This window comes from Lissotriton vulgaris, chromosome 9 (genome assembly GCF_964263255.1).
Source record: "Lissotriton vulgaris chromosome 9, aLisVul1.2, whole genome shotgun sequence".
Lineage (NCBI taxonomy): Eukaryota > Metazoa > Chordata > Amphibia > Caudata > Salamandridae > Lissotriton > Lissotriton vulgaris.
In genome coordinates, this window is record NC_141697.1 from 638,913,740 (window position 1) to 638,985,828 (window position 72,089).

Below are 72,089 nucleotides of genomic sequence, written 5' to 3' on the forward strand. Positions count from 1 at the left end.
GGGAGGGCTCGGGTACACGAGCAAGTGGCGCCGGCTCTTGCTGCATTGTTTTCTTAAGTGTGCACAGCTGGGGGCAGATTGTGGGCCTTTGTGAAAGTATTCATGTGAATCGCAGCCCCATCATGCGCTGCAATTAAACATGAATACTCTTACAAAGGCACAGAATCTTTGAGGTGAGGTGCTAATGAATTTCCGGGTGTACTTTGGTTACCTTGAAAAGAAAATCCTCTAGACACGTATTAGAGTACTATTTAACCTGGGGAGTACTGATTGCAGTCGATTTAAACGTGTGTGAGATGTTGATGTATAATTTTGGCTAACAAATATACCCGTGCGCAAGACTCTCACACGTCTGCCTGTGTTGTGCACGGTCATCTTAGAACTTTGTAATACTGCATTCCTCAAAAGCCTCAGACCACCATTATTAGCTTCCTCAGCAACACACTTTTTTTGCTGGTATAATGCCCCCTCCTATGGACAGGCCGTGTAATGCGCATTCTTAGAGGCTGTTCCATTAAGTGGTCCCGTTTGAGCAAATATCAAATCTTTTTGTATAATGTGTTTTTCTATAAGTTGTACCAGTCAAACACGTGTGGAATCCTCAGACGGGTGCTGTGGTTGATTTCATAATGTAATTCCCATACTTTGTTCTTGTGCTACCCCAGACATCAAATGCCATCTCTGTGCATTCATTCATATGGTTTGCCCATCTCATTGTTAAGAGAACAACTCCACCCATACACCACTCTGTTGCACCCGGCCCCTGCGTAGCGGACCCCACAGAGTATATATAATTTATGGCTGGTTGCAAAACTCCACACCTATTGCACCGCTGTCTGGATTAAAAAAACTTAAACTTTAGGCAACAGAAGATTGCACCTCTCAGGTGTTTCGCCCTTCACAACTGCCCTCTTCCCATGCTCCCTATTTATTGTGGCTTAAACTATGTTGCAGACCACTGTAGAAATAGTAGGTATTCCTTTAAAAACAATAAAATATTGCCTTCTGCTTGTTCTAATGCGCCTCCCTGTTACACATGTCAGATTGTCTCGCACTGTTTGTCATTGTACGGCATTACAGGCCCTCTTGCTGATAGCTGCAAAACGGAGGTTTTGTTCTTCCTCTCTTCTGGTACATCAGTCTGTTTTATTCCTTCAACTACATTCAGCTCCAGGATACTCTCAGGGGTGACGAGAAGTGCTCTACAAATATACTCGTTTGATTGACATCCTGGTCCCTGACCCCTCCTCCCTTCCACTCTAACTCAGACTTGTTTACTCTTTCGTTCTTCCATGCAGATAGTCCTTCATCACTCCCCCTGCAGCTCAGAATGCCTTTTTTAATATAAAAAATCAACTTATGTTATATTTGTGTAACTTGCAACTCGCTGTTTCTTATGTAAAGCGCCCTGATACCTCCGGGTCTAGCCACCACTGTATAAAACTCATCAAATAAATAAATAAATAAAAAAATTAAAAAACAATCTGCTCCGCAGCTGTGCACTATTAGGAAAAGTAATGTGGCAATCTCAAGCGCGACATATTCTTTCAGATGATTCTGAAAGAACATGTTGTGTTTGGCTCTGCATTCCTTTACAAATAGTGGGCATCTGCGGTCCCCCCACCTGGGTTAGGACAGAGAGCCGAAAGAGGGGGCTAGCGGCAGAAACAAAGTTGTGTGAGGCCTGCAGCAAGGCACTAGTGCGGAGGCCCCTGAGGAGAAGACTCTGAAGTGGAGGCTGTGTGTTGGAAGGCTGACCCAGTGGACGGCGGTATCTTTCTGCCGGCGTGCCCAGGGGCCTGAAGAGCCACTGGCCAAAACTGGATGCGTTGCAGTCAATACAGGCGATCGGTCATAACACGGGGGCCTGCCTGGATCACCTGAGGGGTTCTGGTAATTGCCAGCTGAGGGACGTGTTTGCAAAGAGGTGGCATTGGAGGCAGCCAAAAAACAGCCAGACAGCAGCATAAGAAGAGAGGGTGCTTGGTGGGGTTCTGCTGGCGCCACAGGTGGAGAAAGTGGGCTGTGGCAAGCAAGATTTGAGATATAGAAAGACAATACAATATTCACCACTGCAGGAATAATGTTAAATACTGTTAAATGTTGTCTCCACATGTTAAAGTCTTTGTTTGCTCTCCAGGGGAGGGGACACAGAGTCATTGTCTTGCGGCCCTGTCCTCTGGCTCTGCTGGGGTACAACTGGAGCACTGATCGCCCCACTAAAGAGCTAGATGGATCAATAAAAATCATACACTAGTGATTAGATATTGATTAGGCTGAAGTTGGGAATGTTTTTAACTCCAAGGCACATTTTTTTCTCTAAATACCATGAGTGTAAGTATGCATATTCAATAAATGCATGCATCTTAAAAGCGAGCACAATTTCCAACAAGCACTGACGAGCCTATTTTACCAGAGCTTTGCCTTCTTTCAAATCATAGAAAGCAGAGTCCTCCTGACCACAACGAATGACTCCCTCGGCAAACCTGCCACCCGGGCTGTATTCAGACTCAGCAGCTGCACAGTGGGTGCTTTGGACTCCAACTGCCACCGCGGGTCCGTGGGGTTGGATCTCTGCGGTAGCAGGGATCATTCATGATTATGTTTGAATTACCGAACTGCGGTGTAAGTACTGCTCTGGCATTGCCAGGTCCTGCGTAATGCTCACGAAACTCTGAGGATTACTTCCTATTTTAACTAATAAATTGTAGCTAGCAGCCCGCAAAGCATACCAGGAGCAGCGCTCTCGCACATGCGCGCTGCCACTCCAGTTTCAGTATAGCAGCGTTATGGCTTGACAGCCGAGGCAGGGGCTATGGCTATTGTGCGTGAATTTGCATTTCAGTGCGGACCACCACACTGAAGTGCGTTAGTCTTACACCTGAAGCGTTGTACTTGGCAGGGCTGTGAGTAACACTTTCTCGCCAGCAAAATCACGCCATAAAGAGGAGGGAAACATACATAGAAATTACATGTATAGCTGTCAAGGTTTCACATTGCTCTGTGTGACCGTTTCAAGATTTCAGTGTAATTATTAGCGACATTTCAACAACTATGAGTGCCACTTTCTTTCCAGCAAAAGATAGCTGGGAAGTTTAATTTTCCTTATGTGATATTTTCATATTTTCCTTGTGTTTGTGTGACATTTCTATACTTATGTCTGATGCGTCTCAATATTTTGCTTCCCAACAACATTTTGATCCATAACCAATATAACAATGAATTAACATAGTCTTTAATCAATATTAGCACTGCACCTTAAACTTTAGAACTTGTGATTTCACATCTGCTTTTAGTGTGTTGCCTGTGTATACTTTACAAAGCTTCTATTGCATTTCATGATGTTTCCTTTTTACATATAAAATTGTTCTGAAATTAAGAATGCATCAACATAACACTTCAAGCATACCGAAGAGTGACCAATTCCTTTGCAATACATGGTGATGCAGGATTTTCTTTGAAAAAGACGTCTTCACATCTACCTTCAAAAACCACTGTTCAACTACTAACACTTGAACATGAGTGATCACTGGTACTAGACAACAATTGAAAGGTGTGAACCTTTTATTGCTCACAAATGTACAGATTCAAGAAGAATAAAAATTAAGCAAAACAAACTAATATGAGCAGAGAACTACAAATTAAATCACAATAGACTGTTTCCTTTCTGAAAGCCGCCTCTCTTTCAACCTTTTCCATTTTAATAGGATCAAGCACAACAAATAAACTTTCCTGATAGTGACTCGGGACAGAATTGTGTCATAGGTAATTTACTACATTATTGCTTGAAAGGGTGTTCTAACTTAAACCAAACACTGTGTAAGGCACCTCATTGAAAAGCTGGGTGATGCTGGGTCAGTCACCTTGTAATTACTACACACTCCTTTGGCATTGCAAGACAATGCACGGGGTAGAATTGGAACACGGTTTTATGCAACTCCGTGTTTAAGCTCAGTATTTTCAGGAGCCGTAAAATAAGAAAAGGCGTCAGAGTCATTGTGAGGCTAGACCCAGTGCTTGCACTTTGTGTATTTAACTCCTTTGATGCTCATGTCGAGCTCAGCTCGTCATGAGCCACGTTGCTCGTGTGCTCATGATGAGCTGAGCTCGTCATGACCGTTAGAACGCTAGCATGCTGGGCTAATTCCCCTGCTGTGCGAACGTTCTATGAAAACGGGTGTGGTCATGTCGAGCTCAGCTCGTCATGAGCACACCAGCACTGTGCTGCATGACGAGCTGAGCTCGTCATGAGCACGGGGGCGCTGTGCGTGACCCCCTTTCTCCCAGCACAGTGGGGGAATGTGCCCAGCAGCGAAGGTGTTATAAGCTTCTCCAAGCCGCCCACATCCAGATTCATCTAGTGCCATATCCATGTGTATTGTATATGTGTGATCTTGTAAAGGCTCCTAACATTTTCCCACCCTATGAACAGGGCTCGAGTTGAGGATCTTAAGTAAAATCTTAAGGTACCATCGTTGGAGTTCTAAATTGAACACCTGCCTTTAGACACTTTACGTGCCGCTACAGGTGTGGAAATGCACCACCCTTTCACTTTTTTAAGCAAAAATTTGGATTGATAGTTGCCGCTGCACCCACACTTGCGGTCTGGTTCCCGGCGCACATAGCATGGGCTGCAGCGCACAGAGACCTTACACTGCCGCACACAGAGGAAAAAAATTAAGAGGGAACATTGCACCTGGGTGGCACCCTGCATCTCATTGGTCAGAGGTGCCCCTGCTTGATACCCAGAAACTGTGAAGAAATATGAAAAGAGCTGCATTGCAACTCAGATCTGCTGCCTGAAACTACAAGGAGAAGAAGGACTGCCCTGCTTGAACCTGACCTGCACCTCAAAATATTGCACACCACCATGCAAATGAGAGAACACCCCTGAAGATAGCACTGGTGCTTTATGTGTGCCAGCTCTATTGGCATTACAGAAGGGGCCGCACAAGCATCTGCAGCCCCGCCTGTAATATTGAAGTGCCCCGGGCGTGCAAATCGGACGCAAACGCCCGTTGCGCAACCACCAGAGCGCTTTGTATAATACGGCCCTAGATGTAAATACAGTTGCCTTATAGTATCAAACCATATCATTGGTGATTAAAGATAGTAGAGTTTTTTACATGAGAAGCATGGCAAATATCTGGGAAATGTATTTTAATTAAGTGAATCAAGGTTGTACCAACTGGAGGGGGCCGTGCAGGAGATATGCAAATGTTAATTCATTTAGTGGATGTATTTGCAAAATTATTGCTTTCCCTATGATTTTGTCAGTAAGAAGTGTTTTAACCTGGCTGTTTTAGAGTTCAAAAACATATATTGGTAATGTTCTGGATATTGTTCATATTGTAATTGTTTCGAACGTGATAATGTATTTTTTTAGTAGTTTTTACTGTTGGTATTGCAAAGATTTTCTACAATACATTGTGATGGGAATTGGGAGTGACTGAAATTTGATAGCCTTTTTAGTGTTGTGTCGTTGACTCTCTGAATCAGAGCCATTCTGCCGAGTCACTCTATTAAAATGAGGCTGTCACCCGGTGAATGAAACTGCAGCCCATGATGTCACTGGCACGAAGCGTGCACGTTCCACTGTGCAGTCGTGAGTCATGCTGTTACGTTTTTCTGGCTCATTACCAGATGGGATGTTATTAGGATTACCAGGAGAATGCGAGAGCATCCGATAAGGAAACAGAAATGGGAGTGATATCTAAGGCTGCGGAAACCAAGTCCATTCTCAAGGGTAGTATTCTGACTCAGCAGAAGAATATTTCAGGCATGTTAGTATTTCTTTATTTATTTATCAGCAGTTTTACATAGCGCTGACGCTGACAAAACCCAGGTGTGACAAAGCGCTTTGTACAAAGGCATATTACATTTACCGTTTACTAGAGTAATAACATATCATTTGATAGAGTAAATAAAGGTACAAGTATGGGCATTACAAAAGTTTAAAAAGGAGTGAAAATAGGGCGCAGACACCATGCAAAACAGTTAAGTTATAACCACTAAACAACGCCATATAAAGCATTTAAAATAGGGTGGCATGTGCACACAAGGGCAGAACTCTGAAAATGATGTCACTGCATACCAGTCTGAGAGCCTGATTTAGAGTTTGGCTTGCAGGGTAATCAATCACATCTGATGGACTCCTCAATCCGCCTGCTCTGTGCTCAGTCATGTGGGCCACTGGCTCTGTCATTGGAAAACCTACTCAGATGATCTGACAGAGCAGGAGACACATACTTTTTGTTCTCTGTTCCCAGAGAATATTTTTTTTCTGTTTACCAGGTGGGAGCCACGTGGTGCCCCACAAAACCTTTTGACCCGGGCCCCACAAAAGATTAGAGAAAGACAACCCTTGTGATGTCTTTTGGGGCAGACATTCCCAGAAATGAGTGTCGTCGGCTTAAAGGCTGGATGCAATTCCAGACTGTTTGTGGGAGGAGAGCAGCCCTTTCACATACAGATTCAAGAGCTTGCACCAGGGATAAAACCTTGCCAAATTCTTTGATGGCTGATGTTCTGTGTGTGTAGAAAGAGAGTTGACAATGTTACCTTTTTCTCATGTTTTCTCAATGAATGACACGAACCATTTTGGAAGTGTAAATTAGTTTACTGTGAGGAATATCTTAGGGTGCTAAAGAGCATTTGAGTATATCAAACAAGCCATAGTGCTACTAAAGGATAACCAAAAATGAAAAATGTGTTTTACTTGAAGCATCTGTAAGCGGCGTCTCCATGCCAACAGGATAGCTTAGCTAATTCAGAAATTAGACACTGGTCTAGGAATGAGTAAGATACTATTCTGGAGGCCACTCGCCTTGTGACTGTGGTCTAAGGCAAGTGATACCATATAAGGCAAGACATTTTTCACTAATTTTGCAGTGGATGAAATACACCACGTTCAGAGTTTTGCTCGAGCCCTTCTTGGTACTATGCATTTGCCCCCAGCCACCTGAGGGCAGTGACTCTGCGTTATATTACTTTGACATAAAATGTATGCCTAAGGATATGGTTTGTTTAAATACTATGTGGCATCCTAATATCTTCTGGGGAACATGGGTCCATATAACAGACCATAAAGTGCAGTATTTACTGGAAGCAAGGGCAGATACCCAAAACAGTTGGGGCTGTTCACAAAGGTAAACTTACACATGAGTATGTCTACACCTGCAAGTTTACTCATACTCTTTTGGAGTAATTTTACTACTTTTGACTACCCACCATTTCCAAGTCTAAAGTTACTCAAAAGTGTAGATTGGCCTCACTCCCTGAATCAGTGGGCGAAGTCAATAAAAACATAATCTATGAGCCAAAGTTTTCTACTATTAATGGGTTTACAGCTGTATTTTACGTTCCGCACACTTGGTGGATACCTGTGTAGCTGGAGCAGAGATCTCTGTAAGGTAAAGTCTAATGATAATGATAAACGTTAAAATAGTTTAAAACAATACAGTTCAAATATTTTATGTTAAATATTAATGTCAATAAATGTTATGTATTTCTTTTAAAGGTAGTACAAATAAAATGTATCCTGCAGCACTTTAAACTTAATTTTGAATGAATAATTAATTAGTTTAAGGATTTATTTAAAAACCATTTAAATGTTTAAATTTATCTATTAAGTTACTAAAAGTTATGTATAGTATTTATTTTAAATATTGTAATTGTTGTTTTAAAAAATAGATTTTTTAAATATTAAGTAAGGAAGTATCGGAAGAGGCTTGAATCGTAGCCAGTAAGATGAGGATATACAGTCCTCATAGTACCCTTTAGAGCATCTAGAGTGGGTAGCACAAACCATTAAGTTTTCTTATATTTTTTTCAACCAGCATTAGCCATGATTGAAACTTGTCCAAGGCTGTTGATTTCATGCGCTGTGAATTAGGAGGCTCTAACTTCACTGCTGGCAGACAAAGATACAAAGCACCTGATGTACTAAGCATTTTCACACGTGCAAATCCTCTCCCTTTAGGAGTTAGAAAAGTTGTTTAGACTCCTAAAAAGGGGTTCTAAATGGATACAGATCCAGTGGCGGCTCGCCAAGGGAGTGCTGTGGGCGGTGGGCAGGGGAGGGGCAGGGTGGGGGGTTGTAGACTCGGACATACGACGGACAGAACTCAGAGTAAGCCTTACTCTGAGTTCTGTCTGTCGTTTGTCCTAGTCCACTACCCCCACCCTGCCCGTCCCCCGCCTCACCGCCCGCAACACTCCCTCGGCAAGCCACCACTGTACTGATCTGCTATCTCGATGAGGGGTGTTGTAGGCATCCCCACCAAATACAGAATTAGTATTTTATGTTTTGATGCTGTGCAAACAAAATATGATGAATATAAAAAACGTATGTTGATGAGTAACCAGTGGCCCAAGGGACCTCAGCCAACTTCAAATAAACTTTAAAAAAGGGAAAATATTTTAAAGCAGCCCCTTTCCTTTAAAATTTGCTTTATTTAAAATCAATCACAGAGGTTGTGGCCTGCTGACCCATGCAGGCCACCACCCCTGTAATAGTGGTTGATTGGATTGAGCCACAATTTGTAACCTAACTAATGAATTGCGACCTATAAAATAGTACAGTAAATAGTAAAGTAAATAGTACGTCAGTACAGCACAGTACAGTAAATAGTACATCTGACCCAAAGCCCATATTAGGAATTCTGGTGAGAAGTAAATATAATAATTTAGTCAGAAGCAGTGAACCTCAGGGTTGACATTTGTCATGCCCTTCAGCAGTCTAAGCATGTGTAGAGCATCATTGGTTAAGTTTTTCCCATGCTCTTGAAGTTGAAACCTCTCATCCAACAATTTCAAATGACCGATCCAGTGAAGAGAAAATAACAGTTCTCTTCCCCAGTCCTGCTTCCCTAAATGTCACCAAGAACAGGCATTCTAGAATGTTTCGTCTGGTGGGGTGTTGAGTCATATTGTGTCTTCATTTACTCGATTGCACGTTGGAATTATTTTTAAATGAATTTCATTAAATATAAGATAAAACAAATTTTAGAAACATCTGTTTTAAAGAATACACATGCCAGATAAATTGTAAGCCTGTACAACTGAAAAAAGGCACAACTCAATTGATTTCTGCTACAATAGAAATGTCACCACAGATATTCTCTTGGGTAAACAGTCATAATATCTATTCCAAAATATAGAATGGACATAATATCGAAGTAAAAATATAGAATGGACAAAATATCGAATGGACACAATATAATGGTTAAAAATATCGAATTTAAGGTAAGTAATATCGATTTTCAAAATATAGAAGTCAAAATATTGAAATATACAATATAGGCATTAAATATATCGATTTTTTAATATTATCAATTTTTTTAAAGTGTTTTGTATGTTAGTATATGTGTGAAAAATGTATATTAATTTTTGTAATGTATGTTTAATGTATTTTAAGTAATGAATTTTATGTTATTTAATTTTTGCGTAATTTAATTCTGTAGCGGGTTGTGGGTTTATAGGGGAATAGGGTGGGAAGTAATTTAATTGTAATTAATTAAATATTTTTATTTATTTATTGGTATTCATTTTGAATTTATTGTTATTTTGTAATTGGTAATTAATTTTTATTAATTGCCAATTAATTTGTATTAATTGATTAATTGTTAATTATGTTAATTTTCTAAATTTATTTTCTGTAGCGGGTTGTGGGTTTATAGGGGAATAGGGTGGGAAGTAATTTAATTGTAATAAAGTGAATATTTTTTTTCATTTATTCGTATTGATTTTAAATTTATTGTTAATTAATTTTTAATTGGTAATTAATTTCTATTAATTGGCAATTAATTTTTATTAATTGGTAATTATTTTGTATTAATTAAATATTTGATAATTATGATAATTGTATTAATGTATTTTCTGTAGTGGGATGTGGGTTTATAGGGGAATAGGGTGGGAAGTAATGTAATTGTAATTAATTACATATTAAAAATACTTTTTGTGTATTGATAATTAATTTACTGTTAATTTTTAATTGGTATTAATTTGTATTATTAATTAGTTTTTGTTATTTAAAATGAATTCGTTGTTGAATAATTATGAATAGGTTATTCATTTTTAATAACTAATATGTAGTTGTATTTCTAATTAATTATTACATAATATTAAATTGGTTGTTAATTTCAATTAATGTTTTATTGGTATTGATATTTAATTTATTTTTAATAATATATTAAATCATTACTTTCCCTACTGTTAAACTCACTGGAGTGGGAATAGTAATTTTCACCCTCCTGCTATCCAACGCTTTCCCTACTGTTGCACTCTCTGGAGTGGGAATAGTATTTTTTACCCCTAAGCTATCCAACGCTTTCCTACTGTTGCCCTCTCTGGAGTGGGAATAGTAATTTTTACCCCTACGCTATCCAACGCTTTCCCTACTGTTGCACTATCTAGGGTGGGAATAGTAATTTTCACACTCCCGCTATCCAACGCTTTCCCTACTGTTGCACTCTCTGGAGTGGGAATAGTATTTTTTACCCCTACGCTATCCAACGCTTTCCTACTGTTGCACTCTCTGGAGTGGGAATAGTAATTTTTACCCCTACGCTATCCAAAGCTTTCCCTACTGTTGCACTATCTGGAGTGGGAATAGTAATTTTCACACTCCCGCTATCCAACGCTTTCCCTACTGTTGCACTCTCTGGAGTGGGAATAGTATTTTTTACCCCTACGCTATCCAACGCTTTCCCTACTGTTGCACTCTCTGGAGTGGGAATAGTAATTTTTACCCCTACACTATCCAATGCTTTCCCTACTGTTGTACTCTCTGGAGTGGAAATAGTAATTTATACCCTTCCAATATCCAACGCTTTCCCTACTGTTGCACTCTCTGGAGTGGGAATAGTAATTCCTACCCCTACGCTATCCAACGCTTTCCCTACTGTTGCACGCTCTGGAGTTGGAATAGTAATTTTTACCCCCCTGCTATCCAACGCTTTCCCTACTGTTGCACTCTATGGAGTGGGAATAGTAATTTCTACCCTTATGCTATCCAATGCTTTCCCTACTGTTGCACTCTCTGGAGTGGGAATAGTAATTTTTACCCCTATGCTATCTAACGCCTTCCCTATTGTTGCACTCTCTGGAGTGGGAATAGTATTTTTTACCCTCCCGCTATCCAACGCTTTCCCTACTGTTGCACTCTCTGGAGTGGGAATAGTAATTTTTACCCTCACGCTGTCCAACGCTTTCCCTACTGTTGCACTCACTGGAGTGGTAATATTAAATGTTACCCTCCTGCTATCCTACGGTAAAATATTGTACATTTTTTATTAATAACTTAAATTAATTATATCTTAATTTTAAGGTTATTTGAGTATTTTTAAGTATGTTTTAGTTAATTATATTTATTATTTCATTCATTTTAAATTACTTTTAAGACATTTAAAAAAATTTGATATTTTGACTGACTATATTTTTTACAGACTATATTTTGGATTCGATATTTTTGTACTTACCTGTTTGTAGATAGGAATTCGATATTTTGGCATTCTATATTTTGGTGACTATATTTTGGTAAGTCTATATTTTGTCATTCTATATTATGTCAGTGATCCGTGAGTGAAGCAAGCTTGTACCAATATAATGTAATTAATATATCTCAATAACTTGTTGAGACGCCCCCTCTCCATTCCACTCAAAATGTGGGATTTAAAAAACTCTGAAGATGCTGCCTGATGAGCAAACTAGAAGATCTTCTCTTCATCCTTTATCCACAGATGTGATGGAATCTCAGCGATGCCTTGTTGTCTTAAGAAATCATTTTTTGAGCGCCTACAGGTCTTCTCTCCTCAATAAAATTAACATAAGTGATGAAGTACCCCCCTTGCTGTACCATATAAGGATATTGCAAGTCACCAAGGACTTCTATAACCATATAGAGGAATGAGGCCAATGGCTGAGTTCCTTTATAAGGTTAAGGTACTCCAATATCCTTATCTTATCATGTGCACCAGGGGGGTACTGTATCCCTATATTAATACAGGGTCACACTATTACCTTTCACACAAACAACTTAAAATCTTGGTGTGTAACTCTTTCATATGAAAGAGTGAGCACATTTACAAAAATTAAGAATAAAAATTAACCTCTGGTGCAAAATTAAACAAATCAATAACGTGTTAGTTATTTATTACAAAGATTTATATTAAATCTAGTATGAAAAAAAGCAGCACTAGTTTGGAATGCGTAGAAACATGCAGAAAGATTCTAGTTTATCTCTAATTATCTAAGGAGTGTACAAAATAAACATGTTCTCTCTGGTTGTCATTGTACACTAAAGAGTAGAGCAGAAGGAAGAAAGGTAGTGTTTGGTTTTTCTTGCTTTGAACAGCTGCTTCAGCTAGGCTCTGTGCCCTGACCCGCCTTTCACCTTGGCTGCTGGTTTAAGAAGTAGGAATTGTGAAGTCAGAACTCAACTGTAATAACCTAGTAATAGTTGAGTTATGGCCTCTCTTTTTTATAATGGTGCATCACAAGGCAACAATTATAAAGAAATTAGATTCCTTTTATCCAGGGATTACAGAATCCCATGTATTAAAGTTAATACATGCAACTTTCTACCATTAAAATGGAGGTTGAGCTTCCTGAGTGCTGCTATCGTCACCATTTATCTCTGACTGGAGTTAGACAACTCCACCAACAGTGAGCCTGACCTCCCCATACTGCCTACTGGGCCCAGCTCAGGAAGCTTTCAGACCCTGAGTATTTCAATCCCGAATGCAGAGTTGATCCCTAGCACCTCGTTGTCCAACAACTGTTTTGTCTTGGATATCTTCGCCCTCTGTAGATTGAAGGGGGGCCAGTGTCCTCAAAATGAATCTTTCACTGTATTCAACATTTTCTCTTCATTCTGCTTGCAGGACTTTCAGAGACACTGCAGCATTGCCACCATTATGGCCTCTTCCAGGAAGATGTTGATCACATCCGCGGGCCGACAAAGGCCTACGAGAGAAAGCCATTTAGGCACTCCAGAGAATCTAAGCATCCTTAGTGTCCTGATTGCGCTGCCTCAACTAATCGTTAAATGTTTCAACAACATGAGAGGTGTATAAAATACATAGGGTGTGGCCTGTTATGGTCATAGACAAACTATGGTTGCCCATGGTGTACAGAAGGTCAACAATGTACAACAATGGTTTAAACTTGTTTTTGAACTCACGTTTCACAGGAGTGATGCTTGGCATACAGACATGTCAGTGGTCTGCACAAGTTAGGTAAAGCATAGATTTGTTTACTAACAGGAGTAGTGTGTGACTTGCTGATTAACCCAATTCAGACACATTTTAGACTAAGAGAAGTAGCATGTCATTCAGAGAAGACCGGGGGACAAAGTAGAAGAGTACATTTTACAGCTGGTTCTTATCAAATTGTAATCTCTTTTCTAATTTACAGTATCAAAAGTATTTAATTTTTCAAATAAAAATGCAGTTTGCAGCGTGGTGTTCCTTGTACATTTTGAGAAACATCAGCCTACAAGCCTGATCAGTCTAAATAACAGTGTAAGAGTAGAAACTAAAAGGTAAATTTCAAAGTATGAGGAAGGGGGAGATATTTTGAGAAAATGGATCCTCCAGAAAATTCTGATGTGACTCTGGTGCACCAGACTTCACGTGGATGTGGGTCCTAAGCCATACAAGAAAGTGTGAGTGCTCATTTATAGCCGTATGTTAAATCAGACCCCAACATAACAGTCAAATATACTAATATACTAATATATGTGATGACATGTCTCCTGCCTGTCATCATTAAAAAATGAAAGCCAAGGAAGTCACCCAAATCAATGAAGTGGTCTGAGGCTATATTCCTTTATAAGGTCAGGAGACTATTTTGTGTCTTTTACTTATCCTGAGTTTTTGGTCGTCTTGACTTGTGGTGGACTTAAAGAACTTAATTACATATCATGCTTGGATTACTTTCTCACAAGCCTGCACATGAATATGCTCTGCTTTGTTCTCCTTAAGTTGGCAGGGTATGCCCAGGCGTGGGTCCCTTTCTTACTTTACCACTGGATTCAAGCTAGCCTGGCTAATGAGGGGTGTTACCCTGAAATTGGTCCCAGTATCCTTGCTTCCGGTTCAGGGAAGACCAGACTTGGCAGTTCAGGTTGAACTGTTCCCATGAGGCACAGGGTCAAGACTGATTTGCATATGGCTGGGTCTGAACTGGGGTGGCGAAGTGAGCTAAAGAATGATAAAGGATTCAACCAAGATCTGTGACTCGGGTGAGTGAAAAGTTTCAGCGCTCCGTCCATCGTCTCCTTATGATTGCTTTGTTCCTCCTATTCGACCACACACTATAGAGAGCTTAGGTGTGCCTGGATGAGCCATCCCTGACAGGATGGGAGAGCGGAACAGGGTACAGCCCTACTTACACTTGAATAGGCTGTGTCCAGCCCCCACACAAACGGCTGCATACCCCCTGTAGTTAGGATGAAGCCAGGACAGGGAAGGCATGATGACTGGTAATTTCAAATGAAAACCTCTAGAAGCTTCTCCCAATTCAAAGTAATGCCCAGGTAAAAATATTGGACCTCAGATACCAACCCTTTAGTATATTTCTCATCCTGTGAATACTCTGCTAGGAAGAAGAACTGCTGTGTTGCTGATAGTACTGCAACTCTGCTGGACTGCTGGTGTGAAGGACTGCTGCTCTGCTGTGCTACCCTGTTGCCTGTGTGAGAAGGACTGGATCTGCATCTGTTGAAGACAGGACTACAAACTAAATCCAAGGGTTAGTTGGCTGGCCTCCTGACTAGAGCTTTAGGAACAAATGAAATGAAATGAAATGAAATTTGATTTGTAGAGCGCATGGCTGCCCGAAAGCGTCCCAGCGCTTGCTTAGGGAACCCGTCCTGGTATTCCCTTTCGAGATAGCCCATTACTGGGCATCCCCAAGGTGAAAGCCAGGCATCCCGCTGCGAGGGGCCGTTGTGGAGATTAAGCAAGCTATTGCCCAGAGTTACAGAGTGGAACTCCATGATTGGAATAGGCACCGAGGCAAGAATTGTCAGGTCCGGGGAAATTTGAGCCCAAGACCCGCCGAGGCGGGGAATTGAACCCTGGCCTGAGCCAGACCTCTGCATCAGGGTCTGCCGCTCCAACCACTTGAGCCACACTTCTCCACCTTGAACCCACTCGTGGGCCCTTCAAAGTGGGCCTCAACATGCTCCCAAAGCCCATCTATGAAGTCAGCAGAACTGATGTATCTCCTCCGTGGTGTGGCACAACACCAGCAGACCCGGAGCATCACCTTTGCTGTTTGACGCATCACTTTCGGAACTGATTAATCGCCTCTGCTTTGAGGGTTCTCCTGATACAAGGACTCTGCATCGACCCCACAACCTGCATCGGAACTGTCACTAGTTCGAACCTTTCCCAACACAGGCCTTCGCATCACAAACCCCTCGTCAACAGCAGCCTCGATGGCGACACATGTTCTTGCACCACAGCCTCATAGCTCCGGAAGCCACACATTGCCTTCAATAACGCATCTTCCACGCTGGACTTCTCCATCGCAAGCCCTTGTCGAGAGGATCCTCGACAACGATGCAGGACATCACATCGTAGCTTCGCTTCTCTGAACTAATGCATTATCTTGCCTGATCAATGCATCTTCTGAGCGGGACTTCGCTACATTCCGTAAAGCAGAATTTAAGATACTCTTTTTCAGTGGGCTTACCTGGGTCAGACTTACCTGGGTCCTTGTGGCCGGTCCATACTCCCATCACTGTCAGCCTGAGCATGTGGCTTTGTCCCAGTCTGGCGCGATCAGATATCCACAATTGCCACTTTGGGGTTTTTGGTGGTATTTTTACTGAAATCTTTAAACTTGCATATCTCTAGTTCTAGAGATTAGAGTTTTGCCGGTTTGGTCTTGATTTCCTAATTACTCTATTTATTTATCTTAATCTGGCGTGGAATCCTTTTTGTGTGGTGTTTTCCACTGTATTACTCTTTGAAGTGCTGCACAAATACTTTACGCATTGCCTTTAAGTCAGACTGCTCCATGCCAAGCTACTAGAGGGTTGAGCACAGATTATGTTGAGGTTTGCTTGTGACTTCACTGTGACAAGGATTGTGGTTTCAGCTTAAGGAGAAGTTCATGCTCCTCAACCAATAACCCAATTTCCTACAGGGTGTTTTTAGTTTAGTGAAAAAGGTTGTGTCAAATTTACAGCCAATAGTTGTCATACCGTTACCTACTGTGCTAAAAAAAGGTTCCGCTCATGCCAATTTGACGTCTGAAAATATGTATTAAATAAAGAAAATAGTCTGTGAATCATAGAGCTGGTTTACAAGGGCATCCCTGGGAAACTGTAACATAAAGCTCAAGCACACTAGTAGAGAATGGAATTGTATATGTTTTCATACACTGATCTAATAGACATCATATCATGCAACTAAAACAAAAAGCTGTGCAGATGCAGAAACTGAAAAATGAAAACTTTTCAGAGTTGACCAAACAATTCAAGGATTATGTGGCTAATTTGAGCTGGTCTGTAAAAGGGGACGACCTGTTATTTTGAAGAAAAAGAGGGATCAGTAGAATCGACCTGGGTGTTATGGGAGGTCTACTAGATGGTGGTTAGAGGCCAGTGGGTTGATTTGATCACCAGACATCAAAAAGAAAAGCGGAAACAGTTGGAAGATATAGAAGGAGAAATACAGAAATTAGGGGCTCATGCATCAAACTCCCGTTTTGCGTTTCCAAATTTGCGAATTTTACCGAATCGCAAATATGGATTCGCAAAACGGGATGCATCATGGAAAGTGCAAAATATTTCCGATTCTGTAAAATTCGCATTTTTTACCGACTCGCAAATATTTTGGGACTTCAAAATTGCGAATTCGCAATTCCCATTGATTCCTATGGGCCAAAAGGCCCATAGGAATCAATTGAAATTGCGAATGGCACTTAGAAAATTTCATGGGTGCAGGGGGGGGTCCAAAGGACCCCCCCCTGCACCCCCGAAATGTAATTCAAAATGGATGTTTCACACACACATGTCCTAAGGACATGTGTGTCTGTAACATGACATCGTTTAAAATGTAAATTAGTACATTTTAAACATTTTTCGCAATTTACCACGAGGTTCCACCTCGTGGTAATTTGCACTTCCAAACCTTGTTCTCGCAAATTCATTTCTGAATGATGCATTGCATTTAAGGAATCGCAAATTTGCGATTCCTTAAATGCATTCGCATTCTGGAAAGTCGCAAAATCAGCGATTTCCATTCAGAAATGATGATGCATCTGAAAAAGCACTTTTGCATTCGCAAACGGCCGATTTTAAGGAATCGCACCGTTTGCGAATGCAAAAGTGCTTGATGCATGTGGGCCCTAGAGTCTGAACTGCTACTGCAGAATAAACAGATGCACAACATAGGCTACGAATTAAACAAAAATAGTGTAGAGAAATTGATGAGGATGCAGCAAAAGCCAAACACCTAGCGACCATACATCGCCTGTACGACGTGGGGGACAAAGCGATCAAGCTCCTGGTGTGGTTGTAAAAGAGAAGAATCTTCCATATGTTTATTTGAGATCACTCTAGATGGGGGTAGACATTGAGGGATCGGCAGGGAATAGCAGATGCCTTCACAATTTACTGTAGGCAATTATATACGCCATTGCTCGTTGTACGGATCTAATTTTGATGACCCATCTATTTTAAACTTCTTGAGTTTTGAACTTGCTGCATGGTCTTCTACCAAAGTTGTCTGTGGGGACTTTAATATACATTTGAACTCCAATTTCGACCTATATGGCAATGCCCCATATCCTGGTAGGAAGAGCAAGACATTTAAAGCTTTGCGGGGGCTTATTTGTGATCACGCCCTGGTAGATGTCTGGCAAAAATTGTGCCCATCGGAACCTGGCTATACTTTCTTTTCAGCTCCCCACAGCAAATTTGTTTGGCTAGATTATTTCTTTATCTCAGACCCAATTCAGGAAGGTACTAGCTGTGAGCTTCACCCCAGGTTAATCTCAGACCATAACCTGTTAATATTCCAAGTACCAACTAACACTTCTAGTCAAGCAGTGACTGCAACATGGACATTTGAGCGCAAATTACTGTTAGACCAGGAATACTGCAGCTACATGGCAAATTGGATAACTGACTTTTTTAGTAGGAACAGGGGAACAGCCTCTGAGTTAATTGTCTGGGGCGCTTCAATGATTGCACCTAAGCAATAATGTTATGTTCTTCTTGCATGTTGCATAAATTGTGCAGAGTGAAACCCCAGGTTGCACACCCTCTGACAACTGATATTACTGAATTGGAGACAAGAATTCTCACAGTAATACTGATCACAAGAGAGTCCAAAAGGTAGCGCCATTCATGCCTTGGAAATAAGAGTGCTCCCCCATTATAGAGCCATACCCACAAAAAATGAGAGAATTCACTTTGCGCATGCTCATACTCCTAGTAAGCGGCACGAAAGGGGGTGGTGATGGACAGAGCATCTGAACCAATCAAATACTCACACCCAGTCAAAAGATCTGGATTTGATCCATCACCGTTCTTTAGCCCACTCTGCCACCCCAGTTCAGACATGGCTATATGCAAATCAGCCTTGACCCTGTGCCTCATGGGAACAGTCCAGCCCGAACTGCCAAGCCATGCCACTGGATTCAAGCAAGCCGGGCTGAAGACGGCTGTAATGCCAGAAACCGGTCCTCGGTAGCTTGTTTCCGGTCCAGGGAAAGCATGGCTTGGCAGTTCGGGCTGGACTGTTCCCATGAGGCACAGGGTCAGACTGATTTGCATATAGCCATGTCTGAACTGGGGTGGCAGAGTGGGCTAAAGAACGGTGATGGATCAAACCCAGATCTTTTGACTGGGTGTGAGTGTTTGATTGGTTCAGATGCTCCGTCCATCACCACCCCCTATTGTACCGCTTTTGGCTGCCATAAGTGTGGCAGGGTATGCTCAGACGTGAGTCCCCTGCTCACTTTGCCACTGGATTCAAGCAAGCCGGGCTGAAGACGGCTGTAATGCCAGAAACAGGTCCTCGGAAGCTTGTTTCCGGTCCAGGGAAGGCATGGCTTGGCAGTTCGGGCTGGACTGTTCCCATGAGGCAGAGGGTCAGACTGATTTGCATATAGCCATGTCTGAACTGGGGTGGCAGAGTGGGCTAAAGAACGGTGATGGATCAAATCAAACCCAGATCTTTTGACTGGGTGTGAGTGTTTGATTGGTTCAGATGCTATGTCCATCACCACCCCCTTTTGTACCGCATACTCCTAGTAAGGCAGCATTCAAATGTGAACCAGAGGAGAAAATCTAGACGTTGATCACCCATGCATTGCCAACATCCTAGTGTGACTGTGGGGTGCCCTTAAAGGCCCCCCTCACATGGGTGCAGTCACATCTGATGGCTGGGCACAGGGGCACTGAGTTTGTGAGTACTTTTTAGCCTGTGCACACAGTACATAGGCATAGGCACCCATAGCTCTAACTCTGAGGGAGCTTGAGGGCCTCCAGATGGTGAGGATCAGTCAAGGCCAGCACCCTCCCTTAATGGGAACCCTAAGTTGGTCCTAAAACATAAGAACATAAGAACTTGGGTAAACATGGTGCTCAGGGACGGCTTTAGCACTGGTGACGCCCTGTGCGACAATCATTTTTGGCACCCCCACACCCATGACCTCCTCCTCGGTTTCTCTCACTACCACCGGGCAAAAGTGCCCTTCATCTCTCCAATCATGTTATTGCTAAATGCAGCTCCCCCCCTTGAGGTCAGGGCCCCCTCTGCAGGTCAGCGCCCTGTGCGGCTGCACCAGTCACATTACCCTAAAGCCAGCTCAGCGCTCTACTCTATGATCATCTCCCATATCCCCACTTTGAAAAGAGGCGATGCATTGGGAGGGACCCTCTTCTCTCTATGGTGTTATTGACGACCACCATACCAGAGTAGGCAATACATTACAGTATTCGAATTAGTGGCCATACCACCTCTTGTCTGAACCAAGGACATTGTGTGTAGGTTTTAAATGGGAATTACAGTCTCCAGTGCGCTGTGGTGTAACAAATGGCATTACATGGGCAGCTCAGAAGGAAGAAAACCTACCCCCAAGATCGACAAGAATATAGAACCCCTGATCATCCTGCTTCTTTGCTAAAAGCCTTCATTTCACAGCTGGTTCTATGTCACTCTGAAAGTTTTGACCAGAAAGTACAGAATTCGAATTTAGCCCTTGCTTGAGAAGTACGAATGTGCTGCTCATGTTTCACGTGTCGGTGGGTGATGTAATTAAGAATCCATTGTTTCTAGGATTTTTTTGTACCTAATCAATTTGCGGAATTTGTCCTGGTCGGGCTGATAGTATGAACGTGGCTTTCCTGTTTAACATTCCTAATTCAGTATCCCGCATGTTTCATTGTTTCCTTGCAGGTGATAAATATTCATGAGCTTTCGTGTGGGGTGTGTGCCGTTAATTACATATTGGGCAATGTGGCAGCGGTGCTATAAAACCTCTTTCGAGGCACACACATTTACCAGCACTGAAAGAGCCCGGCACCTTCTCTGCCAACAATCCTCAGGAAGGTAAGTGCTTGGTTGTACCCTCTTGGTCTGCGGAGGGTAGGGTTGCTGACATGTTGGGATTTGAAGCTGCTGTAAGATGGCGACTGTTTTTAGTTTTCAACAAACTACATTTGGAATGTGTACTATTGTTGTGTTGAAAATCTGATGAGACGATAATTGCGTGCTTAATTTCTATTTCCAAAGAGTAGAATTTTCCTGAGAGTGTGAGTAAAACGCCCTTTCTCTTATTGATCTGTAATATAAATGGAAGCACGTGCTATTTAAATGTGTTTTGAGGATATTCCTGTGAATTTTTATTCCAAGATTTTGTAAACCCGGTGAAGGCAGTTCATATCAATCTCTCGGGTAGGATTAGTTCAGAGTTAGAAGTAGTGTGTCTAGAAAAGTGACCAGTGAACTATATACTCGGTGTCCCTAAAGATATGCAGTGGAATCTAAGGAAATCGGCAGGTTCTCAGTCTAACCCAGTGTCTCAAACCTAAAGCAGAAGTCTATAAGACAATTCTTTCCCACGGTTTAAGGTGGTTTGTATCTAATTGAGTCAGTCATTTCATTTCATTTTGGTACTTTATTTCGGTCAGAGACCATAAAAGTAACAATTCATCAGTGCAAGTACAAATACATCATACCATAAAAGGATAAATAAAATTCAGGATGTGTTACATACTCAGTAATAGCACTAGATTGAAAAAAACAATAAAACCAATCAGTACAATGTTATACTTTGATATCTATAGAGTAAAAACTATTTATTTAAGATGGATGAATTGCATACTCAAAAATAGTACCAGTTAAGTAAAACAATAAAACCGTACTATACATTAAAGTACATTTGAGTCTGACCAGTCAGAGGCCTAGGTACTGCCTACCAAGGGTCCGCCAGGTTCGTTGAAGTAGTGACAGAGAGGATTCTGCTCTGGTTGGGCCAAATTTTCTCGAGATAATTGCCTACAGAGAAACTTTAACAGAGGACGCATCTACTCTACAGATCCTCCAGGCTATCTTATACTGGCGGGCTACTAGATAGCGACGTAGGGGAGCTAACCAGCTTTTCCACTGTTTGTAGTAAGAAAAATAAGGATGAGATGACAGACATAAACATGGGTAGATGGAAAGAAAGAGGAAAGAGCTGGTGGTCAGAGGAAGGTTTCAAGCGTGGAAGTAAATGTCGAAAGATATAATGAAGAAGAAGTGAAAAGTAGGATGGAAGGGTGAACGACTGGATGCATGGAAGCATGAAAGATTGGGTACATGGAAGGGGACAAGGATAGATGGAAGAATGAAACGATCAAAATATGAAAGGATGAATGGCGGGAAGGATGAAGAATGGGCAGATGGGAGAGATTGTAAGGATCGATAAGAAAGGAAGGAAGGATTGATGGAAGGATGAATGGATGGGTGATTGGATTAATATATACATGGGGAAAGCATGAATTTATGAGTTGATGGAAGGAGGATGAGAAGGTAAACAAAATTCTCCTAGGGGCAGGTTTGCTCACTTGGCATGCTGGGTGTGATCAGAGTTATGGTTAAAGAGGAGGTAGTTTCATGTTCTAGTTCCTCGCTGGAACCTACCTCCACATATTTTGGTAGTTGATATTTTTTGCTACAACATTCTTGTAGCCTGATATTTCTTTGGTCGATATTCTGACATACAAGTGAAAGGAAAAGTGAGCAAGAAAGGTAAAGCAAGCTAATGAGTGAAAGAAAGAGGCAGAATGCAGCATAAAACAGGGAAAGAAGCACTGACTACAAAAAAAAAAGGAGTTCAAGGGAGCCAGGAGCGGGATGGCAAGGGAGACCAATAGAAAGAAAGAGTGGAGCTGAGCTAAACAAAAAATGTCAAACAAAGCTGTGCATTTGGCATTATCAAACTAATTAATCCTAACTTTTCTGTAGGTCGGCCAACAAGAAAAACGGTCACTCATTGGCTCATAAGGACATCCTAGGTGTGCCGTGGAACTGAGTCCGAAGAAAGCCGACAAACAACAGAGTCATGGCCCAAGACAGAGTGCATCAGGACTGCCAGGTAAATAGACAGGTGTAAAAAACGTAGAAACATCAAAAAGTATCAATATGGAATCAATAAGGGCTTCTAGTATACTTGAAAGAGAAGATTGGAAGTGTGGTTCTCCATCACATCCACAACATTCTTTCTTGGCTGAGCAAGGGCAGATGTGATGCTCACAAATGCCAATATTAAACCCAAAGAGGACCTATGGTACAGCATGAGCACACACACATATCTCAGTTGCAAATTCATCTCGTTCTTTACTGTTATTTTTAATTAGCGTTTGTATAGCGCACCATTATTGAGGCTTCATAGCGCATTTCAGTAGTGACTCTTCATGGTTAAAGGCAGCATGAATGCACGCCTATCACAGCTCCCTGCTAGCACAAAGCAGACCCAAAGCTTAAATGCCAAGCTTGATCTCAGTTCTAATGCAGTCACTGTCTTATGTTTGCACAGGATACATCAGTCAAGAGTTGCTGTTGCTGTGCCGCTCAGTGTTTCAGTGAGTATTTGGTTAATTTACTGCATTTCAATTAACTAAGGTTATCATTTCATTTTGGGACTTTCTTGGTGTTGGACATTTCTTGGTGTTTGATGGTCGAGTTCCTCTGGAAATGGAAATCCTTCTATTCAGAAAAATAAGTTTCTCACAAATGTACATTAATTCGTTCCACCTTTACGCCTATTCACTGCTGAGCTTTTCCATGAATGGATCACTGATGGAGTCTCCAGCCTCATCTCCATTCATGCCATGACATACCATGCGGCACAAACATCTTCACAGATGACCGGCCATTGCAGTCTCCAGGTCCCTGTGCTTTTGGGGACATGGAGCCGTATTACACAGAGTGCCTCAGGGGTGCAAAGGGCATGTGTGCCAGCTTGGTGCACCCCAGGACACTTTGGTATTACAGAGGGGGCATCAGATGCTTCTGCGGCCCATTCTGTATTACAGAGAGCTCTGGCGCACATTGAACACCAGCGCTATCCTCAGAGGGCGTTTCCTCATGTGCACGGAGCCGTGAATCCATACAAACGAGGGAATCACTTTGCCTCCGCGCCCTATTTTGGACGTAGACTAGAGGCAAACATGACTATAGGAGGCACCTGCTAAAGGCAGCCTTCTAGAGGGGAGAAAGGGGGTCCCATGGTCCTCACAGACATCCCCTTGTAGTCACTCACTGCACCCACCTGCAAGGGGATCTCTCACCCCTCTTGAAAGGGCAAGTGAGTGCCACCTGCACAGCGAAACACTGAGCGGCTTTGAAGCAGCTGTGCTTTATTTCTTTTGGATGCGCTGCCCTCAGGTTAGCACTGGTTCACGGCTGCCCTGGGGGCGGAGCATCCATGGAAATACTGTGCAATATCCCTGTTTGGGCACGGCGCCTGTACTTAAAGGTGCACCATTGCACAAAGAGGGAAAGCCACCATATTTGTTATACAGCCCCAGATGTACTATGGGTTGAATTGCAAGGCAGTTGGTGTTTGTACACACCGAACGCCTTGTTACCGTACCTTCCTTTTCCACTGTAATAGATATATTACTCTTGAGCACAAAATCAACATTAGGTAGGATTTGCAGAATCCTGTCCTATTAACATCAATGGGGCAGGTTTCTGTCTGTGAATGGTGCAGAATGGTAGGGATGGGGGGACTGCAAGAGACAGCGGACCTCATCTTGTCCCGGCCTTTGCATTCTTAACCAACATTTTATTTTATCCTTCTACTTCCTGCGCTTTGAAAGAACAGGCGCAGCAATCAAAAAATAGAATACGCATTTGGCAAATGCCTTGCTGGGTGCCTGCAGCAGTACCTTGGAACTCTGGCGGCTCCTCATTCCCAATATCCCACATTTGCAAAGTGGAATGTGTCCCTCAGACACTACTTCTTCTGTGTGAATGGATACCACTGCTTTGGGTGTTAGTATTCAATCAATGATTTACAACAGTTATTTGTTGAGGCTGGGGCCTGGAAAGAAGGGTGTTTTCGCTGGTTAGCTAGATTTTATGATACAAAACGTTTTGGAATTAATACATAATGGGGTTGGGAGCCACAGAAGAGCCCTGAAGATAGGGATGATGTGGTCACACTGAGGTAGGTGGTTGTTTGGAGCATTGGCTTCTTGGGATGATGGTGGAGTCCATTATGGGCCGGATGTACAAACATTGGAAATAGTGATTTCCTAATTGCGATTTCTTTCAAATTGCAATTATGAAATTACTATTCCTAAGGTGTGAAGTTTCAATTAGCGACACCTAATGGGCCGTAAATTGTCCTACCTCATAAATATTAATGAGATTAGTCTCAGTTTGCGACCCATTAGGAATGATAGCTATCACAGGGATGGTTTCCTGCTAGGGTCCGCAGACCCCCTTGTCTGTGATTGCTTTTGATTAAAGCAACACTTTTTACTTTGATATGCAGCCGTTTAACTTTATGAAAAATGGGATGTTTCAAAAGAAAAAAATGAAACGCTTAAAATTCATTAAGAGTAGGCAGTCCGGGACCACTGCCTACTCTCAAAAAAATATTTGTGTTACGTTCTCAAAGGGAAAGTGGTCCCATAGTATCCATTCCCATTTAGAATGGGTTACTACCAACTTTGAATTGGTGGTACAATATTTATGTTTTGTGAACAAAATTTGGTCCCAAAGCATTATTACATACCACTGTGAATCGCTGTTTGGAAGGGAAGCCCTATACACCCCCCTTCCAAATACTGATTCGCAAACCAATCTTGCGATTCAGTAACAACTTTGAAGAGAGATCTAGGGTTTCCATATAAATAATCTAAAAACGAAAGGCACATATTGAGTTGGATACCTTGACTTCCCTTGAGAGGGCAGAAAGGTAATGGAACCTAGAGTGAAACGCGTGCAAGAAAAAAGATTTTACATGAGTTCTTAACTTAAGAAGTAGAGTAACAGTATGGTATGAACTTATTTTGCAATTGTAAATTATAATTCACTGCTGAAAATTGGAAAGAGCAACAACTATGAAGAAAAAAATGCTTTTGAAATGAACTAAAAAGAAAAATCACTTGCTGTGTGACTTGAAACATGTTTTGTCTAGAATTACAAGAAGTAAAGGGCTGATAATTATAAGACATGAAGAGATGAGAATTATAGAAATAAGTGGCGCCCGGATGGCCTTTAAATCAGCTCTGTTATTGATGCTAACCTGTTGTTGGCGAGAAGGTGAGGTGCTTAGAGACTGAAAGTTTAATTTGAAAGTTGTTTTTTTCTTTATTTAACTTTTCTAAATAGCTTCTACTTTTAGTATCACAGATGAGTAGAAGTAGGCATTTCAGAGATTGATATGTTTTCTTCTTTTTCAGAATGGCTTCTTGGTCTAATGTCACTTGTTTGGATAGCACTGAGCATCGCTGAGATTGTCATTGGTAAGATCAAATGATCTCATTGCCTCCTTGTACTCTTTCGTCTCCCCTCCACCCTGACATATGCATACCTTTTTCTATCCTCTTTTCATCCCTTTTTCCAGTTCACCTCATGAGATTAGGAGATACCACCCCTTGAAAGATTATTTTATGCTGAATGGATACATACTTATAACCTGTTGGCTAGTAATGCCTTATTTGGTGTACGACATGTGATTTGGGCTCTGGCTCATTAACTAGGAAATGGTCGATCTTTGTCCATCTCTTTTAAGAAAGATTTTATTACAACTCGAGACAAACTGTTGTGACACTTTGGTTTGTGGTAGATCATTAAGTCCATGCTACACCCCACCAAGGGGTTATCTCTAGCGACTGGCCCACCCCAAACTCTCCACCAACTAGGGCATTCTTAATTTCTCCCTACAAAGGAGATATCTCTGGACTGTTGGCCATTTGCTATGTTTTGAAACTCATAAAATACATGTAAAGTAGTCTCTGTTGGCAACAGGCCCAAACAACATCTCTGGATAGTTCTTTTTTAAATACCTCTTTTAGCCAAAACCCCAATGAGACTCGCCCTTCAGCACTTTTTTTCTTTTGGAAGAACAGAACTGCAAGCACCAAAATACACTGAGACAAATGTATGAGGACTTAAATGTTTCCCCATAGCCTAAAGAGAGCTGTCATAGTGAATTAATTGAGTGTCTCTTAAAAATAGTTCTCACCTCCGCGACTGTATTCCAAAGGCAAGGGGTTGAGGGAACCTCTGCCAATATTCAGGATGTGACTCACCTCAGCTCTTGAAAGTATTGCAGGTAACTCATCGGAAGGGAATCACGTTGGTTTCTGTGTTTAGATTCAACCAACCTAGGCATAAACTCCACAATTTTCATAGGATAGGATTTTATTGACATTCTTGCTATGACTCTGCTGATAACCATGAGCTCTTTCGTGTCACATTTTTGTGAGAGCTCTGAGGTGTGACGGCAGGTGTTATATAATGCCTCACAACTTATAATTGAGCCAGTAATGTGAGTCATGGATTGTCATGTGATCCCAAAATGATCCGATGAGTTATAAGAAAAACCTTTAAAAACAATCAAAATAATAGATTGAAAGAGTTAGCTAGAACATGAAACTGAGCAGTTGGAAGAGAGAGTGAGAATGTGAGTGAGAGGAGAGAGTGAGAGACAGGGAGAGAAAGAAAGGGAAAGAGAGGGTCCAATAGAAATGATTGATTGGAAGAGGGCTAGAATGTGAGCAAAAGAAAAAAGCAAAGGTGGGGATGAGGATTGGAGAAAGGGAGGAGAAAAGAATGAGAAAAAGAAGGTGACAAGGCACAGGTGGTCTAAAAGGAAAACCAGAGTCAAGTCAGAAGGTGTCTTAAATCATATGTTTTAAGCCAAACTGTTTTAGGCCCCCATTTCAAGTTCATTGCTAAGTTCTGATCCTGTGTAAACTAAGTGATGGGGATCCTGTGTATGTTTTAAACATACCCTCACAGTTTTCCCTAATGGAATAAATTAAGGAAAATGCCTTTAGAAATACCAAATTATGTGGAATTTTGTCTTCATACAAAACAGTGCTGAATGGAATGCTTGAATTACTATCAGGCACTGGTAATCACTCAGGCTGAATCCCAATCCTTCGTTATTTTGCACACAATGCCGACTCAGTTCATACCCAGCTATATGCAAATCAACCTTGGCCCTGCTCCAATAGGAACAGTCCAGCCCGAAATGCCAAGCCCGGTCCCCCCTGAACGGAAACACAAGCAAACCAGAATTCGTTTTGCTACTATAATATTTTGCGATGTTACGTCTCCGTTGCAAGGTGAAAACTATGAAGAGGAGGCATTTACCTTAACTATCCGTGGATAATGATATTACCAAGTGTGGTAAATGCCTTAACTGACCTAACTTGCAAGGATATCCATAGTCTTTCATCAACAAACCACACAACTGCAAATCCCAGCATGGTTTTCTCCAGGAATGTGCTTATTGTCTAGGAGGACTGCGGCCATACTATCTGCATTATATACATTTTATTAGAACATTGCAATGTTGGGAGCTCCATTGAAAACAATGGAGTGCTCTGGGCTTATGATGGCTGGTATAAGCCTGGAGCACCAACATTCCAATGTTTCTTTGTTTACAGCTCTGGCTGTGAACAAAGGCTTCAGGAAGCCTGAGGGGATTCCAATCCCCTCACACTCCCAAAAGACTTTGTTTTTTTTGTTAGAACATTCTGCCCTCTAGTGGCAGAATTTTCTAATAGCCTTATAGCCCTTCGTAGCTGGGATATACCGGCTATTAAAGTCCCTCTCCCTTGTTAAAGGCCCTTGCCTTCGGCTCGGGCCTTTAAAGCTGGAGAGGGCCTTTAATATAGGGTGTAGCCCTCTAAGGCGGGCTATAAGGCTATAATAAGACTTGTACCTTCTATCAGGTGAGTCTGGAGTATCTGGCAATGTGTTATTTCCTGGTAAAAGATCAAACTAAATAAAAGCCACCCTACTGAAGATTTCTTTGGCAATTTTTAATTGCTCTGTAATGCAACACCTTATGTAGTTATTTTACTGATCTGTTGTTTTCATACTCACAGGTTCTGTTTATCTGCAACAATGCCCAGCGCAACGCTTCATCCCTATCTACCTCATCGTCAATGGCGTCACTGTCATTGTCATGTCCCTCCTCTCTATTGTGGCTGGACTGAGGCCACATAAGCTCGTCTATGCCATCCTTGCACTGTTGAGCCTCTTTTGGTTTGCTTGGCTTATCGCAGGTAATAACTTTACTTATGTTGTACAGTTCTAGGGAAGGTTATTATTAAACGATTGGAAGCTATCAATCACAAGATTACTAATGAAATTAGCAGTCCATTTGCATGATAATTTATAAACACAAAGTGCCATCCATAAGATGGTGGATGATGAAATGGCTTTAACATGAGAGCGCACAGCACAACAAGTAATTTACAAGATAGTGCATGAGCATGAAGAGATGGGTATATTGATTATCATGATGAATATACTAACAGATAAAGTGACCTGATAGGCTCCTGTTTGTGAATGGCTAGTTGTGCTATTTATTACCATCACAACATAAAATACCCACCAGGATTAAAATGTTTGGGCAAGGTAAGAAAAGTGATACATTCTATATCTGAGTAAAACACTCAGATTCATTGTGTACTTTTTATTTAAGAGCACTTAAAGTGGTTGCTAAAATTGAGCTGGATGTAATTTTTTGAAGCATCGTTTAAAATATGATATATGTGTCCCAAGTCAAATTTCCCGTGGCATGTTGTTCCATAAATTGATTCCAAATGCCTGTATTTTCCTGCTTCCAGATCTCTTATTATTTGCATTTTATTGACGTTATTTACATAGGGTTTATGTAGACCCAGAGGGGATCACTGAAATATTATCGAGGGACAAAATATCGACTTGCAAAAATATCGTGGACAAAATATCGACAGTCAAAATATCGAGTTTGTATCTACAAACAGGTAAGTACAAAAATATTGAGTACAAAATATCGTTTACAATAATATAGTTGTAAAAAATATCGACTTTATTAAAAACAGTGTTAAATTAAATTAATATTAAATTTTAATTACTAAAATATACTTAAAAATACTTAAATTAACTTATAATAATTAAATAATAAATACAATTAATAAAAAAAATTTTTTTACAATCATATTTGTTAAAACATATATATATAGTAACATACTATAATTAAATAAGATACTATTATATTACCGTACGATACCAGAAGTGTAAAAAATACTATTCCCACTCCAAAGAATGCAAGCGTAGGGAAAGCATTGGATAGCGTAGGGGTTAAAATTACTATTCCCACTCCAGTGGGTGCAACAGTAGGGAAAGCGTTGGATAGCGTAGGGGTTAAAATTACTATTCCAACTCCAGTGGGTGCAACAGTAGGGAAAGCGTTGGATAGCGTAGGGGTTAAAATTACTATTCCAACTCCAGTGGGTGCAACAGTAGGGAAAGTGTTGGATAGCGTAGGGGTTAAAATTACTATTCCCACTCCAGTGGGTGCAACAGTAGGGAAAGCGTTGGATAGCGTAGGGGTTAAAATTACTATTCCAACTCCAGTGGGTGCAACAGTAGGGAAAGCGTTGGATAGCGTAGGGGTTAAAATTACTGTTCCAACTCCAGTGGGTGCAACAGTAGGGAAAGCGTTGGATAGCGTATGGGTTAAAATTACTATTCCCACTCCAGTGGGTGCAACAGTAGGGAAAGCGTTGGATAGCGTAGGGGTTAAAATTACTATTCCAACTCCAGTGGGTGCAACAGTAGGGAAAGCGTTGGATAGCGTAGGGGTTAAAATTACTATTCCAACTCCAGTGGGTGCAACAGTAGGGAAAGCGTTGGATAGCGTAGGGGTTAAAATTACTATTCCCACTCCAGTGGGTGCAACAGTAGGGAAAGCGTTGGAGAGCATAGGGGTTAAAATTACTATTCCAACTCCAGTGGGTGCAACAGTAGGCAAAGCGTTGGATAGCATAGGGGTTAAAATTACTATTCCCACTCCAGTGGGTGCAACAGTAGGGAAAGTGTTGGATAGCGTAGGGGTTAAAATTACTATTCCCACTCCAGTGGGTGCAACAGTAGGGAAAGCGTTGGAAAGCGTAGTTGTAATAATTAAATTTGTAAAAATCACATATTAACAAATTAATCAATTAATATAAAATTATTAACAATTACTATTTAATTAACACATATAAATAATTATCAATTATTTACTAATTACTATCAATAAATATATTAACATATTTAATTATTATTAATTAAATTACTTCCCACCCTATTCCCCTATAATCCCACAACCCGCTACTGCATTAAATTAGTAAAATGTACATATTTAACAATTAATCAATTATTATTAATTAATTTGCAATTACTATTAAATTAATTAACACATATAAATACATTTTTTTAATTAATTTCAATTAATTATTTTACATATTTAATTAATTATAATTAAATTACTTCCCACCCTATTCCCCTATAAACCCACAACCCGCTACAGAATTACATTACGCAATTATTATAAAAACAAAATTCATTTAATAAAATTATTTATAACATTAATACACACTTTTCACACATATTATTACATAAAAATACACTATAAAATATTATATATTATTAAAAATTCGATATTTTTGCTATCTATATTTTATACAGTCGATATTACTTCACTTACCTTAAAAACGATATTTTTGTAGTCGATATTCTGTCCAGTCGATATTTTGTCCAGCCTATATTTAAAAGTCGATATTATGTCCAGTCGATATTTTGGAGTCAATATTTTGTCTGTGCACCCCCAGAGGTTATCGCAGTGCTTTACACGGGCAGACATTTTGTACAGACAGATGCAGCTTTAAAAAAAGGTCTGGTTAACTTATAAATTGGGTGTGGGCAGGTAAAATCCATAGAAGAAAAATCTTTGAGATCTGCATTGATTGATAGGAGGTGCTGTGGGTTGACCAGGAGAGGACTTTGGGTAGCGAGAGAAGTAAATGGAGAAGGTGAAGAGTTTCAGTTCTTTTGTGGGCAGTGGAGTTTGGCACCTGTCTGTTTCTCGAATCTTGGCACCCTCATTCAGTTATTATTCAATGGTCTATAAAGGGAGACAGGTACATATTTATTTACGCCTTGACTGGAATGGAGGAACTCAGCATCAATCACAACTCAAACATAAGCACAAAACGTGTAGTTCCTCCGCAGGCCCTGGCGGTGAGCGAGTCAGAGTTTGCGCAAGGGGCTGAATTCCGAGTTGTATGGAGTTTACAGCACTCACTAATTACCAGGGGCAATATAGTCCACACCGTTCATAAAATTTTGACAAGCCAGATTTAACAGTTGAAAAGTACATTATTTATCATGAGATGCAGATTGTGGCGTGTTAAGCCAACGTGATCTACTGGGCTAGAGTGAGTTTGTTTTCTCAAAACAATTGGACCAGGTCTCTCCCATACTGGCCGAAGCTTCCAGGCCGCTTTTCCAGCACAGAGATGAAAATTCTATTCAAAGTGGTAAACTGGAGTTTACCATCAGTTGTAGGCCGAGCTCTACGATAAAGGGAAAAACGATCTATCCTACTCAAAAAGTATTTCAAACAGAGCTTTACCTTACTCACCACTGATAAAAAGCCATTTTAACATACAAAATAACCTTAAAGTTTCGAACTTTTATCAGTAGGGTCAGAGATTGCCCCAGTGAGTGAAAACACCTGAAGAAGGACTTAGGAGAGATTTTCTTTAATCTGTGACACATCTCACTTAGTACTGCTAAGGTGCAACCAGTTTTACTGTAGCAACCCCATGACTGCTTCCTGGGATTTCCTGATTGCGAATAATTTCTTTGCCAAAAAGGTTACGCCATCTAAATGCATCCTGATGCTTTCTGTTATTTCCATGGTAAATATTTAAAGTGAAATGTTGCACGTATATTTTGTGATATTTAATGTATATGGGCCAGATGTAGGTAAAATCCAATTTGCAAATTCTTAATAGCGAATTTTACCGATTCGCTATTAAGGACTCTCAAAATTGAATATAGGTAGGAATCGCTAAAATATATGGGAATCCTTAATATTCCTTAATAACGAATCACAAATTGAGATTCGCTAATAAGGAATACCTACTCATTCATTCCTATGAGCTTGGAGAAATATAGGAATGAATGGGAAGATATTCTCCATTTGCGATTCGCTATTAGTGAATCCAGATAGCAGGTGTTATTTTAAGGGTGCCAGGGTGTCAAAAGGACACCCTGTTGCACCCCTGAAATGTGCATGTTTGCACATGTGGCGCACATACATACCCTAAAGGCATGAATGTGTGCCACAGGGCACTTTAAAAAAAGCAAAAAAGTGCTAATTTCTACTAATTACTACTAACTTGAAGTAGGTGGTAATTAGCGATTCCTTAAGGCTAAAGTGCACTTTCTTTTGTACTACTTACATTGCATTTAAGGAATCACAATTTTCCGATTCTTTAAATGCAAGAGCTCGCTATTTGGCCACCTACATCTGACCCTTAGTCCTCAATTCCCCCCCTCATGCGTTAGAGGTCTTTGGTGAAATAGTTTCATGTAAATCGAATATACTGTATCTTCAAGCTTATATCATATAACTGTTTAATTGAAAGATTCATAGTATAATCATTGGTATCAATGTACCTTCTGGATATTACATCTTATGCCAGGAAAATAGATTTATACACATAAGTAGAGTTTTAAGTGACACATGGTGGCTATTGCCCTCATGGGTATTGTGGAAATGTGGGTTAGTCAAAATGCAGGATTATTTTAAAGATGGGTCGGCAAGGATCGGAGATCAGTGTTGGGGATATGATAAATGTCTGTTTTTTCACCCAACAGGGAGCGTCTGGACTTTCCCGCTGTACCCCAACTACACGAACTGCAACAGAACCGTTTACCTATTTACGTTCTCCATCTTGATCATCCAGTGGATCGTCCTGGCACTGTCCCTCCCCGCGATCATCGTCAAACTTTTCTCCTCTTTCCTCGCTTGTTCTTCTTGTTCCTCTTGATGTCTTTGTTCTCAGTGCTCCGCTTGTGTTTCCTGTGTTACTAAATGATGAACCTAAGGCCCCAAAATCCTTACATTTTATTAGAAAACTTACATTTCCATGGACTATTTGCACAACATTGGCTCAAGAAAGAAATTGTTTATTTTGTAAATTCACAATTGCTAAATGATGATTTTTGTTGCACTGACAATTACGGACCACCTTTCCTTCTGACTGACACATCACCTAGACACCAGGATGATGGCCAAACCCTATTATTATTAGGCACATTGTGTAACAATAAGCACCACATGATGACCAAAGGTTTAGTAAATCCTGATTTTGCACAAAAGCAGGATACATGTAGGGGTCAAAGGTAAAGCATGGCTCTGAGAGAGTGTCGCTGACAAGTGCGTATAGCTCCAACAGAAAACATGGCATGAACTCAGCCGCGGCCCGTGCAGGTAAGAGTGCTGGGGCCAGGTGGGGGAGGAGGGGTATTTCGACAGATGAAAACAAGGGAAAATTAATTATTTATTTCATTTTCCCTCGTGGTCACCTGTTGAATCCCACCCAACCCAGCCCCACCGCCCCACCATACATACCTGCATGGTCTGGGGCTGCATGAACTGTTTTTCCACTTCTTAATTTACCTGTGTTTGAACATCCTAGAGACACAGAGCTAATAGATTTACTGGGTTTGCTGTTGTTCCATTTAGAGGGTATGTATTCCAGCAATTCGTACTGCATTCTTTCTATTGAAGGAGGATTAATACTCATTTATATAAGTTTGCTCCCTGTCACAAAAAAAGTAACAGTTGCGATTCAAGATATTTTACTGACTACAAAGTCAGTAAACTCTTCACCAAGATTTGTACAGGAAATAATTTTTTCTAGAGTAGTTTTGTTAATTGTCAGTACGGCACATAACAATGAGCATAAGTTGGTGCACCAGAGAACTACCATGATAAATATTAAAAGATTACGGCTCACAACAAGGGTTTTTTTCAGATCATTATGATGATCCTAGACTGCCAACATTTCAGTAAATTGAAGAAAATGGTGCCACACTGTTGAAATAGTGTAAAATGGAAGTGTTTGTTGGAAAGAGACGAAGGCTGAGGTTTACTAGGGCTTTATACCTGTGCAAGCATCCACAAAGTGGCGCATGCTATTTACTATTCAGAGCAAAAAGTATGTTCCAATGGAAAGGTGAATGTTACAGATCACACAAACTGTGGCTTGAAGGTGGCATTACTAGGCTGGATCAATGCAAGCATGCACAGGTTCTAATGCCAAGCAGGCGCTATGAAGCTCAAGACCAGGCTTTGTCTAGTAGAAGAAGGCTCAAGCAAGGTAACATTAGTTTTTTTTTCTTCAAAAAATCATTCCATTCCATATGGAATGCAGTGCACAACACATATCCCATGCACTGGAGCCTTCCGAGTTTGTTTACACGAGGAATCAGTTCTGGAATGGTATGTCTCCAGTATTAACCCTAAGCTAGACAGTGAACACTCACAGATGTACCATGAAGTGACTCTGTGCGTCATGCAAGGCAGCCAGCCCTTTGAGATTCATCGGGCAGAGCAACAACAATTTAGCCCCTTCACTACGGCGGCTATTCCGCCGCAGTGCTAAGGGGGCGGGGCGGAAGAGCGCCGGGCGCATGCTGGTGATGGCTAGAAAAAATGGTTAGGGGTTCTGCCCACCTCGCCCTCCCGTACCTGAGCAGGAGACATCCAAGGATAAAAAGGTAGAAACAAATGGTACTGAAGGGATCAATCCACTTTTAATTTTCAAACAAGAAACAATTAATTAGCTTGTGATTTACGAATTATACATAAGATGAGTATATATATACAACACATAACATGTACATTATATACAAATATACAAAACATTTACAATATCAAAAACACTTCTCTGAACCCTCAAGACAAAAAATATATAGAAATATATATACACACCAATTTACATATGTACCTCCTCTTAAATTGGGGTGGAGTATACAGCAAAATGATAGTCCCAAAAACAAAGCACCAGGGGGTTAACACATCAACCCAGCCTACATTTGTGTTGGTGCGCATAGGAAAAAATCAAATCTTCCTTGAATTTTAACAGGGGACTCCGTTCAAAGCAAAAGGTGTCGACGCAGTCGCGGTCGCGTTTCAGCCAGATGATATAGGCTTCATCAGGACATGGGTACTCTAATCTTCACAGCCCTGGCAAAACCTGGGGCAGGAGTCGCCGGCCAACCACACAACCACCCAAGAGGGTGGGTTAGGAACCACCGTCTCAACTCTAGTCTCGAGAACTCTTATATCTTCACTGTGTCCGCCCAAATAGAGACAAAGTATATCAGAAGTGGTTCAAATCTCACGGTCTTCCTTCAGTTTCCAAAAGGGGGTCAGCGGCACGTTATTACAGTGCTTGCTGCGGCGTCTCTCCAGTCAACCCACCAGGAACCGCTTCATCACCAGCGTCGGTAGCGCTGTGCTTATGACGGAGCGGTTCCGTCATGGCCCCGCCCGCTCAATAGAACGCTCAGCGCAGGCACGGAATTAGCGCCGCGCATGAGCGACGGGCAGGCCATGACGGAACCGCTCCGTCATCAGCAAAGCACCACCGCAGCAGATGACGGAGCGGTTCCGTCATCAGCAAGTAAGGGGTTAAGGCCAATGCTTGGTCGATTCGAAAATAATGTGGGTGCTATGCTGCGCTGGGTGAAAAATGTGTACATCTGGGCCTGAATGTGTATTTCAAATAGGAAAGGTATAAAAATAGACCTAATTAGAAATTAATGTGTTCTTGTGTACTGTAACTGGTGCTCCTGTAAAGCGCTTTGATACCTGATTCCTTCGGGTCAAGTTTGCGCTATATAAAACTCTAAAAAAAAATGTTTTTAAAAAGTGATAAAGTACCTCTAGGGTGAATTGCTGAATGTTATACGTTATACATTTCTCTGTTCAAAACAATAGTATTTATTTTATATGAGTGATTATTTCTTGCTTCTCCTTTTAGTATATTATCATAATGTGACAAGTCAAAATTAAAACATTTGGGGGTCATGGAATTACAGGTGTCTAACATCTTTGCGACAGGGTAATGATTGACATACAACTTTAGAGGTAGGAAAATGCATAACAAATAGATGTTTCCAGTACCCCACTACCTCTTACTAATAAAGAAAATGTGACCGTTAACACATTGAAAATCATATATGAAGGTATGATTATTATTTGTTGTCGTTGTTATTGTGCTTCAAGAAATTAATTTGTTTGGAAAACTGGCATCCTTTAAATAATTCACACGTAGATCTGAATTGGATGAACAAATACAATTAAAAGATTGCGTTTTACAGACACTGTCGCATTTTTGTTCTTAAATGTTCTTTTGTGTTCTTGGACGTTTTACTTCCTGAGCAGAACGCTTGTTAATGTATCATATAGGCCATTGTATTTTTTCAAGTAGATCATTTCTACAAACCATTAAAGCATAGTTTTGTAGGTAAACAGACCATATAAATGTATTCTCTCCTTTATAACATCACGATTTCATACATAACCCAACTGGCCTTCAAGTGGCGGAATTACCCAAAATGTGATCAGCTTCTTAAGAACCATTGTTAATCATATGTAAATAAGGTAGAGGCATTATTTATTACATTTACATTTGGAGTTGGAAGAATAGTTGATCGTGCAGAGTTGCATCATGCTCGACTTGTAGGCTTGGTGCTGGTCTGGATAATTGTTACAGTTTGTCTATTGGTCTCAAGTGAGCCTGAGTGTAGCTGGTTTTGCCTTTGAACCTTCTTCAGTGATTTGACCAGTGCAACAATAAAGAAAGACATGGTTGCAACGGCAAGGAAATATACTATGTTTGTGTGTGCACTTGTTTGAATGAGCATAGGTGATGCAGGGATGTTCGTTACAGGTTAAACAGAGCAGGGAAAACCCCAGGAGCTGTTGCAGGAGACCGGATGTGATGTCGGCTGCATTAGGGGATTCCACCACTCACTCCCGCCAGTACAAAAGGAAAAGAAATGTTGCCACAGTTCTGCAGACAGCAGCAATAGAGTTAGGCCAGGACTCCCGTGACCTTTGATTTTAATAATACTGCAGGACACAATCCATACCTGGTACTGATGGATCTGCCAGACCTTATATGATCACAAATTAATACGCAGAATGACATCGACAACTGTATGGTGTCAGAGATTAGTCGGACCACTTGTATGCTTATGTGAGGTCTGCAAAAGTTTACTCAGCAAAATAGGGAAAGCGGAACATTGCTGTACAAATAGGCAGCGTGGCCCTTTATTAACAGTGAACATCTAGTGCTAAACCCCCCAACTCTCAATATTCAGGACATTTTACAGGATTTCCACGTACAATCAGGAGCATAGCTTAGTCAGTGAGATTCTGAGGGGTATGAATCGTCAAGTCTCTCCGACCTGATTGAGGAACTCCAATATCAGAAGGCGGAGCCCTAGGAGCCAGACTCCCAGGAACTTCTTCCTCCCGAATAATTTAGAGAGGAGTTGGGTCTGGTGTAACCTTGTCTGAGCCACCATATAATGGTCAATCGGATTGTATTTCTTCTGCCGTTTACGAGGTGTTCAAGACTCGACCGCTGGGCCCAGGAAAAGGGCCGGCGACGTTGAGGATGATAAGCATGTTAAGCATGAACTAACAAACAAGACTGATTCCCAGGAAAATGCTTCTGATTTTGCCCAAGAATTGTCAATGTGGAATCTCCTTTCCCTAATGCAAACAACCTTTCAGGGAATGTTAAAGGCATTGGTTTTGAACAGTACTTGAAATGTTAAGCTTGTCCAACTACTCAAAGTATTAGTAAATCACCAAAGGATGGTTCTAAGGAGGTGATTTTAACAGGAGATTTAAATGGTGTTATCACTGATCCTAGATCTCCTTCTCTCCTATTGACCCGGTCCCTTTATCGACTCGCACCATAAATTATGAGATATATGTTTCTAAATGTACCTTCCTTATTTTAAAAAAAGAGTAGTATATTTGGGCAACAAAGGGTCTTATCTAAGTGTCGCCTCACTATGTTGTTGAGACCTGGGGTGAGAAGGAGAGCTCAGGAAGGGAGGGTAGGTAGAAAGCATAGGAGCTGTTTAAGGCCACATGGAATGGAGTTTATGAGCCAGGCTCCTAGATCCTCCCAAGCTGCCAGCTTCAAGGGCTACAACTAAGATGTGTAAACAACTAACTGCTAAGGGAAAGCTGGGCAAGAAAGGCACAGAGAGGTCAGGGAAACTTCCAGTGAAAGAAAGTGGGAACATTTAAGAAATCAAGGAAAGTTCAAGGGTGGCAAAAAAGGTTTATGGGGACAAACGTAGGAAAATACACACATAAATACGCAAAGTCTTAAAATTTTGAAGGGGCAATCCTTGCCTAACCCTTATGTTGGAGTAGTGAGGCTGACAAAAGAAAATCTTGTGTTGATACAAACAATTCCTCCCTTTTTCAGGCAGGAGGTGCTTGTTGGCAATTTACACCACCATTGTTATTCCCAAAGATGCATTCTAAAAGGAAAATGCAGCATTCAGTTTGTCATCCCCTAAATAGATCCATGCTGCTAAGTGCTTTTGCCAATATTAAAAGATTTAGGAAGATTTCTTCAAAAGGATTTGGCTCTGGTTGGTTTAAGGAAGGTTCCAGGGTAAGAACTAACTAGTGTACTGTTTGTTTCAGTGGAGACACAGAACATAGTGGAGTCCTCAGGCTCAGTTTGTGTGACAAATTGCATTAGTCTCTGTGATGGAAGTGAGGCAATATGTGCACCCACTGGGAAATCAGTGGAGGGCTCTTACACTGAACTTCCCACATTTCTAAATGAACATGGAGGGCTAAAATGTAACCAGGTTTTTCTTGCCCCCCCTTCCCGGTGCAGGCCAGAGAATAGGTGCTAGAAGGAGTTGGTAGGAGCGAGACAGTTTGCAAGAAAGAAAAGTTACAATAAAGTTCCATAATAATATCTCGATGTCAGCCATCAAAGTTGGTCCCATCGTCCTCACCACTCTCTAGGAGAGAAAGTAGACAGTGTGGCCAGGGCTGTATCCCTCATAGAACAGAGATGCACCTCCTCAAAAACATCAAGGATTACTTACTTTCTTCTTGGAGCAGTGGGGTGGCTGATGAAATTGACTGGTAGAGGTCAAGGCATCCGCTGCCGGGTCTTGTCCTGATTTGGAACATTCATGGGTTTAAATTGTTTATAGAAATGGGAAAGCACAGAGAAGTCTTAACGAATTACCCTATGTTGCTCCTCCAGGAGACCTGTTTAATGGAGTGCCAAGCAGTGGAGGGGTATGTTGCCTTAGGTCAAAAAGAGGGACTGCTCATATTGGTATCTGTCTGCTGTGGGAAGAAGGTAATGAAACTCTAAATTACTTGCGTATGGGCCCGAGCATGTTTAATTTATTTGTTCACCAATGACGAGCGGTTAAAACAAATGATTTGTCTGGATGCGTATGTTCCTACAATTCATCCCTTGCCAGAGTATGAATTTTTGAGTATGGTTAATGCTGTGGGAAAATTGAGATGCGTTGTTGGTGGTAGGGGGAGATTTTAATGAAAGATCAACTTTCAAAGAGCTTGATGTGGGTATGATTAGCATTACACATTCCTGAAAGCACTTTTCCTGAAATTCCTAGAGAAGGAGACGCAGAGGTTCTGTCTCGTTTAGTCCGATTGAACATGATAATTGTTAATGGTAAGTGTAATGATGATACTCCTGCTATGAGAACTTTCAAACATGGTACTAGTAATCTGGTCATTGAATATGTGCTGGTTCCAGTGCACCAGCAGCTCCATTGAGAAAAACATTTCTGAGTTTTAGACATGGGACCTAGCGATCAGATTGCCTTTAGTCTGGAGTACAGAGAAGATTTTTTTTGCCCTGTCCAAGTATCAACTCATCTCTTGAAGTAGTTTACCATATGAGAATATGACTTCTGATTTCGGAAGATATATTGCAGTCTTTTTCCAAGAAGAAATTTGAGCATTTTGGCCTGCAAAAGGGTCAAGATGCGTTGGATTGGTATTCTGGGTTAACAAAGCAATTGTTAGCAAACATCCCATCTCCCGAGAAGGGGCACAGCTGCTCATACAATTTAAACGAGAGACAACAATAGATGATACACCAAGGCCATCCCGGCCTCAGTTCCGCGGTTCCTCACAACACCCCAATCCACCTAGTCAGATGCTAGGAGACTGAGATCCTTGACAGACTGGACGTGACATGCCAAGCGCCGGCCCTTCCTGGGGAAATTGCCCGCCACCCCCAACAGAATGCTCCCTCTCTCCCTGGGGCCCTCGCGCTCCCCGCCCCTTGGACCAATGGCCCGTACACCCTCCGCACACCACATCCACTCGCCCTCTTCAGCCCTCCATGCTCTCCCCCTCCTAAGGGTCTAGGAAAAAGTTTTCCCCACATTTACAAGTTCAGTTTCAGTCAGCAGTTTGGATACCAACATACACATTGAATGCTAGCAACTGCCTATCTGGTAAAGGATCACATGGGCACACACGGGGATGACATTCACACCTGCCTCCGCCAGTACGTAGCCCAAGGGACAAGACACAACGAGACATACTATTGTACAATCAGTTGACTTACATGCAAGTCCACGAGCGAGTATGTACAATCCCATCGGGCGGAGTGGAATCCATATGTTGAAAATTAGTTATGTTTGTGGATTTTATGTAACCCTTCTATGTGTGAAACAACTGATATATGATTGATGTAATACCCCCACCTGGGGCTGTGAAATGCAAAACCCTAATAAAAAGATTTAAACAAAAACAAAGCAATTCTTAGCCCAGATCAAACTTGTAAAGGAGGTCCCTCGTTCAGCCAATTGTATAAGAAGTAAAGAAAACAGTTGGTTTGATGATGATTGCATGGTGGGTAGAAGATTTGTAAGTAGGAGTACTTGTCCCTTCAAGTCAAATCCTAGTGACGTTAGCTAAAAAAACTGCTGTGGTGGCTGCAAAAATCACCTATCACAAATGATGTGCCCACAAAATGAAGGGAGTTTTGTAGGTTAAATTGGGAGACAATGATATCTGCCATTGTTGATAAACATAGTAAGTGCTTTTGGCGGCTAGTAAACTCAGTAACCCTTTTATCGCAGTCCTCTCTTGAGGCTCTGATAAGTGAGAATGATTGGTACACTTTTATATATGTGCAATATTGGGGGGGAAAACTTGAAAAATATTTTGCGTTCCATGCTAGATCTGCAGTAGAAGTGATTACAAGTACTCAGACGGCGGTATGCTTTCTGACATAATCAGTAATGTGAATGCCTCTAGTGCTGGTGGTCTGGATGGACTCCCATCTGTGATATTCAAAAATGACCATAAGACTCGATCCACTTGGGGCATGGGTCCGAGCGAATCCAGTGACTTCGGGAAGCAAGGGGGATGGTTTGTGGGAAGAAAAGATCTCCCTATACGCCGACGATGTTCTCCTCTATGCGACCAGACCCCGCTTCACAATCAGCAGACTCCTACACATTTTTCACCTATTAGGGTGGATATTAGGGTTATCGAATTAATTGGGACAAATCCCTCCTATATATGCTTTCGGGCTGTCCAGCACCTGCTCCCCCTGCAGGGATCCAACTTCAGGTGCATGACCACTTTAAATTCCTGGGCATTGTGGTAATCAGAACTGAGGCAGAATTCATGGTTCAGAATCTATCACCGCAACTAGACCGCCTGAAAAGGGACGTGGCACACTGGAAGACGTTAATGCAAGAATTAAGGGACCCCCTCTGTTTAATAGTCTAGGCCAGTGAAAAAAGGGGTTAGGAAAAACACAATACTGAATATATCCCTCACAGCCTGTTATACTTTCTCATTAAACATTGTTTATATGCATTTAAATAATCATCAAAATACAACATTGACAACTATAATTATACTTATATAATTATACAACTATAATTATCTTATCATTCTTTTATTTTGTCAAAACATTTATTTTCATCATTGTTTTATTTTATCAAATAGTTTTTTCTTTTTATGTTCTTTTTAAATTCTTATTTTCATTGTATCTTTTTGATATAAAAACACATTATACATCTTTTTGATTGTATAAAGGAGTGCTTTATAAACACGACATCCTGCCCGGTGATACAATCTGGATTAAAAAACAGAGCAGGACGTCCCAACTCTTTAAAACACGTTTTTAAATATTTTAACCAGGGGATCTTAATCTAGTTGTCAAGGCTCAAAGCCTCTCTTAGTATACTGTGTGTGAGGCCTAGATTTTTATTGAGCCAACACAGTAGCAAAAAAGTTAAGGGGCGTAGGGCCAAGGTATCACTTATATATGGCATACCTGTTTCTTCGTGAACTGACAGATTTGCTGTCCCCTTTGGGACACTCAAGTGCTGCTTCAAGAAATTATTTTCTGTCACCTGAAGGCCCTGTACCCCACAATATCCCCACATGTCACTGCAATAACTTGCTATTGACACACTCTTGGCCCTATAGATTTTGAGCATGGCTGGAACTGGATTATTACCCATTCTAGCTGCAAATCCAAACAGTGCTGCGTTTGCCCTAATGACCTCGCCCCTTTTTTTGCTTGGAAGTGCCGCTCAATTGAGCCGATGGTCTAACAGGACACCCAAATAGGAAAATGTTTTACAGTGTGGCACCCTTATACTGTTCACCTCAAAAGGGTACTGTTTTTTTAAGTATGGCTCCACCTGCATCACATAAGATTTTGTATTATTTATAGACAGGTCTCGCCTGTCCATAAAATCATGAAATGCATCTAACAGGGTTTGAAGCCCCTTTGGGGTGTGCGTGCCAGGAGGACTGCGTTGTCCGCATACAAGAGGACGGGCAGACCTCTCCTTCCCACATACGGGTAATCTGCCCCTGTTTCCAACAAAGCACCTTCCAGGTCATTGATGTATAGATTAAAAAGGAAGGGTTCTAATATGCACCCCTGCCTGACCCCCCTTTCAATATCAAAGTTTTGTGATACCTTTAGGTCATTGGAGTACCTGACATTTGCCTTGGTGTCCCTGTGGAGATCCCTCAGGAAGTCCACCAGACTGCGCTCCACCTCCATGGCCTCCATGGACCCCCACAAACCCCCCCGATTTACACAATCAAAGGCAGATGAGAGGTCCATGAAGGCCATAAAAACAGAGCCCGAGCGAGCCTTGGTGTACTTCCCTATGATCATACAGAGATTTAATCACTGGGCCATGGTGGAGTGTCCTGTGCGAAACCCTTACTGTATGTCCTCGATAATCTTATTTTCCTCCGCTCAGGTACACAATCTCATAAGGATTACCCCCCCCAATGACCTTGACAACGGAATCAATCAACGAAATTGGCCTGTAATTCTTTGTACAATTACGATCCCCTTTTTTATGTACCGGGACAATCGTGGAAACACCCCATGAATCTGGGCATCCTCCTCTAGCAGCCGCGTTACCCACGGCAGTCAAGATCCCCGCCCAAAAGGTGGGTTCTGATTTGAATAGGTCCGGGGAGATACCATCTGGGCCTGGCACTTTCTTATTGGTCAAATTTGCGATACCCTCCCTGAATTCATGCTCTGAGAAAACCACTAAATCCTTTCCCGTTTGCCCTGACAGAGTGAGAGACTTGCAGGATGTATGTTTGAAGATACCTTTAAAATGGGACACCCATTCGTCCTCAGTGATATTGGAGCCCACCTCACCGACCCCTTCTGCTAAAAAAGGTGATCGGTTTATTGTGCTCCAAAATCCGGAACTATTAGCCAGAGTTGCGGGGTCTAGGAGTTCCCTCCACAATGCTTCCTTTATTTCCGCCTTACGCTTGGCTAGGGCATTTTTATAGTTTTTCCTAAGGATGCAGATCAAAGCACTATCCCTTGGAATCTTTTTTAGCCCAGCCTTAAGGTCTCTCGCTGCTTTGAAACAGATATGACAAAACCACTTAGGTCCACCAGGCAAACTCTTGCTCCCTTTTGCGAGTAACATATCACCTATTTTAGACGAGATTCCTTCAAAGGATTTTAGAATACACGGAGGAGTTGATTCCTGGTTGAGGCAGCAAGAACAATCTGCCTCACATTTGACTTTAAGTGACTCATGAAAAATGGACGGGATGATCTGTTTCCATTTAATCCGACGCCCTCCGTCAGTGGTTTGAAGGTTATTGCTACCTATCACTCTATCTTTTATCTTCAATGTACTCCCACCTATAGTCACACAGACAGGGTTATGATCACTATGTGAACTTGGGATGATTGAAAAGCCCTTTAGGTGAGGTACTATAGATCTAGATAGTAATATATGGTCTATGAAAGTTCCACTGCCTCTCCCCTTGAATTTAGGATCCCTTAATTTACAATGGGGGGAGGCAAAATTTATTGCCAGGGCTAACTCCTGCTCAGCAAGCATGTCATTTAATTCTTCTCCCTGAATGGTGTGCTCAAAATGGAGGCCCAATGTGGGCATCCCAAGAGCCCCATGATATGTAACATGGGGTCGCCACATAGATGGATAATAAAGTCTCCTAATATGACCAAATTTTTCTTGTGAGAGCCCCCTTCCTGTTTGACAAAGCTGTTCAAATCTGTGATCCCACTACCTTCTTCTCTATTGATGGAATTATAGAAGGTTAGCACCAAGAGGGAACCGGCCTTGTGTCCCAAGGAAATTGCCCGAATATTTCTATTGGCAGTTGGAATATTCCTAATATTGCATCGAAGAGCCAACAATGCAAAAATGGAAAGACCTCCCTTAGCTCTTCCACTGGTACCTCTAGTTGCCGGAACATAAAAGGCTTGGTACCCCTCCAGCGAGATGTCACAATTTACTAGCATGTTTCTTAGAGACAGATAAGCGTATATAGGATTTAAAGGTTTTAGAGATGTACTATTTGGTTTGTGAGGGGATTGGGTGAGTGGTATTTATTTTTTATATTAATTGTTGAAGTATTATTGTACTGTGTTTTGGTAATATTTTAAAGTTATGTTTTTTAGTGATGGGCAGGATAAAGGATTTATAGTGGCACATTCTGGGGGTTTATTAGTTAGAGTTATTTTTTTAACAAAATGTGAAGTAAATGTTAACTACATATTTAAAAAATATGTTTATCATCAATTATTGATTTGAAATCTTGACAATGCTTTAAAAAAGTTGTATTTTATTTTCAATGTAATATTTTCATCTTCTTTAATTATGTTTTGAAAATTATTATGTTTTCATTTCATGTTTGTTTAGTTTATTGTAAATAACTCTTTTACACAAAAAGTTGCAAAAAAAGAATTGAATTTAAAAATTAATACATATGTAAAGTTTTTCTAAGTATAACAATAATGTTTTTGTTTAAAAGAACTATTAGCTAGTGTTAATAAATATTGCAAAGAAATTTAACGAATTAGATTTTATTTTACACTTTTGAAATATTTTATAATTGTTTATAAAAATGTAAAAATTGTCTTCATTATTTTGCCATTATATACATATATACATATATATATATATATATATATATATATATATATATATATATATATATATATATATATATATATATATATATATTCACTGAAAAAACCATAGGTTATAGACCATATATAGTTAGGGATTTGCATTTACAAAACCTTATTTTACTCGCATAAAACCATTGAAATTCCATATATAGTTAGTTGCGCTAACTATATATCGCGCACCCGCAATCCACTGCTGATGATGTCACATAATACATCATTCATGACATGGTCAGTGACATCACTGATGACATCACTGATGACATCTCAAATGACATCACTGATGACATCTCAAATGACATCACTGATGACATCACTGATGACATCTCATTTGACATTACTGATCACATCACTGATGATATCATTCATGTGATAATACGATGAACCTCTTCAGACTCTAATATAACCTTAGATACAATCAGTGTAAACAGACACTCACAGACTGTCACTCATCCATGGAGTTACTCACACACCTAGTCAGTCATGCAAAGAATCAATCACACCTCCATTTCCTCAACTATACAGTTATACAAACTTTACTTATTCAAACATATACTAACACATATTTACTCTCTTATACAATCCCTGATACAAGTTCACAATGATCCATACAGCCACTCACACATTCACTGGCTCTTATGCACAGTTATTTATATATGTTAACTCTCACATGTACTGTGTTTTACATATGTACTTACTTTGACATGTAGCACTGAGATATCCATTCACTCACCAATACACTCATGCACACAGTCAACCGCCCATACAGCTGTTTCCACATGCACTTTTGAACCCATACATCTAGTGAATCAACTGCTCACACATCTATGCACAGAGTCATACACCTCCCAGCCACCCACACACACACTCAGTCTCCCATACAAATACTTGGGCAACCAATGAATATCCCATATAGTTACTCATATAGGTATTTATCAACACATGCAGCAGTTTACAGAACAACAGACATAGTGATGCACAAATTAAGACAGTTTAGTCACTAACCCATGCACTCAGTGAGACACATTTAATCACTCACTCATACAGTCAGTCATGCACCTACTAAATCCTTCATCCAGACACTTATACATCCACTCATTCTTCAATATGTAAGACATATTTACACTTTACAGAAACATACAGTCACTGGATGTTGTCATCAGTGATGTCATCAGTGATGTCACTGACCATGTCATGAATGATGTATTATGTGACATCATCAGCAGTGGATTGCGGGTGCGCGATATATAGTTAGCGCAACTAACTATATATGGAATTTCAATGGTTTTATGCAAGTAAAATAAGGTTTTGTAAATGCAAATCCCTAACTATATATGGTCTATAACCTATGGTTTTTTCAGTGAATTTCAATGGTTTTTTAAATGCAAATTCCTAACTATATATGGTCTATAACCTATGGTTTTTTCTGTGAATTTCATTGGTTTTTTAAAAGCTAACATCTGTAGCTGTAAAATGTATTCTTCTTTAAATCCCAAAATATAGGGGGAGGAGCCAAGATGGCGACCGGAGCAGACGTGTAGGCTCCCGGCTCCACCAGCCCTTGAGCTCCGCACCGTCATCCTGCTTATTATCCTGATTTATTTCGGTGGCGGAACGTTTCTGAAGATGCGCTGATTTCGGCCGTGTTTCCCCGAGCTCTCAGCCTGCCCGGGGGTCGGAGATATTCGCAAGGCTGTTGGCGGCCCTGGACCCTCGTCTGTACTGCCGCTCGTCACCGGACCTCGATGGAGTAATGGCGGCCGGGTCGCCCGTGTAGCGCTGAAGACTCGCAAACGGCGCCGTTTTATGGGACGCTGTCCTGACTGCTCTGCCTGCTGTGGACTATCGTGCGCGGCGCCTGGGAGCGCCCGCTGGGGCGGGATGTCTCGGAGGTGCGGACCCTTCCTGTGAAGCTGACTGTGTGCTGTGTGGGACGCTCGGCGGCCGGACCCGATGGATGCTGCCTGCTTCCCTGTCCCGGCGCCCAGCTTACTGTGAGACGGCTCCAGGCGACGGGCGCTTGCGTGTGTGCACTTGGGTGGCATCTGAGACCTAGACTGGCGCTCGCATGTGCCGCGGCTGCCTCATCTCCTGTACTGAATCATCTGCACCATGGCTTTGTCGAAAGATCCGTGGCACAATGGAGGACACCCACTGCTGCTCACGGACTGTGCCACCCTCCCAGCGCCGTGTACCGTCTCGCATGCACCCTCTTGGAATGTGGGGACGGGGGAGCTGCGACTACCGTCCTCATGTAAGTCTATCCTGGCCGCCCTGTTTGATTTTCGCCTAGCTATGCGCAGCAGTTTCCAGGCATTGGGTGCATATTTTGATAACATGGTGTCCCGTCCGGGACAGGACTGCGATGTCTGCCTCCAGGCAGGATTGGATTTGCCTCTGCCGTCTTGCGGAGATACAGTGTTTCTCAGTGATCGCAGTGGCTGTGTGCTCGCTACTGATTCCATTGGCGCCCGCGGCCGGCCGCCCGCCAGACCCGCTTGTGCTACTTTGTTTCTCCCTCCTCCGGAGCCTGACTCATTGTTGCCTTCGCCGTCACTATTGACTTGGGAACCGACAACGCAACCTCTGGCCCCCTCACATGCTCCTTCATCGTGGCCTTCACTCCTTTCCATGTGGCACCAATCTCCTCCAGACATCCCGGTGGATCTACGCCATGTGAACAAAGGACTCTGTGGTGACTATAGACGGCCATTTTGCGTTCCTGGTGGTCTTCCTTCTTTCGTGCGGCCATTTTGTCTCTTTATGTCTGAGGGGATGGGTTTCTCCAGGGGAGTGTATACAGGGGTGCCTCCACGATCGGGTCAGGGCTAGGCTGCTTTTGTTTGCCATCGACTCACGGGCTGGCGGAGACGGGGTTGAAACAGTTCTGCATATGCTTTGTGCGCGCACCGTGTAATGACTTTCTCCAACTGTATTTATATTGCCATTTGCTAATGTACTGATGCTTTGTGGGAGGAAGATATATGGGTGGCTGGTGAGACCGGGAGCGTGTAGAATTGGCCCTCCTCGCGACTTTCCTGGGAGAAGTAGATTAGCTTGTTCTTTTCTCACTCCCTATGTCTCAAATGTGAAACTTTTCTTATAATTTTAACTGTTTTTCTATCTTCTCTTTGTTCTACTCTCACTCTCTTCTCTTTTCTATATTTCGGGTTTAAAGGGCGACAGGCACTATGCTGGGGGGGGGGCAGGCCGTAGCCTCCGCATTGGTGTAGGGTGGGGGGGTAACTTACTACTTCTAATTAGTTCTATGGGCCTTTTTCTTCTTTTATGTTTTGCACTTTCCTTGCTTCGATTCTGGGTCCGGATGTGGGGTTGGCAGAGTGGGGGCGGCACTGAAGGGGTGCGTAATTGCTGCTGTGACTATCCTGTTTCTGAATTGCACCGCCTCACTGCCTGGGATTTCACTTTCCATTGTTGTTATACAATGTTGCCGCACTCCCGTGATGTGAAGATACCGTGCGGACTCGAATCTCCTTGGCCTTTATTCTTCACTGACTTTTTTCCTGATGCAACTACTTAAAACTTTAAAATTAACCTTCATTTCTCCTTTCCCCTGGTGTCACGGGTCCCCCAGTGTAATACCTATAAATCGTTGCTATTATTGACCGTTGATGCTAAGGGGGCGTAATGTTTGCACCAGTGCTTAATCGTGTTGTGGCCGGCCTGATGGTTGTAGGCCCGTATTTGTTCCTTTTTTTATATGCACGAATAAAGGTTTTCAAAAATTTAAAAAAAAAATAAAAAATCCCAAAATATATTTAGATGTTTATTGATAATTTTTTTTAAAATATTTTTTTTCTTCGCTTTCGGTTCGCGAACCGGGAAGCTTTCCGTTAGCTCATCTTGATGCCGCGATCTAGTCCGCGAACCGGTCAACGTTACGTTAGCGGAACTGTGACGCGTCGCGGAAGCGCGACGTATCACGTTATCGCGTAATGCGTCTAATGACGCGCCGCGTTAGCGCTCCCGGAAGTGCTCCGGACCGCGAACCGGAAGCGATCCGGGACGCGGCGCGCGACGCGTAACGTAAGCGGAACAGGTCATGTGACTTGTTTATCAAACTTTTCATTGGTTCATTTCACTTTTGGTTTCCAAATGATGTATGACTAGGTCATGTGACCTAAAAATAACACTTTTCATTGGTTCAGAACTTTTGCTTTCCCCAAATCATGTAAACCCCTCCTTATTTCCTCACTCTGACTTTCATCTTGGTGAGAGAAAGACCATTTACCTACAATTGAACAATGGCTTCTGTACTTGCTGCAGCTGGTGGACCCCCACCACCACCTCAACCTCCTCATAAGAAGAGAGGACCACCTAGTCAATTTATCTCTAACAGAGAGGAGGAAGAGGAGGAAGAAGAAGAAGAGGACAGAGAGCAACCACAATTTATCCAAGAGTTGCCCCGGGTTTCAAAGAGAAAAACTAGTTTCATCTGGCAGTTTTTCTCCATCCCTCCTGGATCAAAGAAGGTGAATGCTAAATATGCCACCTGCCTCATCTGTGATTACAGATTGTCGAGAGGCACAGAAAAGAAATACAGTATGGGCAACTATACGATGCATCGACACATGAGCAGGTGGCATCCCTTAAACTACAGCCGGGCTGAGTTAAGGGACCTAGAAGACAATCCCCCGACAACTCCTGTGGCCAGATCTACCTCCACAATGTCTTTGACGGGAAGAGAGGCACAAGAAACTGTGCCAAACATTCAACCCAATTTCCAACATATGAAGTTTACTTGTATATACTGTGGTGCTATGCTGTCGTATGGCAACATGAGCGTCAACCTGATTAATATGGCGTTCGAAAATCATAAATGCCCTAATGCACCCAAGAAGTAATTTTTTTTTTGCTCCTGTTGAGCCGTTTTCAATGCCTGTTTTTTGTTGTTTCCCCTCCATAAAAAACACAAAAAAAACATAAAACAGTTCTAAAAATACAAAAAAATCAAAAAATGTTCAGAAAAAAAAAATAAATAAATAAAACAACAAAAACAAAAAAAAACAGTTCTTTTCAGAACTACCTCCCCTTTCAAACAAAATTGCTAGAATGTTTATCACTCTGGCAAGCTCTATTTCTTTTGGTTCGCTTCAAGTTCGCTGACCGGTTCGCGAACTGGAAGCGAACCAAAAAAAATATTTTTTTAAAAAAAAGAAGAGTTAGTATAAGGGAAGTAAACAGAGAATAATGTAAAAAGAAAGACAGCTATAGAGAGTAAATGAGAGATAGTGTCAGTGACATCATCAGCAGTGCATTGCGGGTAAAAAGAGTAGAAAATATTTACCTTATAATTCTTGTTACCTTTTTAAAATATTTTTTCATACTTTCAATCTGTAAAACAGAGAACAAACATTTCCAAAAATATTAAAACATGTATTTAAAAATTAGAAAAGACAAGGGAAAAGGTTCAAGAACAAACAGTTTTTCAACAACTTTGACATTTACAGAAGTCTCTGCTTCTCTACGTCCCCTACACAATCCTAAAGATATATATTTTAAAGAAACTGTATCTTGATGTTGATGAACTGAGGCCTATTTTGGAACATGGTGTTTTTCTTGCACTGCTAATGTCTCACAATAGTGATGCAATAGCAGCGCAAAAAAGATGTAAAGCCATCATAAAATTGTGTCTAACATTTTAAATGATTGTTTTAGGATGCAAATAAGATGTGTGCTTTCAAGAGCTTTCTTTGAGGTGAGGCCTCTTTTCTTTTTTTAAAAAAAACACTACCCAGAAGTACAGCACTGTAAGCATTAAAATTGATATTTACAGAACTCAGCTTACCCATATGTACCTCACATTTCTAAATGTATATCATAAGGACAAAAAGCATAACATTAATTATACATGTTAAATGGTTTATTTTTGCTGTTCTCAGAATGTATCAAATTTCACTTAAATCAGTGACTTGAAGGTATTCATCATGTAACAGCGGGGAAAAAAAAACACAATCAAAATGACTGTGTTTAAAAAACCCATACAACCTAAGAAATCTGATTTCAAAACTCCTTAAAATTAACTTACTTTCAATGACGTTGAACGATCTCCTATAAACAGCATCCACTCTGTTCTGCTATAAATATTTTCAGCCCGCCACTTTCTGAAAGAAAACCTCCATCGATACGTAAAATATGTTACATAGAAAAAAAACTTCTCTCATTATATCACATGTTTCCACTAGGCCAAATCATGTTGCCGCGATTCGCAAGTCTTGTAATTCTTCCAATCAAATCCCGACATTTTCTATTTTCGCAACTTTCAAAAATAAAATATTTGAGATTATTTTCACAATCCTGGACTACTAATATCTTACTCTTCTTTGTCACTCATGTTCTCCTTTTCCTATGACACTGATACTGCTTACTATGAAGCAGACTTACTTGCATCAGGTTTATATAGTTGGATTTTTAATCTAGACAGCATTGCAGACTTACATTCCCTCTACTTAAAATTTTGGTTTTAAAAACACCAGGTAAGAATTTTTAAGGTCAAACGGCAATTTTTTTTTGAAAGTTACAACGGAATCATTACAGAATGACCAGCCGTTTCCAGACTTTAAGTAAGCTGTATAATGTCCTGATGTTGTTGATGGACCATCATGATAGATAATTGCTACAGTAACAAAAGTCCTCCCTGATATTGACAGCTGTGAAGCCACAAATTTTTTTATTAAAGTTGACAATTTTGATCCATCAGGCCTACAACGTTGGATCATTAAAATGACATACTGGCTATATCTACGTATAAATAATGTTGACATCATATCACATTTACATTGGCTACACTCCATGTTGTGATCCGCTGCATTTACTAGCTTATTAAAGGACACTGATTTACTGTCTGGCAAAGCTAAATATATAAATCTTTCTGAGTCTACACTAGTAGTACTTGATACCATACAGTTCTCGCAGTCATGCTGCCATTGATAAGAAAGCCCAAACAGGTGATCTACATCTACACCCTCATCTTGCAATACATCAAGCATATACATTAAAAACTCCTGACAATCTTGCTGATTATTTTCAGAGAAGTCTGTTTGACCTGAACATTTATCTAACAGATAACGAACTTCAGACACACTTTCTACTTTTGTTCGATCAGTGCTACATTTCTCTAACACAGAATTCAACAAGCAGCATAAACTTTGTTCTGAATTGAACACAATCTGCTCTTTTAAACTCTCTAGTGAAAAGAGAACATTAACAACTACATTTGCATAGCAGTTGACACCAGAACTGTTTTCAAATTGAAAACCAACAACATCTTCAACAGAATCCACTTTCTTTCTGCTAACAACTTTCGGTTCATTGACTTTTAGTCTTTTTGCAACAACCTCCCTACTATTACTGATATTTCTACGTTTCTGGCCTACCACACGTTTCTCAAACAAAGGATATTGAGGCAAATGTGGCGCATACTCTCTTCTTAACCTATTGTATTCCTTAACACAATCTAGATCCGCACAAATGTTTGTGACATCACAGTCAATCAAATACAATCCCGATAAAGTTCTAACTCGTGACAATGCCACATATGCCATACCCTCCTTGAACACAGAACTGCCAATATTCACCAATGCACAGTCTACACTTAAACCTTGCGATTTATGGATTGTCACCGCATATGCCAAGCAAACAGGAAACTGTTTACGGCGAACATAAAAGTCTTTAACAAGCAAAAACCTAGCAGAACAACGACCAATTTGCTGTACTTCCTCAATGCCATCAAATTTAATTCTTAAAAATTCTATTCCATCTCTATTTTTGTATTTCTCAAAATCAACAACATTACCCATTGATCCATTTACCAGACCTCTTTCTACATGTAAATTCCTTCTCAAAATGATTCGGCAATTTAAACACACATTCAAAGTCTTTTCAAAACCCGCTGTCTTAGATATAGTCTTCTCTAATGAATCCAATTTTGATTTCAAATTGTCTGACAAAATAATTGTTGATCCCATATGCTCTAATTTGTCGATAGCTTCAAGTTTCACAATCTCTTGCTTTTCTAAATTCAACATTTTGTTGTTGAAGATGGCACATTCTGCAAGAGTTGGCATGAGACATATCCCGGATTTCTTCTCAGTAATTTTCTGAAAAATATTCTCAGGCACAATCTCTTGTTTGGGATATAAATTTGACAGTAATCGTGCATTTAAAGCTTCTTTCCCATGCTCGGTCACTTTTCCAATTCTAATATCTTGTAGAATATTCTTGTAATCTTCATCCTTTGCCTGACGCATATTTTGATGCAGTTCTGCATAATTGAAGTTTAACCATATATTGACGTTGCCAATGCTCCCTAGGCACTTCCTGGTATCTTCATGCGTGAGTATTTTGAACACAGGTTGACCTTTTACTGGTGTCAGCTGCAGAAGATCTCCGAAAACAATGATGTGTTTCCCACCAAATAAGACATCATATTCAGTTTTAAGTACTTCTTGCATTCTCAAATGCACAAAGGCAAGCATGACATTGGAAACCATGCTTACTTCGTCAATGATAAGTAGTTTCATTTTCCTCAAGACTCTTGAAACTTCACAGCAAGCATCTCCAGATAACTTGTTGTATTGTAATTTGTTGTCATGCTCCACCGGCAGCATCAGTAGACGATGCAAAGTAATACCTTTAATGTTATGTGCTGCCAGTCCAGTAGGAGCGGTGACAACACAAGACAGCGATGACTCAGTCCTTTCCTGCAAATAACAAGAGATTGCTTTAATGAGGAAACTTTTTCCAGTTCCCGCTTCTCCACTCACGTACAGTCGGACAGGCTTCAACGATGTACATGAGCACTTGTTCTTCTCATGACTTAATCCGTGCTCAATTTCCTTGGTAACTTCATCATATATTTTCCTCTGCTCAACGTTGAGTTGTTTTTCCAAGTCTTCTAAGTTAACTGAATCCTCCTGAGCATGTGCCATGGCTCTTTCTACTTCATTCATAGCAGTGGCAGCTTCATTTTCGATAATAGGTCCTCCAAGTGGATCTTGACTCAATGAAACAGAACTCTGACTGTCCTGAGAACTGTCTCTGGCAATCTCGGCTGCAATCGTTGCTTCCTGCTCAATTTCCAAAGTTAGCATTTCTTGATATTTAGAAAAAGCAGGACATTCTATGGACTCCTTGGCTGCATTGAAAGAGTCTTCGTAACAGAGGAAATCTCCAAGCAGTTCCTCTTCTGCACGCCAAGGCTTGAAAAGTTGCAAAAGTGCTAAATAGAAAAACTCCTTTTTTTCTGGAGATTCGCCACTCAATTTTCGATGGTTTACTAATTGGCATTTTCTTTGCTTGACCAGGCATCCCTCACTTCCAATTACAGCATACACTCCTTTCTCAATATCTTCTTTGATGTTCCTCTTGAATATATAATTTTGGAGAACCTCATATAGACAAACATTCTCAAGGTGACTGCTTCGATTTGGATAATATGTATCCAACATGTTGGTCTTCAAAATGTCGGTACTGTTTGGTTCCTTTTCTGCCAAATACTCAATTTCCCGGACAGGTTTTAGAACTCGATTTCGCGTTGCAGCAAGACCAAGACTCGCCCAAACGAGACTCCTGGATTTGGCATAGAGACTTGCTGAAGACAATCGATCAGAACATTCGTAAGCTCCGATTTCTCGATGCGACAACATCTTCAGACTGAAACTGTACAACTTCTTGCTGAGGCTCTTTTCATGGGAAATGTCCTCCCACATATCCTTCAGTTCGGTCTTTTCTTTTTTGGTGATGTAAGATGTCACATACCGAGCCACAGCCATACAGTTGTCAGCCACAAACTGTATATCCATGTTGGCATTCCACATGGACAAAATCACTGGGTTGTAGTCATTGATGTACTTGGACTCTTCATTCCTTTTCAAATTGTATGTATTCTTGGGTGATTTCCTCGTCACATTATGTCGCAGCGAAGACATCAAACTGTTCACTCTTCCTTTAGAAATCACCGGTCGTGGAAAGTTGAAACGACATTTGGTGTAGAACTTGTCCTTGTTTCTGAATTTACGACGACAGTACTTTCCACAACGATGGCTTTGGAAACGTAGAACTTGTTCTCTTAGACTTTTCTTCTCCGTTGCGTTTGGAACAGCACACGTAGAATACTGTTCGATGAAATTCATCACTAAGTCATCCGGATCTGTTCCAAATTTAGGTGCATCCTTGATCCACAGCAACATATGTATATGAGGGGCACCTCTTGCTTGGTACTCCTTTCTCCAGAAGAAATCCAGGTGGATTCTTTTTATTTGTGATGAAAGACATCATAGCTTCAAATCTATGATTGAAGTACCTGCATACATTCACTGGATCCAAAGAACACAGTTCTCCAGGTGTCTTGAATTCAATGTTTTCAATATTCCCATTTGCCTCTCGTAGAAATTCAAGTAAGTCTTCCCAGCCATACTCGGCACAGCTCAGAGTGAGGAACCATGTTGGAGTTCCTAAGTTCCTCAGCATACATTTTAAATCACCATGACGACGGTACCAGTACTCATTAGTACCACGCTGACACGCCATGAGATTAATTAAGTGAGAATCCAAAATACTGTCTTGGACATTGACTTTATGCATAAAGTCACTTGCCGAGATGTTTCGCATCTGTATACCACTTTTTAAGATGTGGTTCACTGCATATGACAGTCCAGACAGATCGCTTTCAAACAGGAGATGAAACAAATAGGGAATGCATTGCCGAAACCTAGGATCTTCTGCATACAATCGTAAAGTCCGGTATTCAGACGCAGGAATTTGATGAGGTCGCTCATCATATCTTCCTCCTTGACCTGTGGGAAATAGCTGTGGGAAACACCGAGCTTCCAAACTTTCCTCCCAAACACTAATGGGACTCCCTTTGGCTTGTTTCATTTGAAACAACTCAATAGCATTCCCCATGACTTCCTTGGAATGCAAAGGATGAACACTATAATGTTCATATATTTCTTCACTTTTAGAGGCCTCTACTTTCTCAATTTGGCCAGCACACAAATCGCTATCCTCTTCATCACTTACTTCCTCTTCTGCAACATATACATTCTTATAGTACTTATTATTTTTCTTCAAATACACTGTTGCCTTTTTGACTTTCCTAACATCCACTAAATCTTGCCATATTTTCTTATTCTTTGTCGGAACCCCATTAACCAAGATAACCAGAGGTTCCTCTTCCACTTTTTCTATTCCAATTGTGTTAATGTTTTTCTTGAAATCTAGAGGCAAATAAACAACTCTTCCCTTTAATCCTCTCTGTAAATCTGCTGGAGGCAACTTCCCTGTCTTTGGCTCCATTCTTACAATAGCCTGAAAGGGATGGATACTTTGAATCAAAATAGATTCATAAGTATTTAAATCCTTCAATTCAGAAGGAATCTCAACCAATTCCAGATTATTATGAACTGCCCTAGCAGGCATCTGGTTTTGGTTTAATTTATTACAACAATAAGTACACACACGTTGATCCGATCCCAAATCAAAATAATTTTCTACCATCAAGTAAGTGGCAAAATCCTTCCATTCACTATTATTTTCCCTTTCACTTTTTGCATATAAATCCACTACCTTAGTCTGATTCTTATAATAAGTGCGTCGACAACATACACAAGTGAAATTAGGCCTCTCACTTGATTTCATCTGAAACGTGGCAATTTCCTTCTGAAAATTATCTGTACTGGAAACCTGTACATTATCTTCCACATTACCCTCTACTTCAGGGTCAATTTGAACATTCTCATCTTTACTACCAAAGTAACAAAACTCAATTTCTTCACAAATATTCTTCACATCTATTTCAGAACCATGCAAAAGAGCAGCACATAATTGTTTAAGCATAATTGCTGGACTCTTAGCATAATACAACATTCTCACTAATTTTCTCACTTTATTATGATGCACTGCTAGCATCCTGAAATGATGAAAAACACTCTGGCATACTCTCCTGGAAAGACAAGCCAGTGAATGACCACGCAAACCTGTCATTTGTCTCACTCTGCAAGGATCTAAATCTTGCAACAACTTCATTTTCTGCTTCAAACTTTTCTTATTAAATGTCCGTATAAAATCACAAAGCAAATTGATGGAAACCTGTCGCACACTGCAAATAGAACTACACTTCCAAATGTACACAGGACCCTTAGGACGTCTTCCTAAAACCTCATCACTTAGCGCCTCTTCTGTCTCTGTTGTCACAAGTTGTTCTTTTTCAACTGGACAACCATCCTTCACTTCATAAGCTCGACCACTGATGTCAACTGCATGCACCAAATCATTATCCTGAAAATAAGTCTCCTCATTAAAAAATGCCTCAGAACTTGAACTATGCATCCATTCTCCGGAAAAAACTTCACAAAAGTTAGTACGATTTACTACTCTCTTCCATCTACTTTTTGTTTTGAAATCAGAAATTACCTTGCTTAGTTTCCTAATTCTATTGATTACCAAAATAAACAACTTTCGCTTAATTTCAAAAGCATGATCAATAATTTTCTCTACATTTTTCTTCTTCTTATAAAATGCCGCTTTCTGTTGGCCTTTCTTTTTAATATTTTTCAATAAATTAACTAATATCCTATTACGGAACATTCGATTTCGAATGTCCCTAAACTGTTGTTTCCTTCTACTATCATGCACAGAGTTATCTCTTCCTCTACCAGTAACATTTGTGATGGGTCTCTCCTTTCCATTTAAATTACTTTTCTTTTTGTGAACTGAAACATTTTTTTGAGCAAAACTTTTTTTACTACAAATATTTCTTAAGAATGATTTCGTGCTCTTACCCGGACCTTTCTTGGTGTTTTGACAAGTATTTGGGGAAGAGGACTGCTGCAATAAAACATCATCCTGCTGTCTTTGACGTTTTCTAGCCTTTCGTATTCTACTTTTAGAAGGCATTTTCCAAACTATGAAAGAATCTGCAGTTGAATCTGTGGAAAAATATAATATAAAATGTTATTAACCACAATTACCAAACAGTAAATAAATAACAGTCATCTAAAACTTAATGCCGTACTAATTATTTAACATAGCAAATATTTTCCACCAGCACTGCATCACAAAAATGACACTCAATGGTACAAAACAGGCATACAACACTCATAAATCACTCCCTAATATTTTAAATCATTAATTCAGGATGACGATAAGATGTAGCCTATCTAAAGATTTGTTTAGGCCCTGATCTTTAGACTGGGGTAAATGTGTGTCATTGATCCACATTCAGTCCATCACCTGTTTTGTTTATTTGAGGTGAGGCCAACACATGGTTGCAGATAAGATTTTCACTGAAAAAAACCAAGGTAAAAAAACATGTGAAGCCCTACCAATGAAGTAAATCATTAAATGAAAACCAATACATTTCTGCAAATATGCACTACTAGTGCTTCATAAGATGTTTTGGGTCATATTTATAAGGCATTTGAGTATCTAGTATGCTATTTTACGTTCTTCATGGTGCAAATTTATTGTAAATACGCTCCCACCTGCGGTTGGCAAATTTAGATTTTGATTATGGGAGTTAGATAGGCATGTTAATAATTTCCCAAAAATGGTGTATAACCCCAAACAACCTTTAAAGCAAATGCTCTTAGCCATGTTATCCACCTCCCATTGGATAACATGGCTAAGAAGTGCTTGCAAATGTGAAAAAAAACGGCCGCAATGCATGAATATCGCAGAAAAATCAGCGATATTCATGCATTTTCCAGCAAATGCTCTTAGCCATGTTATCCACTTCCTATTAAATAACATGGCTAAGAACTGCTCAGGGCCCCATGAGGAACGCTTTCCATTTAAAAAGGGAAAAATAACATCAAAGACACTAAAATGCCTTCTAAATATGAACCCAAACAACCTATGAAGCAATGTGAAAAAAAACGGCCGCAATGCATGAATATAGCAGAAAAATCAGCGATATTCATGCATTTTCCAGCAAATGCTCTTAGCCATGTTATCCACTTCCTATTAAATAACATGGCTAAGAACTGCTCAGGGCCCCATGAGGAACGCTTTCCATTTAAAAAGGGAAAAATAACATCAAAGACACTAAAATGCCTTCTAAATATGACCCCAAACAACCTATGAAGCAATGTGAAAAAAAACGGCCGCAATGCATGAATATAGCAGAAAAATCAGCGATATTCATGCATTTTCCAGCAAATGCTCTTAGCCATGTTATCCACTTCCTATTAAATAACATGGCTAAGAACTGCTCAGGGCCCCATGAGGAACGCTTTCCATTTAAAAAGGGAAAAATAACATCAAAGACTCTAAAATGCCTTCTAAATATGACCCCAAACAACCTATGAAGCAATGTGAAAAAAAACGGCCGCAATGCATGAATATAGCAGAAAAATCAGCGATATTCATGCATTTTCCAGCAAATGCTCTTAGCCATGTTATCCACTTCCTATTAAATAACATGGCTAAGAACTGCTCAGGGCCCCATGAGGAATGCTTTCCATTTAAAAAGGGAAAAATAACATCAAAGACACTAAAATGCCTTCTAAATATGACCCCAAACAACCTATGAAGCTCTAACAGTACATATCCTGAAATTTAATTGATTTCAAAATTCGTTTTTAAACACAACATATAAATCAATTGTATACCTGCATTCATGAAGAAATGACTAAAAATGTCCTTGAGACACATGAAAGTGTTTTCTGGAATGCCCTAGCACCATTTTTGGGACACTATTAACATGGCTAGGTAACTCCCATAATCAAAATCTAAATTTGCCAAGCACAAGTGGGAGCGTATTTACAAGACACTTGCCCCATGAGGAACACTTTACATTTTAAGAGGTAAACATAACATCGCAGAAAAGTCAGCGATATTCATGCATTTTCCAGCAAATGCTCTTAGCCATGTTATCCACTTCCTATTAAATAACATGGCTAAGAACTGCTCAGGGCCCCATGAGGAACGCTTTCCATTTAAAAAGGGAAAAATAACATCAAAGACACTAAAATGCCTTCTAAATATGACCCCAAACAACCTATGAAGCTCTAACAGTACATATCCTGAAATTTAATTCATTTCAAAATTCGTTTTTAAACACAGCATATAAATCAATTGTATACCTGCATTCATGAAGAAATGACTAAAAATGTCCTTGAGACACATGAAAGTGTTTTCTGCAATTCCCTAGCACCATTTTTGGGACACTATTAACATGGCTAGGTAACTCCCATAATCAAAATCTGAATTTGCCAAGCACAAGTGGGAGCGTATTTACAAGACACTTGCCCCATGAGGAACACTTTACATTTTAAAAGGAAAACATAACATCTTAGACACTCAAATACCTTATAAATATGGCTCAAAACAACCTATGAAGCTCTTGCAGTACATATCCAGAAATGTAATTGATTTCTTAAATCGTTTTTAAAAGCAACATATCTGTTTCAGCTTACATAACAGACCATGGAATGGGCTCCATATATCACAATATCTTGTGTTACTGCATGCCAGAATGTTACACCAAATATGCAATTACAATTTCTCTATGAAACTAATTCTATTACTATATCACTAGAGACAAAACCACATTTTAAAAACACAGCTTTCTTCATCATTTTCTCCTTAAATCATACTATTCTCTATCTAAATTAAATAAATCTTTTCTCACCTTAGCAAATATTTTTTGAGTTTTGAAAACAGTCTCAGAAATACACCAAATTGTCTTCAGCAGAAGAAAAAGGATGCACTCCAAAGGCTGCAGCTATTGAAAGCACAGAAATACAGATATTCATTTCACATATCTCTCATATTAGCCAATCATACCTCTTCCCTCACTTTTTTCAAATCAAAACCCTTCCCCCCTCTGCCCTATCTGCCTTGTTTCCATAGCAACCACCTCCTGGAAGACCTCTCATGTTTGCAAATTCACACAACAATGTTTCAATTGAACTGTGAACTCTCAGTGCACCTGCGTATCCAGTGCAATCTTTCATTAAATGTTTCTTCCTTGACCATTCAAATGACATGTTTCAAAGAACACATCCATGCACCCTAACTTTCTGTTTTCAGAAATGGAAATGCACCAATCACTGCTAATGAATCATTAGCATTGTAAATCCACAGTTTTTTTTCTTTAGAAACTCCTACTGTTTCAACTGCCCTTTCATTACCACACTTCATCTGACTGCAGAACAACCTTCTCCCACCATGTTTAAGGTCTGGATTGTTGGACATAGTTACATCCACTGGGCTCAAAGGTATGCTGAGAACAGAAATTTACCTAACCTCAATTTACAAGATGTGGAAATTAAGTGGTTGGGCCAAAGAGGATTAAAATGTCACCAATTGATACCATTGGTGAAAACCTTTATGCATTTGCCAAAACCTGACCTGTTAATAGTGCACTGTGGAGGTAATGATTTGGGCACTTTGACAGGGGTAGGTCTGGAAATGCTTTTAAAGGACACCTTTGAGCAATTAATGGCACTTTTTCCTCAAACTGCCTTGGTATACTCCAATATATGCCAAAGACAGAAATGGAAGTGGTCCAACCAATTTTGTCCACAAATTGAGAAAGCGAGGAAGCATGTAAACAAATCTGTTTCAGCTTTCATGAGAGACCATGGAATGGGCTCTCTGTACAACAATAACTTGCGTTACTACATGCAAGATATCTACAGAGGAGATGGAGTTCACTTCTCAGATGAGGGCAACAGAATTTTCATTCTGAATTTAAGACTATGCATTGGTACCTACTTATAAGTACCTAAATGTACCATAAACCCAAAAGCTCTTCTCAGAGCTACCCTTCATCTGATCACTCACAATTATTATGTTTTTCTAATTTTTTTCATTATTTTTCCACAAAATTCGCTCCCCGGGGCGCTACCCGGTTCGCGAACCGAAAGCTAACCTCGCGGAATTTTTAAAAAAAATGTTTTTTTCCGCACATATAAGCCTCCTCAGCCACCCTCAGAAAACCTAGAGGGTCAAGATAAGTCTACCATGACCCCTTCTACCCATTCTAAACATTATTTGCCCTCCATCTTGTATCTTAATGCGCCCGAAACACAAAATGGTGGACTCCCGTGACGCTTAAGGTTCGCGAACCGGGCCGCTTCCCGGAAAGCGGTCCAAAAAAAAAGGTGGGAAAGTAATTTACAGAAAAACGACTAGAGACACTCTCACCAAATATAGAGTAGCTCATACTACATAACAATCCCTTCCATTCTCACAAATTTCATTGAAATTTCATTTAGCCATTTAGCCTGTAGACCTCTCCAAGTACCATGAGGTAAATTACTTCACAAAACACATCTGAAGTGTTGGAATTGACAACCAATGAAAATGTTACTTACATTTTCTACTTTTATTACCTGACATTTGATTGGTTATATACCTGAATATATATAAAGGAAGAGAAGGAAACACAGCCATTTTGACTACTACTTGTTGTTGTATATATCATTTAGAATACCACTAATAACATCAACTTGTTTCTAAAGGTAAGTTGTTATTTTTAAAACTGAAGTATATTGTGCACTATAAGTAAATATGGTAAACTTTTTCAGATAGTTATATACTATCCCTCTGTAAGAGTTAGACATTGAGAAAGGCTTCTTTATTATAATTATGGACTGATTTAGGTTTCCGTGGTATAATTATGAATTTACTTAGGCTTCTTCACAGGCACTTTTTAATAGTACTACTTCACGCCTGAAACCATACAGTGCCCATAGATTACTTCTCTGTTATAAACTCACAAGTGCCTGTCTGAACTTAAACCCAACAGTGCCCTATCTCTACTGATATATTTATTTTTTATGCAAATTACAGCAATAAAATGGAAGGTGAGCAGAATGTTTCCTTCGAAATTGTTCTGGAGAACAACACAGAAAAAGTTAATGAGGACAATGATGACTCAGATTTCATGGATGAATCACGGGACCATGAATTAGTTCAATGTGTAGAATCTGTGGATCATTTACTTTATTATGATGACGGACAAATGTTGGAACTTATGTTCACTGAACAAGAACACATATCAGACAGTGAAATGCTAGACGTTGTATTAAATTTTGAAAAACAATCCGAAAAATAAAATTGTATGTAATATTAAAAAATTGTTTGAGTCTTTAATCATTTTTATATGTAATTCATAAACTAGTTAAATGTTAGAAATGTTATTAAATTTTGAAACACAATCACAATAATAAATAATTGCTTAAAAAATAAAAAAATTAAAAAATAGTCAACAAAACCAACAAATAATTAACATACAGTATTAGAAAAGTCTTTCATTCTTTTATCCATAAAGTTCGCTGCCCAGAACGCTTTCTGGTTCGCGAACTTGGCGCTTACCACGCAAAAAAATTTATTTTTTTTTTTTTTTTTTGGACCCTCCTAGGCCCTTTTAAAACCTCCACATAAAACCTAGGGGGTCAACGAGGATCTACTATGCCCCCTTATGGTAATTTCCCCCTTTGTTTTGGCCTCCTCTTGTCTCTCGATCCTACCGAGAGACAAGATGGCGGCCGCTCCGGACTGTTTAGAATGTTGACAGACACCAGAGGGCCAATCAGCTTCGCATCGCAAAGTTCCGATACGCGAAAAGTTCGCGAACCGGATCGCTGCCCGGAGCGCTGTTACAGATATATATCTTGATTTAAACGTTAATTTCTCAAAATCCACTGAAGCACATATATTGAGACCTAGCAAAGGCACATCGGGCTAACAGTCCCTACAATTTTGCCAAGTTTCGTGCAAATCCATTCAGCCGTTCGGGCTAAAAGTGAGTCCAACCGCCCTATGGAAATTAACATGGAAAAAACGCGTTTTGGGACCCCCCTTTTTTCTCGGCCCCCCCTCCACAAAACCCCCCCTAATTTTCAAGGGCTGCTCAGAAACAAAATGTGCCATTTTCCTGAAAATTTCAGCCGATTCCGTCCACAAACGCAAAAGTTATTAGGCATAGAATTTTCAGAAATCCCATAGGGAAAAAATCCTAACTATATATACCTACTGGCGACCGCCAGTAGGTAATATATATATTTATATATATATATATATACACAACGGAAATGTTATTAATTGAAATGTGCAATTCAAGAAGTGTGCTTTGTACTTTAATTTACAGTGTATTTGGGAAGAGATTAAATAGCCATCTATTTTGCGAATTGCTGATAGTCTTTTTCCCGTAATATGTAGAATGATGCAGAGAGTCTGCTTTCCATTTTGCTTAATGTTATGTTATGTTATGTTATGTTATGTTATGTTATAAAGCTCTTCTATAGCGCGCGGCTACTCACAAGAGTGTCCCGGCGCTTTGGTAAAGAGGAAAAAAAATCAGTACATAACACAGTGCTCTACGCAGGTGGCAAAGATATTACTGGGTGTAAAGCCACGTCTTCAGCTCTTTTCGAAAGGCGAGCAAATTGGACAATGATCGCACAGCAATTGGGAGCTCGTTCCAACAGCAAGGGGCCAGATAACGAAAAGAGCGACCTCCAGTACGGGCTCGTTTAATTGTAGGGACGATAGCTTTAGCTTGTTGTGCAGACCTCAAAGTTCTCTTTGGAACATAGAAAGCCATCCGTTTCCGGAGATACTTAGGGCCGATGTGATGAAGGGCTTTAAAGGCCAGAGTCAACACTTTAAAAGTGGCTCTCTTGGCAATGGGGAGCCAATGCAGTTTCTTCAGCAGCTCTGACGCACGTGCCCTTCGCGGCAGTCCAAAGATAGCTCTAGCAGCCGAGTTTTGCACAACCTGTAGGCGAGCTAGGAGATATTTAGGGAGGCCTAGGTAGAGGGCATTTGCATAGTCAGGCCTCGAGCCTATCAAGGCTTGAACTATGATTTTTTTATGTTGAAGAGATATTAGGGGGAGGAATTTCCGCATCATCTTCAACATGCCAAAGCATTTTCCAGTCAATCCTATGACTTGAGGTCTAAAAGAAATATCTATATCCCATAGGATGCCCAGATTTTTGGCTTTTAATGAGGTTTCTCTAGGCGGTGCCATATCCCGTGGCCACCAGGACCTCCACTCAGGATTTGGTGGGCTTCCAAAGAAAAGCAACTCTGACTTATCAGAGTTGCATTTCAGGCTGTGTCTCTGAAACCACTCAAACACGGCTTCTAGACACTCCCCAATCTGATTGCCATCAAAATCCTCTCCCTTGTTGCATGTGAAAAGTAGCTGGGTGTCATAAGCATAGGATATGATCTGGGCACCAAAAGACTCCGCTACCTCCGCCAGAGGAGCCATGTAGATGTTAAACAGGCAGGGGCTAAGAATGGACCCTTGCGGGACCCCTACCTCCAGCGGAGGCATTTCAGCGGAAAACGGAGGTGCCCAGACCACTTGTCGGCGGTTGGTAAGAAATGACTTAAACCATTCCAACACCGTCCCCCGTAATCCGATCCCCCATAATCTTGACAGGAGACCGACATGGGGGACGGTGTCGAAAGCAGCCGACAAGTCCAACATGACCAAAATCGCCTTTCCTCCACCATCCAGAGTCTCTCGAATGGCATCAGTTATCTCTAGCAAGGCTGTCTCCGTGCTATGATTCGTACGGAAACCTGATTGAGAACCGTGAAGCAGGTTGTTATTCTCTATAAAGCTGGTAATAGAGGAATGCACGTGTTTCTCAATCACCTTGGCCATGGCTGGGAGAAGGGAGATTGGTCTGTAATTCGCATGCTCAAGGGGATCTGCTGTAGGTTTTTTTAGCAGCGGTAGGATTAGGGCGGTCTTCCAGGCCGCAGGTACCTCACCAGATGTAAGGGAGGCATTAAGCAGTGGGTTTAGGAGAGTGTTAATTGCCAGGGCAACCCTTCCCAGGCAGGTAGCAGGACAAGGGTCCAGCGGCGAACCTGATTTAAGACGGGTTAGTAGTTCAAGGGAGGAGGCCAGAGACATAGCCGGGAAGTACGAAAGCAACGGTCCTGATTCCGTTAAAAGTGAAGGTGGACAGCTCGGACGACAAGCTCCAGTACTAGGACCTAAACGAAGAAAGGAATCTTGGATGAGCTTGATTTTATTAGTGAAGAATTCACTAAGTTGGCAGATCCATGCTCCCGTATGAGAGTGATTTGGAGAGCTTGCAGCAGGGGAAATGAATTCCTGAACAATTCTAAAGATTTCCTTACTCCTGTTCTCTGCTCCATCAATTCTATGTTCGAGATAACTTTTTTTTGCCTCTGAAATTTTCTTATGATAGAGACAAATTATTCCCCTGTATTTAATTTTATCTTCCAAATCGTATTGACGCCTCCAAACTCGTTCCGCCCTCTTGCAATCCTGGTGCAGCTTGCAGAGAAGGGGAGTGAACCAGGGGGCTGAGATTTGTTTGCTCTCCGTTTTGCCTGTTTTGCCAGGAGCTAATTTCTCAAATCTAGTTTCAAGCCATTTCTGGACAGTTTCTAAATCTAACTCCAGGTTCCCTGTTAGGGGGCAGGGATATTGATCAAGGGCGGCCGAAAACATTTCTGCCGTCACTTGGTGGAAAGGCCGCAACAGCCTCTTAGTATCCTCCGCTCCTCTAACATTGGGCATAACCATAATAGAGATCCAAAAATCTATTAAAAAGTGGTCAGACCAAAGAACGGGACGCGGTGGAGAGGCTTCTAAAGATCCGGTGGAAAAGATCTGATCAATAGTGTGACCTTTAGTATGAGTTGGGCTGCTGATGAAAGGAGATAAGCCCAACGGACAAACTATATCAAGAAGCTTAATAGTGTCAGGGTCAGCCGCTTTGTCCAAGTGGAGATTAAAGTCTCCCAATAGGAGACAATGCTCACATCTTAAACACATTACAGAGAGTGCCGCCTGTAGGTCCTCAAAGAACGAGCCCAGAGGGCCAGGTGCTCTATAGATAATGATCCCAGTACAAGTATGGCGAGAAGATAATTTAAGAGTGAAGCCCAAGGCTTCACTACCCTTAATGTTGTCCACCGGGAAGGTTGAACAGGACAGACTCTTGTTGGCAATTAATGCCACCCCACCGCCACGACCCACCTCTCTATCCTTCCTATGGATGGTATAATTAGGTGGGACTGCAGAGGCAATGTCAGGACCCGAGCATTCATTAAGCCAGGTCTCCGTCAGGAATAAGCAGGAAGTTTTTGCATCGGATATCAAATTCCAAATGTCAGTAGAGTGCTTACCTAAAGATCTGGTATTAAGCAAGTGACAGGAAAAATAAGGTGTCGGGTGAACAGGCAGAGCCACTTGCTGCCTCGGCATGACCCAGCCGCACTCGGCACAGCCCTTCCTGAGCAGACACCCTCCAGGAAAGATATGATGACATAACGAATAAGGTCCCCGTAGTGCTAGAAGCTCTGTGGGAGAATATGAGAGCATCGTAGCTGCTAAAATAACTTGACCATCAGACGGCAGCCCGCCAGCCAACAGAAGTCCCCTGCCTACCTCGCCGCCTTCCGAGACGCGGACGAGCGCAGACGGGCGGGACACTGGCGCGACTCAGGCGCAGGGAAGGCGCTTCCGCTGCGCGTCACCGCTGCGCGTTAAGAGCGGAGCTTTAAATAGGCATGTCCCACTGTCCCTGAGCGCTAGAACGCTCAAAGATGGTGCCCACAGTTGCAGCCCCTCACAAAAATGGCGCTCACTGCCCCCTGCCTCCCCGGAAACCGAACCCGCTAAATAGCGGTGGGGGATCCAATTATGGTCCGAGTGAGTGGCCAGAGGACCCTCTGCTAAAATCAGGGGAAATTTAAACAATAGGAAATAAAATAAAACGGGACTTTTAAAAATAGCGTACAACGCTATCGCACTCCAGCAACACACACATCCAGCAGCAAAGCGCTGCTGCGATACTTATCTTCTGTTCCAAATGCCAGAAAGATCGAGTACAGGCTCCACCTAAAATAGGCATGTCCCACTGTCCCTGAGCACTAGAACGCTCAAAGATGGCGCCCACAGTTGCAGCCCCTCACAAAAATGGCGCTCACTGCCCCCTGCCTCCACGGAAACCGAACCCGCTAAATAGCGGTGGGGGATCCAATTATGGTGCAAGTTAGTGGCCAGAGGACCCTCTGCTAAAATCAGGGGAAATTTAAACAATAGGAAATAAAATAAAAAACGGGACTCCAGCAACACACACATCCAGCAGCAAAGCGCTGCTGCGATACTTATCTTCTGTTCCAAATGCCAGCTTAATGGTCAGATGACAGTCTATGCACATGATTGGTCAATGGTGTTTTAAAAATGTTAAGGGGTATTCAGTACTTTTATCCGGTGATCAAGGCGACCGAGTTCGCCAAAACGCGTCTGGTGTTTTTCTGCACATGCAATGCACTTTTGAGAAAAGAAAAGAAATATTACCTGCAACTGAAAGCTGAGGAAAGTGTCTGTTTCTCCGTTTTTGCTGGATGGCATCGTGGAGCTTTGTTTGATATATATATATATATATATATATTTCTACAGGATGCTCAGAGATGAGGCCGCACACCGCTTGCAAGTGGTTCACAAAACCTTTACTTCGAGACAATGCAGCTTTCCATCCCGACATTCAGTCCCTTTGCCTTACGCGTTTCGAAGCATTTTCGCTTCTCATCAGAGGCTCACGCAGGAAACACAGCTCATTGCTGCTACATCTTCCATGTTTGCTTTCAGAAATTTAATTGGCCTCAGGTGTGCCTTCTTTAAGTAGAGTTATTTTTCAACATTGCATGCTGGGTCATGTAGTCATTTAGCATATTTTGTACCCTCCAATGGGTTCGGTTCCTGCATGTTGCTTTCGGGACATATTTAAAGCCCTCCAGTGGGCTCCCGGATGAAATTCTGCATTGTAAATTCTTTAACTTGCTCGCGCCACATCAAAGAGGACATTACTTCTTTGGCGGTCCTTTTGCTGGTTTTCAGGCAGTGCGATCCCTCCACGGCCGGAGCCGCCGTGATTTGTATTTCTACAGGATGCTCAGAGATGAGGCCGCACACCGCTTGCAAGTGGTTCACAAAACCTTTACTTCGAGACAATGCAGCTTTCCATCCCGACATTCAGTCCCTTTGCCTTACGCGTTTCGAAGCATTTTCGCTTCTCATCAGAGGCTCACGCAGGAAACACAGTTCATTGCTGCTACATCTTCCATGTTTGCTTTCAGAAATTTAATTGGCCTCAGGTGTGCCTTCTTTAAGTAGAGTTATTTTTCAACATTGCATGCTGGGTCATGTAGTCATTTAGCATATTTTGTACCCTCCAATGGGTTCGGTTCCTGCATGTTGCTTTCGGGACATATATATATATATATATATATATATATAGATATATATATATATATACATATATATATATATATATATATATATATATATATATATATATATATATATATATTACCTACTGGCGATAGCCAGTAGGTAATTATAGTTAGGATTAGCTACCATAGGAAATCTGCAACACTCTATTGGGAATAACTTTGGCGCCGGTTAAGGAATTTGCGTGTAATTTTCCAAACTTTTGGCCAGCTCCGCTCCGCTCCTTCCCTGAAACTTTCCGGGGGATTCATGAAGTGGGGGCTGAGAAAAAAGGGGGTCCCAAAACGTGTTTTCCCCATGTTATTTGCATAAGACGGTCTGACAAGTCTACAGCCTGAACCGCTGAACGGAATAACGCCAAACTTTGCACAATTGTAGGGACTGGTACGCAGATGTGCCTTTGCTATGTTTGGTGAAAATTGCTCCAGTGGTTTTTATGAAAATTAACTTCAAAAACACATATATATCTGGGCGGAGCCTAACCACACCTCTGATCTGATTGGCTGTCAGCACTTCATCCAAGAAGTGTTGGCAGCCATCTTGGGACCAATAAACATGATAGCACTTCATTAGAAAGCATTGTCTTTAGGAAGGTAACACATCTTCATAGTAGGAGTGGAAAGCTGTCGAAGGTCGATCTGATTGAAATAGAGTACACAGAGGGAGGCAAGATGGCCGCTGGCAGGCTGTAGGGAGAGGACGTGTCTCTTCACTCTTCCTGGGTTTCAGGAAGAAATGGAATAGAAATGCAGACCGGTACTACAGCAGCTGAATTTCCCTGATATACAAGGACATGCTGTACGGGTTTGGACAGAAGGACGCTAAAAGTTTGATTTTAGCGTTACGCCCCACAGCAGAATACAAGTTAATTTTATTCGGGAGGAATTCGCTTTTCTGGAGTGCTAAGGCGGCGGTAGAGTGGACGCTGACTCGGTCAACACAGCTGATAGCTGAATTCACCGGCTGGAGTCGGCTTTGCTATTGGAAGGCACTGACATCGTGCTTTCACTGGGATACAATGGCCCGAAGCTATTGAAGAACCTGAGGGAAGAAAGGGAGAAGGCTGCTTGGAGCGACTCGGATGCCCCGGCAGCTAACCTCAGAGCAAAGAAAGTGACGCGGAACCAGGAGGAGCGCGATCATCTTCGCGATCAGGATAAGAATACTGTTACAAACACTGTAACTATCAGCACGACGGAAAAGAGGAAGAAGAAGGAGAAAAGTAAAGAGAAGACGGCGTCTAGCAAGAAATGTACCACAGGGGCTAAAACGGCTAATGAGGCAACCATGAGGCAGCCTACAGTTTACGAGGCATTCTTAATTGTCAATCCCCGCATGACACCAGCAAACTCGCTGGCTCCCAGAGAGTGTGTAGCGGACAAGACTCAACCTCAGCCCCTGATTCAAGACCCTCGGTCCGGGGCAGCGCTGCAACAAAATCTGCAACAAAACCTGTGTAATGGCGAGGACCCAGCTACGGCAGTACCGGGAAGCTTGGAAGTAGCAGAAACACCAAACGAGCAGGGGGCGGGGCAAGTCACTCCAAAGCAGCCGGGGGAGGAATCGACACTGCTGGCGGGGGATGCGAGAAGGGGAGAGAGCGCATTGACGGAGGGGAAGGAGCAAGATGGATTGACAACATCTGTGACTCTTGTGAACCCAGTGACTACAGGAACTCTACCGACCCCGGCAACAATATGTCACGAGTTAGAACAAGAGCAGGGG

At 41.1% G+C, this 72,089-nt stretch overlaps 1 pseudogene across 1 annotated transcript; it reads left to right on the forward strand.

The window, feature by feature from the left end:
• The first annotated feature begins 22,572 nt into the window (after nt 1-22,572).
• LOC147692015 (transmembrane protein 272-like) lies at nt 22,573-33,871 on the forward strand (annotated as a pseudogene). The gene is made up of 5 exons (XR_015299985.1): nt 22,573-22,605; nt 23,047-23,092; nt 25,928-25,990; nt 28,589-28,768; nt 33,402-33,871. The product of XR_015299985.1 is annotated as a transmembrane protein 272-like (transcript).
• Nucleotides 33,872-72,089: the final 38,218 nt, after the last annotated feature.